The sequence below is a fragment of the Carassius carassius genome, chromosome 30 (assembly GCF_963082965.1).
Source record: "Carassius carassius chromosome 30, fCarCar2.1, whole genome shotgun sequence".
Classification (NCBI taxonomy): domain Eukaryota; kingdom Metazoa; phylum Chordata; class Actinopteri; order Cypriniformes; family Cyprinidae; genus Carassius; species Carassius carassius.
The window spans coordinates 5,041,516-5,113,604 of NC_081784.1; the positions used below are offsets into that span (position 1 = coordinate 5,041,516).

The 72,089-nt window shown below is 37.3% G+C and overlaps 2 protein-coding genes and 1 long non-coding RNA gene across 4 annotated transcripts; 2 read left to right on the forward strand and 1 right to left on the reverse strand.

The window, feature by feature from the left end:
* Positions 1-22,813: 22,813 nt before the first annotated feature.
* Positions 22,814-47,703, forward strand: LOC132110457 (regulator of microtubule dynamics protein 2-like). Of its 2 annotated transcripts, XM_059517080.1 has the most exons (11): positions 22,814-22,901; positions 23,922-24,337; positions 28,508-28,682; positions 28,839-28,941; positions 29,682-29,742; positions 38,225-38,300; positions 39,084-39,161; positions 42,197-42,295; positions 46,059-46,112; positions 46,832-46,912; positions 46,991-47,703. In XM_059517080.1, exons 1-11 carry the CDS (start codon positions 22,818-22,820, stop codon positions 47,036-47,038), a joined length of 1,275 nt encoding a protein of 424 aa, XP_059373063.1. In that variant the 5' UTR covers positions 22,814-22,817; the 3' UTR covers positions 47,039-47,703. The 2 variants fall into 2 exon arrangements, with proteins under 2 accessions (XP_059373063.1, XP_059373064.1); XM_059517081.1 differs by lacking the exon at positions 39,084-39,161.
* A 4,091-nt stretch (positions 47,704-51,794) lies between these two features.
* Positions 51,795-56,128, reverse strand: LOC132110462 (cytochrome P450 1B1-like). The gene is made up of 2 exons (XM_059517090.1): positions 54,981-56,128; positions 51,795-53,883 (listed from the first exon to the last, which is right to left on the reverse strand). Exons 1-2 carry the CDS (start codon positions 55,973-55,975, stop codon positions 53,286-53,288), a joined length of 1,593 nt encoding a protein of 530 aa, XP_059373073.1. The 5' UTR covers positions 55,976-56,128; the 3' UTR covers positions 51,795-53,285.
* A 2,476-nt stretch (positions 56,129-58,604) lies between these two features.
* Positions 58,605-63,505, forward strand: LOC132110464 (uncharacterized). The gene is made up of 3 exons (XR_009424653.1): positions 58,605-58,744; positions 62,195-62,259; positions 63,074-63,505. It is a non-coding gene; the product is annotated as an uncharacterized LOC132110464 (long non-coding RNA).
* The last annotated feature ends 8,584 nt before the right edge of the window (positions 63,506-72,089 follow it).

The window sequence follows — 72,089 nt, forward strand, 5'->3', positions numbered from 1 at the left end:
ATTAATCCCCTCTCAACGGATTACCTTCCTGGGAATAGAATTGGACTCTCGCGCGATGACAGCAAAGCTTTCTGTCCCGCGCGCTCAGTCGATTACGTCATACGTTCAGCACTTCAGGGCGGGTCACACAGTGACAGTGAGACTGTGCCTCAGACTACTAGGTCTAATGGCGGCGGCGCTTCCCGTGATTCATCTGGGTTTGCTTTACATGCGCCCGTTTCAGTGGTGGACGAAACGACAGAATATTTCACCCCGTTGTTCTCCGCATCGAACGATCTCGGTGACACAGAGGTGTGTGATGTCGTTAAAACAATGGACATCAGCCGAATTTCTCCTCACCGGGGTTCGGCTGGGAATTTGTGCTTCCCGAGAGACTGTCACGACAGATGCGTCTTTGACCGGGTGGGGAGCTGTTTGTCAGGGGCGCCCAGCCCACGGAGTGTGGACAGCGGCACAACGCAGCTGGCACATAAACAAATTGGAATTACTGGCGGTTTTTCTGGCTCTCCAGTATTTTTCGAGTCTACTGACCGGCCGTCATGTGCTTCTCAGAACGGACAACACTGCGGTCGTGGCTTATCTGAACCATCAGGGAGGATTACGTTCTCGCCCTCTGTGCAGACTGGCGAGGCGTATTCTTCTTTGGTCTCACGACAGATTTCTGTCGATCCGGGCTGTTCACATCCCCGGACGACTGAACTTCGGAGCGGATTTACTATCCAGGCAGGCTCTGGAACAAGGGGAATGGAGATTACACCCCCAAACGGTGAATCACCTATGGCATATTTTCGGGGAAGCGAAAGTGGATTTATTCGCGTCGAGCACGACTACGCATTGCCCGCTATGGTTCTCCCTATGCCCTCCATCACCCCTGGGTCTGGATGCGCTAGCTCACAGCTGGCCCAGGACAAGTTTGTATGCGTTTCCTCCGATTCGTCTGGTCCCAGCGGTATTATGCAGAATACGGCGGGACAGAGTGGGACAGCTGTTGCTGGTGGCTCCGCGATGGCACACACAGCCGTGGTTTGCGGATCTCATCAATCTGTTAGCGGGCTCTCCGGTGGAGATTGGACATAATATGGACATAAGAATAAGGGCCATGCAGTTACGAAACAGCGCATGTCCCATTGGCTGGTGGAGGCTATTTCCTTGGCCTATGAGGCGCGCGGGCTCGCTTCGCCCTTAGGAGTAAAAGGTCATTCCACAAGAGCAGTGGCTTCTTCTCAAGCCTTTCTCAGGGGATCTTCTTTGGATGATATCTGTGCTGCGGCAGGCTGGTCCTCACCGAGCACTTTTATCAGATCTTACAGTCTGGATGTGAGGATGGCTCCTGGCTCCCGGGTTCTCTCCGCTTGAGCAGATGCTTCCTTGGATCCAAGCTATCAGGTACGTCAGGCGTGATGGTATAGCGTTCCCATAAGTGGTGACGTCACCGCAGCATCGAAGTGACCTATGAAAGGGAACATCTCGGTTACGTATGTAACCTTGGTTCCCTGAATAGGGAACAAGATGCTGCGGTTCTGGCCGTGCCATACCTTGATAGCTTTCTTCTCTTCTTCGTCATGAAATCTGAGGTAAATGGCGCGCGGCACCAGGTATATATATGCCTACGCATGCTGGGCGGTGCCACGCGCTATTTGGCCAATAGGATTGGCGGGATGGTATAGGGCTTCAGACATTCGTCACACCGAAGGTGTTCCCATACGTGGTGACGTCACCGCAGTATCTCGTTCCCTATTCAGGGAACCAAGGTTACATACGTAACCGAGATGTTTTACGGGTCTTACGGGTTTGGAACGACATGAGGGTGAGTTATTAATGACATAATTTTCATTTTTGGGTGAACTAACTCTTTAAAGGTGCTGTATGTAAGTTTAGTTTTTTTACTCTACTAAAGCATAAAAATACCATAATATGTTTGCAGATATTTAAGAAACATGCTAAGTTAACATACTTGTTTATCTGAAAAACATTGCTACAGTAGGTTATTATCCCTTGCAAATGTTTTGGTTTTGTTTTGGTTTGTGAACCCGCCCACTGCCAGTTTACCCAATTCTATTTTGGCACCCTGGGTGCCAGTTGGGGAAAACACTGTGTATTTCATTTCATTTCATTCATCATCAAGCAATCTGCCTGCGTCGAGTCTGAGGAGGAGGGGTCGTGTAAAAAAAACCCTCTCCAATATTTTGAATTTGGACTGCAATACCCAGTTCAACCACTTGGTGTAAATCCTACATACATCACCGTTAACTTTGATATGATGAAGGTCCATCACAGTGAGATACAAAGTTAATTGGTACCTTAGCTTTCAGCCTCCATTCAATCAGAGACCATCAACACTTTCTGACAACAAACTGCATTAGACACCTGCTAATATGGATTTTTAAAAAATTAACTTCAAATTTAAATTAATTTAAATAAATATTGTGGTTCACAAACCAGGTTTAAAGTTATTATTCAACGTTCAAAAGTGATTAACGCCACTTAACCCAGGGTTTAAAGGGATATTTAAATGAAAATTCTCAAAAATGAAAATTCTGTCATTAATTACTCACCCTCATGTCGTTCCAAACCCGTAAGATCTTTGATCAACTTCGGAACACAAGTTAAGATATTTTTGATGAAATCCAAGAGCTTTCTGAACCTGCATAGACATCAATCCAACTTCCACTTTCAAGGTCTGGAAAGGCAGTAAGGACATCATTAAATTAGTCCATGTGACAGCAATGGTACAACCTTTATTTTATGAAGCTAAGAGAATACTTTTTGTGTGCAAAGAAAACAAAAAATACGACAATTTGACAATTTCTACTTTTCTGTGCCAGTCTTTGACACAGCAGCACCACATGCATGCACTGTGAACACACATCGACTGACATTGAAATTGTTGAATAAAGTTATTATTATTTTACAATGTCCTTACTACCTTTCTGGGTCTTAAACGTGGTAGTTATGTTCAGAAAGCAGGTTCAGAAAGCTCTTGCATTTCAGAAATATCTTAATTTGTGTTACAGAGATTATCAAAGGTCTTTCGGATTTGGAATTACTCATCCTCATGGACATTTTTTTGGGGGGGTGGGGGTGGGGGTAGGGGTGAATTATCCCTTTAAGTGGTTTCAACCTTTGATGCCTAACTTCATAAATTCAGCAGTTATTCTTGTTGGTGTCACAGTGTCTGGGTTGTGTTCCCTGGGTTTCCACTAGGTGTCCTCCTTTCTCACGGTGTCTGTCTCCTTATCACTTCCTGTTCCCTTATTTGGTCACCTTCCTCTTGTTGAGTAATTGATTGTTCCCCACCTGTCTCCTGTTCCCTCATTATCCTTCTGTGTATTTATACCCGGTCTGTCTGAGTCTGTGTTACGGAGTCCTTGTTTAATGTTTATAGTTATTCACGTCCGTCGCTTCTTGCCTTGCCTTGCCTTGCCTTACCTTGCCTTACCTTGTCTTCGTGTCTTGTTTATGTTCTGTTTGGATATTCTGGTTTTGACCCTGCCTGGACTGTTTATCCCTTTGGATTACCCCTTAAATAAAGGACTTACCTGCAATTGGTTCCCTCTCCTGTGTTTTCTGTAACACTGTACGTGACAGAAGGACTCCGTCACACAAGGAACCAGCGGTATGTCTTTTTCCCGCTCCCCAGCCAGGATGGCGGAGCGGAGGGCGAAGTATCTGAAGTTGATCGCCCTCCGCCAAGAGGGCAATGAGGTGGTTGCCCTGGCACAGGTGTTCTGGTCCCTGGCCGAGGGCATGGGATACAATGACGCAGCCCTTAAAGACTATTTTAATGGCGGGCTGGATGAACCAGTGTCTCAGGAGGAGATGGCGCAGTTAGAGACACTGGAATTCTGGGAATTCGTGTGCTACCTGCAGCATCGGCTTCGGTGGGATGCCCCAGCCACTTCTGTCTCTTCCGGCGGGGTGGTCGTCAGCCCAGCACCACTGCCCAGAATGGCAACCAGCCAAGCGCCACAACCCAAGATGGCCGCCAGTCCAGCACCACTGCCCAGGATGGCTACCAGCCAAGCGCCACAGCACAAGATGACCGCTAACCCAGCTCCAATGCCCAAATTGGCCACCGTTCCAGCGCCACAGCCCAAGATGGCCGCCAGCCCAGCCCCAATGCCCAGATTGGCCACCGGTTCAGCTCCACAGCCCAAGATGGCCGTCAGCCTAGCGCCACAGCACCAGATGGCCGTCAGTCCAGCGCCACAGCACAAGATGGCCGTCAGTCCAGCGCCACAGCACAAGATGGCCGCTAACCCAGCGCCAATGCCCAAATTGGCCACCGGTCCACCGCCACAGTACAAGATGGCCGCCAGTCCAGCGCCACAACCCCAGATGGCCGCCAGCCCAGCACCACAGTACAAGATGGCCGCCTGTCCAGAGTCATGGCCCAAGATGGCTGCTTGCCCAGTGCAGCTGCACAGGATGAGAGTCTCAGCTGACCCTCCAGAGTCGAGTCAGGTGCCAGTGAACTCTCCAGAGTCGAGTCAGGTGCCAGTGAACTCTCCAGAGTCGAGTCAGGTGCCAGTGAACTCTCCAGAGTCGAGTCAGGTGCCAGAGTCGAGTCAGGTGCCAGTGACCTCTCCAGAGTCGAGTCAGGTGCCAGTGACCTCTCCAGAGTCGAGTCAGGTGCCAGTGACCTCTCCAGAGTCGAGTCAGGTGCCAGTGAACTCTCCAGAGTCGAGTCAAGTCACCGCTGATCCTCCAGAGTCAGGGCTAGTCACCGCTGATCCTCCAGAGTCAGGGCTAGTCACCGCTGATCCTCCAGAGTCAGGGCTAGTCACCGCTGATCCTCCAGAGTCAGGCCTAGTCACCGCTGATCCTCCAGAGTCAGGGTTAGTCACCGCTGATCCTCCAGAGTCAGGGCTAGTCACCGGTGACCTTCAAGGACTGAGTCAAGTCACCGGTGACCTTCAAGGACTGAGTCAAGTCACCGGTGATCTTCAAGGACTGAGTCAAGTCACCGGTGATCTTCAAGGACTGATTCAAGTCACCGGTGATCTTCAAGGACTGAGTCAAATCACCGGTGATCTTCAAGGACTGAGTCAAGTCACCGGTGATCTTCAAGGACTGAGTCAAGTCACCTCTGATCTTCATGAACAAAGGCAAGTCACCATTGATCTTCATGAGCAAATACAAGTCACCAATGATCTTCATGAGCAGTGTCAGGCCAGCACCAATCTTCTGGAGTCCAGTAAGGACACCAGGGAATTACCAGAGTTTCGTCGTCCCGTTGGTCCAGCCGCACGGAGGTCTGCTCCGCCTTGGGGGGCTCTGGTCCTGACCACATGGCTGTGGTGGTCTTCTGCTCCGCCCTGGGGGCCTTCCGCCCTGACCACACGGCTGTGGGGGTCTTCCGCTCCGCCCTGGAGGACTCTGGCTCTGGGGGGCTTCCGTCCTGACCACATGGTTGTGGTGGTCTTCTGCTCCGCCCTGGGGGGCTTCCGCCTTGACCACATGGCTGTGGTGGTCTTCTGCTCCGCCCTGGGGGGCGCCACATGATGTCCTTCATGGATTTCTGTTTTGTGTTTCTTGGTTTCTGTTATGTTTCTGTCTGTTCCCCTCAGTGAGTCTGGCCCTCCGTCCCTCCCCCTGAGCCTCCACCTGTCCGCCTCCCTCCTGGTCTGTGTCGTGTCTTGTCGTGGAGCGTCTGGGAGCTGCTCCGTAGAGGGGGGGTCCTGTCACAGTGTCTGGGTTGTGTTCCCTGGGTTTCCACTAGGTGTCCTCCTTTCTCACGGTGTCTGTCTCCTTATCACTTCCTGTTCCCTTATTTGGTCACCTTCCTCTTGTTGAGTAATTGATTGTTCCCCACCTGTCTCCTGTTCCCTCATTATCCTTCTGTGTATTTATACCCGGTCTGTCTGAGTCTGTGTTACGGAGTCCTTGTTTAATGTTTATAGTTATTCACGTCCGTCTCTTCTTGCCTTGCCTTGCCTTGCCTTGCCTTACCTTGTCTTCGTGTCTTGTTTATGTTCTGTTTGGATATTCTGGTTTTGACCCTGCCTGGACTGTTTATCCCTTTGGATTACCCCTTAAATAAAGGACTTACCTGCAATTGGTTCCCTCTCCTGTGTTTCCTGTAACACTGTACGTGACAGTTGGAGACTGGAGAGTTGATGAATGTATAAATAAATATGTTAATTAATGTTGCTAAAGTAGCTAAACCTTTCAAATAAACAGTGTGGACATTGTCTTGTGATTTGATTAAGGTGGCTGTGGTTAATGCACTGGGCACTGTTCTCCCTCCTGCTTGTTCCTCTAACTTAGCAAAAGCAAATATTTACAAAACTTCCCATCTTATTTTCTTTTTATAAATTTTGAATTTCTGCATTTCCAAGCAGTTTCATCACACTTGCTCTATTAATTATAAACCAACTCAATGTTTGTAGTGTTTTAGTTCCAAATTTTATTCCAAACACAGTATAATAGTTTCCACCAAAAAAATGCTTTAACCAGTCAAAGAGTTTTTGGTTTTCAGTAGGTTTTCAGAGGGGTTTGGGAGCTTGTTTGCGGTTGACTCAGGAAGACCAGTTGTTTCTGTATTATTACTGTATGTGTAAAATGTACTAACAAATTCTGAGTGAAAATTGTTTCAGTGTTGGCACTCCCATTTCAAATAATGGAGGCTAATGAAGGGAGCCAGTTCTCTATTCCCCCAAAAATGGCAGTAGCTACTTCCTGAACATGTCGTCCTGTAATCAGAGTGTGGTATGGTGAAAAGAACTGGCCAGAAAGAACGCATCTATTTATTCCATGAGAATAGGTGGCACACACAGAGTTTATTACAGGGTGTGTGTGGTCACAGAGGGGGAGCCTGCTGATTAAAGGGTCTGAATGTTGTCAGTTCCCAGAATGCACTTCTGCAAGAGGAGGACACAACATTGTATTTTAGAATAAGGAGTTGGAATATATGTTAAACATAAATATACAGATGGGGAAAGTGTCTACATAGGTCACATTCTTGGCTAGATGAATAATAAATACAGTAGGCGTACTGTATAGTTGAGGTTAGGAGCATTTTTGTCTAAACCTTTATAGTGGCCAAACATGTCTTTCAGAGTGGATTTATATTTGCTCTGTATCTTTGTGTTCTGGGGTCATTCCTGAAATGCAGTGGCTTTTGAACTCTAACTTTTTTTTAAAAAAAAAGAAAGTTTTTGTTTATATAGAAGAATAAACCAGATTTTCAGAAATATGCTCTTTTAATTGTTCAGACATACAAACTTTATTAATTATAACTTGATTATTTACAAAATGGCTAAAAAAGATAAATAAATTGTAGAATTCATTTAACCCACTGTTAATATTTACTGATATTTGTTGTGTTGTTTTCCCTCTAAAATGATGTCACTTCCTGTAGGATGATGTCATTAAGGAGCTGTTTTAAAGGCATATTTAAAAAATGTCAAGAATTCAGACAGACAAAATGAAAGACAGACAAAAGTATTTTAAACAATATTCACAAGAATATGAAAACAATATAATGTAAAAAAAATTTATTAACAGTATAATTAAAATACTGTAAAAATACTTTTTTTTTTTTGGAAAAGATAATAGAAAAAAAAGGGAATTTTCTTTTAGATTTTAGAGGTTGTGATAAAAACCCAATATAAATGTATATCTTCTAAATTCTGAATCTAATATTTTATATTAAGACATATATGATGGGAACATGAAAATGTAAGGCACAGGAATGTCCCTGGTCCTGGAAGCAGTCTGGTTTTCATTAGATCAGGTCTGGGTTCAGGTTATGGTCAAAGGTCTTGGAATTGCAGCTATGTTTATACAAAATATTTCATAACTCATTCCTTTCACATACTATTTAATGTTTATTTTTAATTATTTCATGTAAATTTTTTACCTACATTCTACCCATGTGCTGATCCCTGAAATGAGGCCATATTTTTTGTCTTTGTATGACAAGAGGGATAATTAGTTTCCCATAATTATTTATCAGTCATTATCTGTAAATTCCAAATGTTTTCCCCCCTTAGTCCCATAGGGAAATAGTTTGTCACTCCCTTCAGAAAATTCGGAAAGTCACTCTTTATCAGTATAGTCAGTAAATAACATTCCAAGGAGGAGCAGATGGCCATCAGAAAACTCCCATCCCACTGGTTTCAAACAGTGAGCGTGATTTCACCAAGTACAACATGTTCCTGGATCAACATCCTTGTTGATCCTGGAACAACATTCCAATCAACCAATCAGAATACATAACTTTTCAGGAAATATCTGTTTTTGGCTTACAATCAGGGTTAGGTGCTTCTACACCCTTGTTGCTCAGCTATCATTTCCCACTAATTTTAGGAATAAATTATGGGTAAGGTTAGGTTAAGGGGCAGGGATGGGGTTCATTTTGGACAATAATGTTGATCCAGGATCATCAGAAGATGTTAATTTAGGAACACGACGTACTTGGCAAAATCACGGTGACTGTTTCAAACTTACATTAAAACTCATAGGATTTCCAGAGTGATTATGCAAATCCATGTCAGTACCCCTTAGAGCCAAACATGTTTCCCAGACCTAAAATAAAAGAAATCAAATGAAATAAAATATTAGATATGCAGTGAAGCAAAGACTAATATCGCTTCTACATGCCCTTCGAATAAAAAATTACAACCAAAAGCAGCACAATGTGGTATTTTATGAGTATTTTATTTTCCGAATTGTGCTGCGGTAAAAACAGTAACAGGTAGTGCCAGTAGATCACCTAGTGCAACCATTTGATGTCATTTAAATAATGCTGCCCCCATAGGCCAAAATATGTATAAAACGATGTGGATTTTTTTTTTTCATGGGTTTATTACTACATATTTCAGCCAGAGGACATCTTTTATGTTATACTTAGCCATACAAGTCTTAATACCTGGGGTTACCTTTAATACAAAATATTTGTTACAGTATTAATGCAACAACCAAAAATGAAAATCTGCTGAAAATTCACTCTCCCTTAGGCCCTTGATGGAGAAGTATGGATTATTTGTGGATTATTGTGATGTTTTTATCAGATGTTTGGACAATCATTCTGACGGCACCCATTCACTGCAGATGATCCATTGATGAACAAATAATGTAATGCTAAATTTCTCCAAATCTGTTATGATGAAGAAACAGACTCATTTACTGTACATCTTGGATGAGTAAATTTTCAATTTTGGGTGACATTTTCTTTTTTTTAATATTTTAATAATGCATTGGTAAATGTCGAATAGCTATACATTTTGTTTTTAATAGTTAACTAATGTAGTAAAATTAATGTCAACAAATGGAACCTTATTGTAAAGTGTTATTGAGATGCTTGCCTTTAAACAAGCAAGCACCAATAAAAAGGACATGTGTAATCTACAGCCTTATGATTTAAGTCCCTTCAGCTATGAATTCAGTGTGTCTGTGTCTGATCAAGACTCTTCATTTAACTTGTAAAATGTATATGTGCATGCATGAGGGGTTGAGGGCAGGCATGCCTCAGATACTTGAACATTCACTGTATCAACGGTCACTGAGTGTTTGTCAGGAGCACACGCATAGCCACAGAGCGCGTGCAAGACAGCTGCTCCAGAGCGTGTGCGGTTGAACTGAACATGTGACCGCACACAACCACTGGATAAGAACATCTTGTGCGTCAAAAGAATAGAAGAACATCTGATCATCTGTACAAAGAAGTCACATGGTCTGTGTCACAAAAATGCTTATTTGATCAGAAATTGTGTTTTAATTGTACTTCATAACATTTTTTTTTTTTTTTAATATTTAACTGAACTCTTTCATACAAGAGCAGAGAACATCCGATGGCGGAATTCTGTGGGAGTTTAAAGTACTTCCAGACTGATTTATGACCTTATTCTCTAAATGAAAAATTATGGGAGATTTGCTGACTGAAACAGCGCATAGTTTGGCATATTGCCTTAACATAGTGAGGAAAGTAAATAAATATGCCTGTCGAGCACATCGTTGACATTCCTTTAGTGTTTGTTAAAGTTATCATGTGTTTTAAGAGGGAGACATTAGATTATCATTGAGCCGTCACCCCACACATTAACCAATGGACTAGTCATAAATGGAGATTTGAGCTTTTCGTAATAAGAATCTCATCTTATTTGCCAGTAAAAAAATTTAAATATTCTTAAAATGAGGATTTTTTCAGAGAATGCATCTTGAATCATTGTTTATTTAATAATTGTTTATTTAATAATTAACATTTGTTTATTTTTCTCATTCCATCAGAATTTTTTTATATAGTTTTAAGTGCAAACCTTTCAAATTTTTGTTAGATATATGTAGATGTATATATATATATATAATTTTTTATTTTTTTGCAGTGAAGTTAAATAAACTGAATTCAATGACTGCTTAATTCATTTAATTACACAGCTGTTTTCTGTATTTACTAAGTTGCAGCTGATGGTTTGTTTTTCTAAGAAACTATGTTCGCATGGTAGAAACAAGTAGGTGTTTATTTGTTGGATGTTGTGAAATGAATCAAAACTGATCCAAAGGGGTCTAGATGTTTATGGTCTAGCCTGAATTGCATTCCTGTAATCTGACATATTGTTTATGTCTGTCCACAGCATGAGCAGATCACCTAGGCTTTTCATTTAATGATGAATTGTAAACAAAATCTTGAAATCATTACTCCATTCTCACACATCTGGCCACCACTTACATCCAAAAGTCATTGATTCAGTGTACGTACAAATAGGACAGAAATTCACATTTTAACATTATTTTTCTAAAAAAAAAAAAAAAAAAAACAAAAACAAAAAAAATATATATATATATATATATATATATATATATATATATTTATTTATATAATATATATACATCTTCAGTTACTCACTCTAATGTGATATTTTCATGCAGCTTTGTATAGAAGGCCCTGGCCCTTCGGTTGAGAACCACCAAACTAGAATAATGATTGTTTTTTCTGTTTAAGATTGGACAGGCAGATGCTTGTGAAATACAGACTGGTGATTTTTATTTTTTTATTTTTACATTTTTGCTTTGCTTTGCATCTGTTACATCATCAGGAAGCTGCATTCTGGATGGTGTCGGGTCTCGTCTGCAGCTGTTCAGTGTGTGTGAAGCACATTCCGACTGATCCGTCAGTCAGTGTTCATGTTAAAGAAAACAGATGCTTTACTATGTGTGAATCCATGCGGCTCTTTTTTAGAACAGGCCAACCGCATAAGAGAAAAATCCCTGTAGCATATTATATTTATCCACTGCAAAAGACAAGTCTGGTGAGAATTCCATCAAAGTCCTGGATATAATCATGTGATTATTATGTGAAAGCTGTAAAACATTGGAGTGGTTTTAAAAAATGTACACATACTCGTTTAATTACATTATATGAAATATAGTACCATTCAAAATGTTGGGGTCATTAAGATATATATACAGTATATATATGCTTTTATTCAGCAAAGGTGTATTAACTTTATCAAAAGTGACAGTAAATACATAATATTGCAAAAGATCTCTATTTGAAATGAATGCTGTTCTCTGAAATTATGTGTTTATCAAATAATCCTGAAATAAATCCACAAAAATATTAAGCAGCACAACTATTTTCAGCATTGATAATACTACGAAGAAATGTTTCTTGTGCAGCCAATCAACATATTAGAATATTTTCTCAAGAATCATGTGACACTGAAGACGGAGTCTGAAAATTCAGCTTTGGCATCACAGGAATGTATTTTTTATTTTTAAACTGTAATTTTGAAAAAATAAATTCAGTCTTGGTATATTTATATCCTGACATACTCTATTTGGTGTCCGCTTACATTGTATGGAAAAGAGCAGCTCAGATATACAAAAAAAACCTCTTTGTATTAAACAGTAGAAGATCATAAGGATTAGGGTGAGTTAATGACTTGTGTCTCACTGCTCTTGCCGTTACATCTCTCTGTGTTTTGTGTGTGAGGCTGGAGAGGAGCAGAGCGAGGGAGAGACAGAAATATCTGAGGGTGTATAGGCCAAGGTCTAACCACCGGCATGCAGCCGGAAACAGGCCTCTCTCTCTCCGGCAGGAGGATGTGTTAGCTTCTCTTTAAGACAGAGAAAGTCTTGTGATTGCTCAAATGATTTACAGATGACACTGTCATACATCTTTTCTGAAGTCAAATGATCCTTCAGAAATTATTGTAATATGCTGATGTTGTATTTTAATCAATATATATATATATCTGTCTATCTATCTATCTAGATATTCAAAATTCAAGATTTTATTTGTCACGTACAAGTTATGTAGATATGTAGATAAATGCACACACAGTGCACACACAGTGCACACACACACACACACACACACACACACACACACACACACACACACACACACACACACACATATATATATACCCTACATTTATACAATTAGTACAATTAGAGCAACGCGATATTGTAATGTATTACTTTTAAAAGTACTAAGTATTTTTTTCTGACACAAAAACAATATCTTGCTGCACTGTGTAACAACATTAAACAAATGCATTTATACAAAATAGAATTCACATTATTAGAAAAAAATAACACACAAAGATGAACCTCTTTATTTATAGTTTCTGTTCGAACAAACCAATTCTCTAAAATGAATCAGATTTTCCAACATAAATATAACAGCAAAAACAAAGAAAGGCAGGTTAGTGGAACACATTCGATTCAACAATATGACAAAATTTTGCATTTAGTCACACAAGTATTTGTTGGAAAAGGCAGCTTGAATTATTAATGGCACTGGGGAGTAAAATATATTAAATAAAAAATAAATGCTTAGAGTTGTTTAGTCTTTACTAAAACTTTGAAGTGCTTTTAAGTAAACATGATTTTATATTATTTAGGAGTCATTTTAGGTGAAAACACCACCAGTCCACTGACTGATCCACAAACGCTTGCCTCTTCTTGATAATATGAGAGTTGTTTGGACTTTCTAAATCCAAATGACCTTAAAACTAACACAGGGCTGGTCATAACAGCTCCATTAATAGAATCCATCCCTCCTACGACTGTAGACACATGTAAAAAAAATAATAAGAACAAGCATTCTTTTGCAAATGTCAGCATCTGTGTGCAACCATATTCCCGCCAAAATAAGTTATCATAGTCATTCACAAAAAAATGCACACTCATGCTGGGTGAATCTCTTTTTCGTTTTCTGGCAGATGAAGCATTTAATGCTAAACTGAGCTTACCACAGAAAGAAAAAATAAAGAAAGAAAAAAAAACACCACATAACACAGCAGCCTCTTGGCAACCTGTTTAGCAGAGATGAGTCAATGACAGTAATGTAAGCGCCCCCTGCTGGGATATGTCTGCATGTGCATAAATTTGATCAAAATGAAACAAAAATATCAGCCAGAAAAAGCACTATCATGCACTTAGAAAAAGCAACTGAATTTAAAGGGAAAACATTTTGACATATATTTGTTCTTTTTTCGGAAACATCTAAATTTTGTACCTTAAGAAAAAAAAAGTAAACCTTGATTTAGGGATGTTTAGATATTTGTATTGAAAAACAAGACAAAAATACTGCTGAAGATATAAATTTTTAGCAATGCATGCAGCATTTAATTCCATGACTTCATCAATTAAAGACTTTCATTTAAGGCCATAATATGTGGAATGGTGCATTTTTAAGACTTTATAAAGTCCTGCAGACTGAGAACTCCATTATGTTTCTTGACCAAAATGAAATCATTTGATCCTGTTTTGAACACATAGCTGTTTCACAGGCTTACGCAGCACTGATGGGTATCTTCTACTGCTGGTATGTGAGGCCACTGACATGTAGCACGTACAGTTTCCCGTCAGTTATCGCATGGAGAGGATAAAAGGAAGGCTCTCTTTATATATAGTGAGTTATGACATCATGGGGGCACTGTGTTACAGAACAAGGTCATGCAGAGGTCAATCAGTGGTGTATGAGAAACCCTATTTTGGGGGCCCTGTAGCAGGTGAATCTAAAAAAGCATTTCCAAATCTCACAGAATGTGTTTTTGCTTTGAAAAATGCAAGACATGATAGAGAGATCTTTTATTTTTAAACTTTTAAAGTTCTTTTGACTTCAGTGCCGTGTTTCTGGAATGCCGTGTATTGCTCTACAACTGTAAAAGACGTGAGCGCAAAGGTAGTCCAGTGGAGTGGAAAAGTGCATGAAATACCCAACAACAACCAGGAAAGATCAATGTTTTTCTCATATTTCACTTGTCATATACACTATACACCTATGACCACTGCACCGTAATTGAAGTGGATATTTTTATGCTTAAGTGAAGTGACATTCGGCCAAGTATGGTGACCCATACTCAGAATTTGTGCTCTGCATTTAACCCATCCGAAGTGCACACACACAGAGCAGTGAACACACACACACACTGTGAACACACACCCGGAGCAGTGGGCAGCCATTTTTTATGCTGCGGCGCCCGGGGAGCAGTTGGGGGTTCGGTGCCTTGCTCAAGGGCACCTCAGTCGCGGTATTGAGGGTGGTGAGTATTTAACGTTGGTATTTAACGCGGTATTTAACGTTGCCTACATACAGAGCCCCATGACATGCAGGAATAAATACATTTAAAAAATTTGGTAAAGCCTGCAGTGCACACAACGTAATTCTTTCCCTTGTTTTACTAAATAGTGCGCACAACTTACTAATTTGTTCCCTTGTTTTTAGTAAATTGTTCACAGTATATAACAAGTTAATTACTCTATTTTATTTTATTTAACACACGTTTTAGTAAAACCAGGGAATAAATTATTATATTGAAAAGCAAGCATTTATATAGGATTTAAATAGCAAGCATTTATCTCACACTATAAAAAACTAAAAGAAAAATGTAGAAAATTGCCTATGTTTGAGGGGTAACTCAACTTATTCTTACCATAGTAATAAAATAATTTTATATACAATTTAATAATATGAATATGATAGATTTAATATACAGAGAAATGGAGCTTTATCGTGAGAAATACCTCAAACACAGATGCTGAATATAGGCTAATTCTGTCATGTGACAGCTGTGTATAAATGCTGAATATGTTGCTGTTTCTCACATTTTTAAAATAATACAACTATTTTTAAGATGTGAGAAATTTTTTTTGATCAGTCTGTTTTCAGTTAGGGATGTTCGTATTAACTGGTTAACAGTTATTTCGAATTTTGACCAATTAATACAATCTGCTAAACTGCTAAAAAGTAATTTCAGTATTTTTAAAGTCATTTTTCTAAATATTTTACACGTTTGCATGTTTAAAAATGTTCTGAAGACATCAGGAATCTTTAATATCAGTGCATCAGTTTGTGCATGTATGTCTGGCAGTTATTTTATCTCAAAATGTGCAGCTTTGGAATGTGAAAAGTATTCCTGGACCTAATTTTTTGTTTGTTTGTTTTGTCTCAGAAAAATATCCTCAGGAATCTCAGTGTTGGTTTTGACTAGTGCTGAGATCAAGTAAAACCTGATGGTTCTGATTAACATTCGGACGCCCTTACAAGCATGAACAGACTATCAGATATATCAGATTATATGTACCTTTCAAAACCCATTACACAAACCGGAGGCCCTTGTGCTACTGTAAATGAGTTCACTCTACATGCAGATTGTGACAGGAGTTTAATAGCAACTGGGGGTAAATTGTGGCCTAATGGTTAGAGATTTGGACTCATAATCCAAAGGTTGTGAGTTTGAGTCTCGGGCCGGCAGGAATTGTAGGTGGGGGGAGTGAATGTATAATGCTTTCTCCACCTTCAATACCCAATTGAGGTGCCCTTGAGCAAGGTACTGAACCCCAAACTGTTCACCGGGTGCCGCTGCCCACTGCTCTCTGTGTATGTGTGTGTGTTCACTGCTCTGTGTGTGTGCACTTTGGATGGGTTAAATGCAGGGCATGAATTCTGAGTATGGGTCACTCACCATACTTGGCTGTATGTCATGCCACTTTCACTTTTTCACTTTAAACTAAATTAATAGTCCATTTACACACTATTGTAAAGTTTGGGGTCGGTGTGATTTTATAATGCTTTTGAAAGAAATCTCCTGACTCATCAAGGCTGCATTTATTTGACCAAAAATACAGTAATATCAGTAATACTGTGAAATGTTATTAAAATTTAAAAGAACTGCTTTGAATATATCTTAAAATGTAATGTGTTCCTGTGATTCAAAGCTACATTTTCAGCATCATTACTCGAGTCTTCAGAGTCACATGATCCTTCAGAGATCATTTTAATATGCAGATTTATTGCTCAAGAAAAATTTCATGTATTTCATAAATGGAAACATATATTTTGTCACTTTTTATCAGTTAAATGCTGAATAAAAGTATTTTAAATACCCTTGAACGGCAGTGTATGATCTGTTTTCTTTCTTGAGTTAAGAGAAATAATATGTTTCAAACTGTTGCTGTGGTTTAATTATCTGATATTTTTGTAAGCACTTAAATTTAACCAGACAAAAAAATTAGTCTTTTTTTTAAAGGGATAGTTCACCCCAAAATGAAAAATGCAGAATTTATTCACCCTCACATTCTTCCAAACATGACTTTCTTTCTTTCTTTCTTTCTTTCTTTCTTTCTTTCTTTCTTTCTTTCTTTCTTTCTTTCTTTCTTTCTTTTCTTGAATAGATAAAACATTGATTGAAATGTCATTTTTAGGTGAATTATCCCTTCAAATTTGTATCTTAAAATTTGAGTCATAACATGATTTTAATTGTTCAAAGTTCTGACATCTCTGAGATGATCAAATGCTAGACAACAAACCTGATCTCCTTGTTGAAAACGTAAAATTAGTAAACATGTTCACAATTTTTTGAAAAACTGTATTATTATGTAAATATGATGTAAAAATATCTAAGCAATAAAATTTGAAAGTGAACCTCAAAGCCAATATAGCGTTGTGTTCCATGACGATCTTTCAAGCATGCCTGCACCTGATTGAAATGTACAAATCCAGTGCAAATCTTTTGGCCATGCATAATAATTAGTTGATGAAGATTGATGGTTTAAAGCAAGGGTGCCAAAACTCGGACATGAACGGTAGGTGTCCTGCAGAGTTTAGCTCCAACCCTAATTAAACACACCTGAACCAGCTAATCAAGGTCTTTCTAGGCATACTAGAAACTTCCAGGCAGGTGTTTTGAGGCAAGTTGCAGCTAAACCTTGAAGGATAATAGCTCTCCAGGACCGATTTTGGACACCCCTGGTTTAAGGCGAGACACTGCAGGTGAATAGGGCAAAAAAAATAACTAATAGTTATCACCTTACTCACCCAGTTGATTGATTACATTGATTATTGCAAACATTTTTGTATTACAAGTTTTCAAAAATGTTATGTTTAAATATGCAAATGAGCCATTATTTAATGAAATATGTGCTAATTTGCATAAATGTCTAGTACAAAAATCTGAACACTAGATGAAGTCAGTTTCAAATTTTTTGTTTAATTTTTTTGACATATTAGAGTCAAATGTTTTTACAGAGGGAATTCTGGTTATCTTGTTTTGTCACTCCATAATTCAGAAAATACTTTGAACAGCCAGAAAACAATATATTTTCACAATTTTGGGGGGAATAAAATGTTGTATATAATCAAGGAAAATATATATGAACAAATCCCTCTGTAAAAACCTTCAGAATATAGACAGGAATAAAAATGTCAAGTTTGGTGTGTGTAAGTGCTACTGAAGTGGAGATTTATGGCTCAGTGTTGAAGAAAAAACTCATTTTGAGAAAACGGCCTTTAAAAATATGTATTGTAATTGAAATCTATTGACACAAACAGATAAAGTGCTATAAACGAAACACTTAACAGTGTCTTTTGGATGTTTTCCTTCCACTAGTTTGAAAAAGCACTTTATGAAAAACCAAAAAGCCCAAAATCTCAAAATTGACCAGTTCTTGAGAAAACAGTATTTTTGCCTGCAGTGTCTCACCTTAAAGGAATAGTTCACCCAAATTTTTAAATCCTGTCATCATTTACTAACCCTCAAGTTGTTCCAAACAGGTATGAATTTCTTTCATTTTTGGGTGAACCATCCCTATAGACCGAATTCCACATAACATAATATTTATGAGCAAAACTTGCACTGATGTCTATATGCAAACAATTGATCTCAATAAAATATTACAATGTAAGTCTTAATTGTGACAGAATCTATAAAAAGAGTTGCAGAAGGTGACCTTCATGCTGTGGTTGCATATCTATCATCTTTCAAAACCACCACGAGAGATTCTAGTTATAAAAAATATCCTGGATGGCTTTATGCAAGAGAGCCTTTATCTACAGTATCTATCAGCCTTCTATTCAAGCCACAGGCGTCTGATGCTCAGATAGCTGTTGATCTTTATATAGAACTTGAATACAGTCTCAGCATGTGTGTCTTTGAATAACATGCCGTGACATCGAAGATGGCGATTAATCTGGCAGTTTTGGTCTGATCAGAATGAGGTCTTGGTTGGATGACAACTATCATTCAATCTCATGTGAAGCAGTACTTTCCTTTGCTTTGGGTTGGTACGTGTGTTTATAGGCTGAGCGAATGCAGGTTAGTTTGGAACAATGCAGTGTTTTCATGAAAAGAAGCACGTCTGTGAAACTGCACGTAGCAATCGTAGCCATGCATGCAGGCTCCACCTCGCATGCCTTCATGTCACCATACTATGTTTAAATTTGGAGGTACAGGCAGGGCTCATAGGTGACTTTATGTTTTTCCACAAATAGCCCATGTTACATAAAGAAATAATATCTGAAATAGGACTGTGTTTGCATCCTAGATTGATTTCAGTTGGGAAACATGCATAAAAGATCACACAAAATGTAAAATTCTGTCATTATCCAGTCACTCTCATGTCATATTAAACCCATATGTTTTATATTTTAAGACACAAAAGGAGGAATTTTTATGCAGCTTTTCCAGTGTACAAAACTTCTTCACCTTACAAATGCTGCAAATCATATTTTGTGAGAAAATGTGACGTGCTAGAGCAAAACAATTTGAAACAATCATTGGATTTCAATCCACAAACATGACGCAGGTGGGTGTTATGAGTAAAGATTTATGGGTGAACCTTTGAACCTTGAACCTTGCTTGTCTACAAAAAAAATAAAATATATATATACTTTCTGAGAACTGGCTGATTAAAATCAATCACGTTTAGAAATGGATTTTAATCATGCTTTTAAAAATGCTGTTGTTGAAGGTGCTCTCTGATCATGAAGAATAGAGACAAGATTGTAGCAATGCTATTGAGCTACATCATAAATATAAGCAAAAGAAAAATAAATATAGCCTAAGTAAAATAAATGGTAAAAGTAAAATTGGCACTGGCAAAATCTCTAATTATCTTTGCATAAAAAAATAAATAAAATTGCATAACTGTTACTGTACATGGATCTTCTCACCTGAAGCAAGTCTGATCAAGCAGTACGGATCATGGAAAGATCCTTTACTGTACATAAAAGAGCTTTTATATGTGCAACGATTCGTTTCATATTCAACCAGTCTGGGAAGCCAGCTGTCATCAGGGAGAGGCGTTTTTCACTGCTAAGGGTTTGGTCATCAGGATTTCAGAGGTGCCACAAAAATAGTCCATATGAGACAAACAAGTACAATAAGTGCAAAGTTGATTCAGGTCCTTTAAAGGCAAAACTGCAAATCTCTAACTCTTGGCAATCCTGTTGTCATCCATGCTCCTAATATAAGACTGAGGGTGTGGGATGCACAGCAGTGTTGCTGTAGAGAACTTACCTGGTATCCATATTGCACTGAATGTCATCTAAGTTCCAAAAGGTGACCTTATCCCCAAAGTTTTCCTCGGCTTCAGCATCTGCTTAAAACATTATAAATGTTACAAGGTGACATTGTCTGTAGTTTCATTTTCACAAAGCCGAATAAGTTTTAGATCTGTTTCATTTCTCTGCATGCCATGATTTAATATGCAATTCTTCACTATTCACTATAAAAACACAGCATAGTTTCCAATATCTATTAGGATAAAGATAAGAATCAATATTTGATTGTTCAAAAGGCTATGATTAATCAGACAACCTATCTTTAGGGGAGACTGGGGGAATTTTTTTTTTTTTGCAGTTTTGTGGGCATGGAGGTCAGTGGAGAATGGCCAGCATCTCACAGCAGCTGAAAGTGCACAACATTACAGCAAAGCATAGATGGGAATGGATAGGCTACAGCAGCAAAGAACTAGGAGTCTATAGTGAAAATATGCATAAAAAACTAGAATATTCAAAATCGTGAAAATATTGCATGGTCTGACCAAGGGGTCAAAGTTTCAACAGTTAGCATTACCCTTGAGACGCCTGCTGGTAGATGCTGTTACTACAGTACACCATCTGGATGCAAAAGCATCTTAAGTACAGTCGTGGCCAAAAGTTTTGAGAATTTCATAAATATTAGTTTTCAAAAAGTTTGCTGCTAAACTGCTTTTAGATGTTTGTTTTTCAGTTGTTTCTGTGATGTACTGAAATATAATTACAAGCATTTCATACATTTCAAAGGCTTTTATCGACAATTACATGACATTTATGCAAAGAGTCCGTATTTGCAGTGTTGGCCCTTCTTTTTCAGGACCTCTGCAATTCGACTGGGCATGCTCTCAATCAACTTCTGGGCCAAATCCTGACTGATAGCAACCCATTCTTTCATAATCACTTCTTGGAGTTTGTCATAATTAGTGGGTTTTTGTTTGTCCACCCGCCTCTTGAGGATTGACCACAAGTTCTCAATGGGATTAAGATCTGGGGAGTTTCCAGGCCATGGACCCAAAATTTCAACATTCTGGTCCCCAAGCCACTTAGTTATCACTTTTGCCTTATGGCACGGTGCTCCATCGTGCTGGAAAATGCATTGTTCTTCACCAAACTGTTGTTGGATTGTTGGTAGAAGTTGCTGTTGGAGGGTGTTTTGGTACCATTCTTTATTCATGGCTGTGTTTTTGGGCAGAATTGTGAGTGAGCCCACTCCCTTGGATGAGAAGCAACCCCACACATGAATGGTGTCAGGATGCTTTACTGTTGGCATGAAACAGGACTGATGGTAGCGCTCACCTTTTCTTCTCCGGACAAGCCTTTTTCCAGATGCCCCAAACAATCGGAAAGGGGCTTCATCTGAGAATATGACTTTGCTCCAGTCCTCAGCAGTCCATTCACTATACTTTCTGCAGAAGATCAATCTGTCCCTGATGTTTTTTTTTGGAGAGAAGTGGCTTCTTTGCTGCCCTTCTTGACACCAGGCCATCTTCCAAAAGTCTTGGCCTCACTGTGCGTGCAGATGCGCTCACACCTGCCTGCTGCCATTCCTGAGCAAGCTCTGCACTGGTGGCACTCCGATCCCGCAGCTGAATCCTCTTTAGGAGACGATCCTGGCGCTTGCTGGACTTTCTTGGACGCCCTGAAGCCTTCTTTACAAGAATTGAACCTCTTTCCTTGAAGTTCTTGATGATAAATTGTTGATTTAGGTGCATTCTTAGTAGCCACAATATCCTTGCCTGTGAAGCCATTTTTATGCAACGCAATGATGGCTGCACGCGTTTCTTTGCAGGTCACCATGGTTAACAATGGAAGAACAATGATTTCAAGCATCACCCTCCTTTTAACATGTCAAGTCTGCCATTCTAACCCAATCAGCCTGACATAATGATCTCCAGCCTTGTGCTCGTCAACATTCTCTCCTGAGTTAATAAGATGATTACTGAAATGATCTCAGCAGGTCCTTTAATGACAGCTATGAAATGCAGTGGAAAGGTTTTTTTGGGATTAAGTTATTTCCTAAAATTATTTTCATTGCAAAGAAGGACTATGCAATTCATCTGATCACTCTTCATAACATTCTGGAGTATATGCAAATTGCTATTATAAAAACTTAAGCAGCAACTTTTCCAATTTCCAATATTTACGTAATTCTCAAAACTTTTGGCCACGACTGTATATCAGTAAACCTTGTTTATATAGAAACATTTTTCAAAACTCATGATTTCTTTAGAACAAGGATGCCCTTTCATGCATGGTGTCCATTACAGTGGACAGATATGTGGAAGTCATTTTACATTTACATTATATGAAAAAAAAAGAAAATATTAATTGTGTGCAAGATGGAATGACGTAAGGGTGAGTAAAGTTGCAATTGTGGCCTAATGGTTAGAGAGTTAGTCTAGTAACCCAAAGGTCAGTGGGTTCCAGTCTCAGTACTGATAGTAATGTAGGTGGGAGCAGTGAATGTAGTGTTTTCTTCTGTCCTCAATAGTGAGCCTGATTTCTCCAAGTTCCTGGTGAACATGTTCCTGGATCAATATCCTTGTTGATCCTGGAACAACATTCCAATCAACCACACAGGAGTGATTTTAATGAACTTTGAATCTTTGCCTAAGTTTTTCTTAGGTCATTTTCATTGAGCAGCTTTAATCTGCAATTTTACATATGCATCACGATAAAGTGTGTTTCTTATTGGCGGTGCCTCTTTATAGAGTCAATATTCAAAGTACAAAGTATACAGTAGATGCTATCTAAAGAACATGGTAATATGTTTAGAATTGTTACAATTGAATATTGCATAAAAAATGCTATTTGAAAATGCTATTTGAGAGTGTAATGTTCAATTATTTATATATATATATATATATATGACAGACAGACAGATAGATAGATAGATAGATAGATAGATAGATAGATAGATAGATAGATAGATAGATAGATAGATACTCATCAGTAGACTAGTTCATTCATCCACCACATTTTACTAAATAGTAATGTCTAACTTCTACTCAGTATTAAACATAATTCTTGTTTTTGGGTTATCATGGCGGAACCTTCAGTATCAAGCACTGGAGCGATGCGGACTGTTTTTGCAGACGCACCGCTGCGCTCAGGAGAGTTTGAACAGGTAAAAGCTGCTATTTTTTAAGAATGTCACTGATTTATGAGTTTGTTTTATGTTTTTTTTACTGACGGGGCCTGCTCTGATGCTGTTTGAAGTACTATTTTATTCCCCGCTACATGTGCGTATATAGGCATATAGCATAATTCTGTAAAGCCCTTGACAGTTGATTGATATCTGCTGCGGTTTGAAATGTTTTCTGAACTCTTGACGCTTTTCTTTAAGGTGAACTGAGAGCTTGTAACATAATATTTATATACGTTTATTATTATTGCTGGTTTTCTTGCTGATCTTGTGACAAAAAAGTGCCAATTGTATTAATGTATTTTGTAATTAATATTCATTTTCATTCATATTCCAAAATATGGGTACGTTATATTTTTGCTATGCAATACCTTGCAAACCTCATGGCTGTGTTGTAATCTACGATCTTATTATATCGTATTATTATTATTATTTTTTGCATATCAAACAGGACGGAATGTTTAAGATTTAAATATATACCACAGAATCCATCCACACTGATGTTTATGCTGTTATTTTCCCTCCAGAATGATGTAACTTCCTGTAGGATGATGAACACTTGGATTAAAAAAAAAAAAAAAAAAAAAATATATATATATATATATATATATATATATATATATTATGGTATTATTATGGTATTATTATTATCATTATTATCTTATTAATAGTTTTGATTTACTATATAGATTCTTGATGTGGTGGTGTTAGCGCAGTGGATAAGACACATGCCTTTGGTGTGAGAGACCCAGGTTCGAATCCACTGTGAGGCACCAATGTGTCCCTGAGCAAGACACTTAACCCCTAGTTGTTCCAGAGGCGTGCGACCTCTGACATATATAGCAATTGTAAGTCGCTTTGGATAAAAGCGTCAGCTAAATGAATAAATGTAAATGATGTGGAGTGTTACTTTCTTGATGTGGCATTAAAATTAGCATAACAATTATGTGCGTTACCTGTGAAGTGTTTAATCAGAGTATTCTTTCGCTCTTGTCTCTGCAGTTTAGGATGGCTCAAGCAGACAGCAGGGCTCTGGCTTTGGGAGTTCTGGCAGGGGCTGCTGGGATCAGCTTGGTGATTGTCTTCTTCCGCAAAATAGGAGCAGGCAGTGGCAGAGTCCTTCACCTGAGCAGAAGCGCAGGCAGTCTGGGTCTGCAGACGAGCCAGGCGGAGGTGCTGGATCAGCTGGGTGCTCTGATCCACTGTGTGTCTGAGCTCAGAGAGGAGGTAAAAGCCTTGAAGGATGCACTTCCACAGCTGCAGGACAATGTCAGAGATCAACTGAGGGGCCGGAGGGGGGACGATATCAGTGCTCACAAAGCAAGTCCCCTTCATCGAACTCCCAGTAGCAGAAAAAGAGCAGGAGTCTCAGGTAGAAGTGAAAGACAAAGCTCAGGAGAAGCAGAGAGTGAAGGAGGGTGAGTTCACTGAGATGCCAATTTGGCAGGTGTTTCTATTTTAATTTATAGAAGGCAGAAAATGCTTCTTCCTGACAGATATTGATTAATTATACGTCACAAAATATCACATTTGTTTCTGTGACAGCCTTAGTCAGCTAGCTAGATTCTTTGTTTAGCTAATACACCTTCTGCCTGTCAATCATTTTGAACATCCATTATTTGGAAGCAGAATGAAGTGGAGAGAGTTTGGAAACCAGTTTTAAATCCACTTTCTGGATTTTTTTTTATTTATAAGCATAAGTCTCTTATGCTCACCAAGGCAGTATTTACTTGATCGAAAATGAAGTAAAAACAGTAATACTTTGAAATATTAGAGTTTATTCTAGTTCAGCAGCCATTCCTGCAGTCTTTAGTGTCGCATCCTTCAGAAGGCATCGGTTAAATCCAGTTAAAGCATGTATATGATTCAAATAATAAGATTATGAATAAAGTAATTGAAAATGATCCTAAACATAACCAGAACTGTTGGTTTTCTTTACCTTCAATATGTAAGTATTAGAAATCAAATAATGATTTTTATTTTGATGCTTTTATTTATTTATTTTTTACCGATAGCTAATCGGCATGTTTAAAACTAAAAACTAATGATGGTTATTGCTATAAAATAACAAAAATCAAGGTTTCAAACTGTCCCCTTAACTAATGTTATAGAAACAAAATTTTTATTTATTTAGTTTTTGACGTTTCCTACTCTGGGCAAATGTAACATAATTGAGTGTTTTAGAAGGATTAGAATAGTGTGCATAGCTGAGGAGTGATTCAGTGAGAGAGCCGAGAGCGTTCCAAATCATGTGTCGTCTGAACTCTACTGCCTCCAGTCATTCATTTGAACAACTGCTCACTAAATTCAGCACTAAGCACTTTACAAGTCCGTTCCAGTCTCACTAAATTCTCCTTCCAAAACCGTTCAGAAATAATCTGCTTTGTTTTCCATAGCATTAAACTTTAGTTCTTGTTATGTTTGAGACATTATGTTCTTCAGCACCTTAAAGGTCCAAAATGATTTGTTATCTTAAGCCACTTGGTTTGTGCATCTTCGCCTCCTAATATTCCAAGTGTAAAAATAAAGGAAACACTCAAGGCGTTCAAGTTTTCATAAGTTGTTTTTATATGTCTCTTTGGAGCGTTTCTAGACCATGACTGGCTTTTGTGTTGCTTGGTTTTTATGGTTTTACTTTGAGCAGGCAGGATGTGTTTTAACACAATATTCTAGCAAAGGACGTTGATTCAAGAGAGTGTGTGTAGTTTGATCCTGGAGCCTCTTGGGTTTCAAAGGACTGTTCATCTGTCAAAAACCATTTCCTCCTTTCTGTCTCTCTTTAAAGCACCGGCTGATCAATCTGAATGAGTGACTGCTACGTTATCACAGCCTAATATTTACTTTCTCATGTAGGCACTTGTAATTTCTGTCACCGTTCCTACATTGCTTGAGTACAGTCACGTCACAGCTTGCCTTAGTTGCTAAAGAATGTAAATACATGAACATTTATAATGATATCATTTATTATGTTTGATTGCTGTAGATTTAGAAAAAAAGTTGTTGTTTACATAGAAGCAGACAGGTCAGATCACAGATGCGTAAGGACGGAATGAGTCTATAAAGGATGCATTTCTTTAATCAAAATAATACAGTAAAAACAGCAATACTGTGCTTTTTTATTATTATATACATTTTTACAATATAAAATAGTTTTACATTGTAAAATATTCAAAAATGTTATTTATTCCTGTGATGCAAAGCTGAATTTTCTGCATCATTACTCCAGTCTTCATAACTCATTCCAATATGATTTGCTGCTCAAGAAACATTTCTTATTATTGGCAATGTTGAAAACATTTGTATTGCTTAATACTTTTGTGGAATCTATGATACATTTTTTATTCAAGATTGTTTGATGATTAGAAAGTTGTCTTGTCACTTTTGATTAATTTAATGTATCCTTGCCGAATAAAAGTATTAATTTCTTTCAAAATAAAATCTGTCTGACCCCCAACTTGTAGCTTTTGGGGTTAGTACCATTCCAGAGGAATAACAAAGGTCTTTGTGTCCAAACTCAAGGGGCTACGTCTCAATGTGTGCAAAGCTATTTACTGTTGGGAAGGTAACCTTGTTCCCCTGAACAGCTCTCCTTTACAAAGTGTTTGTGCTTTGTTTTGCATATTATAGGCTTGAAACATGAGAGTTTTATTCAGTTCTATTTGGACATTTAAAGTGTATTAACCATAACAAGAACTCAAACCTTCACTCTTTCACTGTAGGGTCTATAAAAACCATTTTTAAAGGCCTAGTGCAATTTTGTGCACACTAACACACTTAGTGTCAGATTTATTTATTTATCTTTTTAAGGGGTGATATGAGTCCCTGGAGAATTTGTGGAACATTTGTTACCTTTTATAATAGATTTTTTTAACTGTAAATATTGTGTGTCATCCAAAACTACTACTGCTACTATTAATATCGTGTAACTATAACTACTACAAAACTATTGTGAAAAATGATTATAATTTACAAGAACTGTTTTCCATTTCAAAATTTGAATTAAATGTAAACAATCAAAAACACACAGGCAGAGTACTGAATAAAGATTAGAACGAAGCTCAATCCCTGGCATTTCTATCACCAAGCGTTTCTTTGATTCCTGGGCTGTGGGTTATTTCCTTTGACTGTCATGAGCGGCCGTCTTGTATGTAACTTTGAAGTGCCCTGAGAGGTTCCAGCTCCAGCACATCCCTGCAGAACTATCGCTCGAAGTCTCAAATGTTCTCATGAACCGCGAATGACGCAAATGCTTTAGGTGCCAGCTCTTAATGGAAGCCTTTTATGTTTTCACTTTTTCTCAGGTCTTTCATTTGTCCCTGAACCTGTAATTAATGTTTTTACACTCATCTCGGCTGCTGAGAGTGTAAGTGAACGCCTACAGTCATTGAAAAGGGACGTTTTTCTAAGGCTGTAAAACTTAGGCAGGTATTGCGTGCCTCATAAGGAAAGTAAACAACCCTCACAGTGTTTTTACATGAAAGCCTTCAGGTGTCAGTCTGAAACAGGCAATCCCAGTAAACAATTAATTCGCTTGCTACACATGCGCACAGATTCTGTGGATATTTTGCCTGTAAGCACTTTATAAATGCATATCCATTACTGACTGCACAAGTGACAATTTTTGAAAACACCCATAGGTTTGTACATTCATTACCAAATTTGTGCTCGGCCTCCAAAGGGAATTCCTTCACCTTCTGTCTCTTGTTTGGGGAAAAAAAAGCACACATTTTATGCAGGTTATTTTTGCCTGAGCTTCCAGATAGGTATCCTTTAGGTAGAATATAACGTAAAGCATTATAAAATCCACTTTGCCTCTGTAATGTGCATGTATTTGAGTCCATTTTTATGTTTTAAATTGAAAGGAGTAGTTCAGCCAAAAATTAAATTTACTGAAAATTATTCACTCTCAGGCAATCGAAGATGCAGATGAGTTTGTTTCTTAATGGGAACACATTTGGAGAATTTCAGCATTCCATCACTTGCTCACCATAATGGATCCTCTGCAGTGAATGGGTGCCATCGGAATGAGGGTCCAAACAGCTGATAAAAACATCACACTAACCCACACGACTATAGTCCATAAAATACGAGTCCATAATAACACTTCCATCAACAAGTCCATCCTCTGTTGTCCTCTCCCATCAAAACCAAAAACAATTTTTTTTTTTTTTTATTGTTTTGGACTGGTTTTGCTTTAAGCAATACTTAATCTGTGCATATTTCTCTCCTGATTCAGACAAGACAAAAAATATGATGGGTTTTTTTCTTACAAACACCACTTTTTGCTTCACAAGATGTTAATTTATGGACTATGTGATGGAGGCTCTCATTCTGATGGCACCCATTCACTGAGGATCTATTGATGAGCGATAAAATGTTAAATTTCTTTAAATCTGTTCTGATGAAGAAACAAACTCATCTACATCTTGGATAGCCTTATTTCTAGGCTAATTATTCCTTTAAAGAGTCACTTAATTTTTCCAAAATACATTTAATTCAAAAAAACTTTTAAATTGCATCCTTGTTGTCAGGAATTGATATTCCAACAGCAGATACTTGCTCAATGTCTTCTCTACTGTGTGCTACAGGTATATAACCGCACTGACAGATTCCGAGGAAGATGAAAGTGAAGATGACCAAAAACCACTGCAGGAACCAGTGGATGAACTCACAGCTCTGCTGCGGAAAGCAGACCGACTGCACACCAGTAACGGGGCAGAGAAAGCACAAGGCCTGAATGCTCTGCTGGAGAGGAAAGCAGAGGTATGTAAATTACTGCTCAAAAGCTTGGGGTCAGTATGATTTTCTTAATGTTTTTGAAAGAAAATAATACTTTTGTTCAACAAGGATGAATTAAATTTAAAGTGACATTTATAATTTTACATGTTATAATAACACGCGTCATTTATGTGCTTACAGTTTGATCAGAAGTGCCAGTACCTTTGGCGGTTGTCCAGAGCCTATGCAGATGCACATGATTTTGCTCTAGACCTTGCAGAGAAGAAGAGCTGTGCTGAGAATGGTAATCACAGCTTTTCTTATTACAGGTGGACAGGTATTTGTACATTGCAGACATTTGTGTCAGAATTGAATAATTTGACATAATGGTTCAAATGTAATACTTGCTATCGATTTAATTTATCATTTAATTATCAGCATTTGGTTGCTTTTCTCTGCAAATAATTCGGTCATAAAATTAAGTGTGATTTATTAAATTAATTAATTGCCATTTAATTTGATTTAGACAAAAAAATGATTGACAAGCCTAATGAATTTTATAACCTATCTTGACTTATTCATGAAAACACAACTACCTCTAATCGTTAAGTGTATGCTGTCTTTAGGTTGTGTCCTGTATTTTGCTCTTAATCTGTTTGCACTCTATTCTCATTCTGTTCTTTTTTTTTCTCTCACTGCCAATTAAATTTAACACAATAGCCACTCAGTCCTTGAGTACATTGGGGGGGGGGGGGGTCAACTAGTTTGGTTTCCGAACTTTCTTTACTATTATGTCTTTAATAGCTTATCTACAGTCACTTCTTTGTATGAAGGCTTTAGTGTCAAAGACTTCGGAAGCAGACCAACTATCACTTCTGTCAAAATCTTTAGAGGAAGTATGTTTTATTAGTCCAGTGATGAACAGGTGTGTGATCATCTGCTGAGAAAAAAAATGTTTTAAATTTCATTTTATTTAGGTGTGACAGATTGGATGCTACTGGTCTGTCATATCTTGTTTAGTTTGTTTGCGTTTTTTCGTTTTAGGAAAAACAGTTGGTGAAAAGGTGATTTCCATCAATCCACTGTGTGCTGAAGGTCATCAGTGGTGAGTTAGTTCATATTTAAAAATCCATTTAATATTTTTTAATTCATATTAATATTTTATTTTGTCAGCTTTATTTCAATTAACAAAAAATAGTTTAAGTAGTTTTGATTTTAGTTTTAGTTAGCAATAACCATTGACTACTAGGGTCCAGATTTACTAAACAAGGCAAATAAGAGTTGGACTGCAGACCCATGAAATTGCAGATGAGAGTGGAAAGTTCTGTTGTTAATCTCAATGCACAAATTAAAAAACACTGACACATCTATAATGTTGGACAATTTGACTGAGAAACTTTAAACTTATTTACAATATAATCTAATTCCCAGCCTTTCACGTACCTCTTACTGAAAACTTTTTATCATAGCTTATACTTTACTGTGATATTGTGGGGCCTAGGGCTGGGACAACACGTCGAGGTCATCGATGACGTCGACGCAAAATATGCGCATCGATTCGTCGACTTGTTTTTATTTCTCTAAAAAACGTTTGCAAAACGTATACCTTATGTGCGCTGAATATACGCGATGGCCGGATCAACATTCTGTCCAACGTTATATAACCAATCCAGGGGTTTTTCTGCATTGATCTTTTTTTTTGGCGGCTTTCAAAGCCTTATTTGATCGGTGAGTGATGTAGAATAGAATGACTGCTGCGCCTGACAGGGCGCGTACGAGAGAGAGCCCCGGCTGTGTGCGCGCACTCAGAGTCTTCAAACAACACGAGCGCTTCTTGCTCTCTCTCTCCCTCGTGCATATTAATCAAAATCATTAAACACGATAGAAAAAAGGCGAAACACCCAAGTTTCACGCTCGCTCGCGCACTCACAGTCTTCAAACTACACGAGCGCTGTCTTGCTCTCTCTCTCTCTCTCTCTCTCTCTCTCTCTCCCTCCCTCCCTCGTGCATATTAACCAAAATCATTAGACACGATAGAAAAAGGGCGGAACGCCAAAGTTTCACGTGGACCATTCGGAGATTTTTTTGTTCTCCATGACAGGCTGCTGGCTCCCACTGTTAATTTTTATTTTTTATTTTTTGGAAAAGCACTCTCTGTATTAGCTTAAAGCTCTAAAGTTTACATTGGTTACTTTATTCTTTCAATTGCTCTAAACAAGTATTTTGGGTGAACTTTTTTATTGAATGCTAGACATCAAGTTGTTGTTATTTTCATCTGAAAGAAGAACATTTTTTTTCAGTAAGCTAGTTTCAGTAAGCTATGTGTTTTCAAGGCTTCAAGGTTTTATTGAATGCTATCTCTATACAAGTGCAAAGTAATGCATTCTTAGTCAGTCTTTTATTTTGTAATTTTAAGAGCAATAAACATATATTGCAATGTTAAGGAATTCATGTTTTTTTCATTCAGATATGTTAATCAACATGTATAAATTGTTAGTAGTCAATTAATGGGGAGATAATTGAAATCGAATCGGTCTGGAAAAATTAATCGTTAGATTAATCGATGCATCGAAAAAATAATCGCTAGATTAATGGTTTAAAAAATAATCGTTTATCCCAGCCCTAGTTTATTCAACAAATCCAATGTGCTCAATTTAGTTTCAAGAGTTTTTGCATTATTCAAGATCATTTTGAGAAATCTGGCCTTCATATGTAGAGAAACACATTTGCATACTTGTTTGTAGCACCTGGGCTCCTGTGTGTTTCTGTGGATGTCTGAATGTATATGTGGGTGTGCGTGTATGTGGGTGTCCTGCACCGGAGGTGTTTTAAAGGCTTGCAAGTTCACTCATCTTGCAAAACCCTCTTGATAGCATCACGACACCCTAGGAATGTAAACATATGCAAAGACAGCCCCAAGCTAACATATAAATATGCACACACACACACACACACACACACCTACTTAATTGCTTGAAATTTCTATGTTTGCTATGTTGCAGTATTAGTGTATATACACTCCCGTTCAAAGTTTGGGGTCACAAAGTTCTTTTTGAAATGAATGAATATAATATTTACCAGCATTAAATTGATCAAAAGCGGTAGTAATGACATTTACATTGTTTCAAAATATAGTTCTAAATTAGAAATAAATAAATATTAAGCAACATAACTAATATCAACATTGATCATAATTATTTATAATAATAATAATAATAATAATATAGATTTACATTAGAATGAAGGATCATATGTCACTGGAGACTGGAGTATTGGCGGCTGAAAAATTCAGATTTGCATCACAGTAATACATTTTAAAACACTTAAAAATATATACTATATTTAATATTATAATATTAAATGGTACAAATAAATATTTTTAGTGTTTTCATCAATTTATTCATAATCTATTAATTAATTCATCATGCTTATCAACCGTGAGCATATAAGAGGCTTCTAATGGTAGAGGCTTATTTTGGCACATGGCATAATTTAGATGACTGACTAAATATGTGGATGCTTTTGTGCTTGTCCATCTGATATTGTTTATATAGTTTTGAAATGCGAGAAACCGACATTCCCTTAAATTGAAAGACACATGATAACACGTGCTTCATAGCTTCATGTATTGCATAATGATAATTATCACTCAACACTTTTTAGGTTTAAGTTTATATCATATCATCCTGCCTAATCCAAGAGCAGGGCAAGCTGCCTGTTTAGTTTGAATGATTTGATGGCAGTCGATCAATAAAATATTAGCAACTGCATAGCAATGGCTTTATAACCACACAACATTTTAGTGTGATTGTTTTCTGTAAATGCAGTTTTGTAAGTTTTGCAGTTTCTTTTCTGAATAAACTTGTATTAGAAAGTCCTGATACAATGCCCATTTTCAGCTCTTCTTTTGGCATGTACTTTGTTCAGTTGTTGGGGTTTGACGTTTATTTTGTCAGATTCCCTGAGCTGAAGGTTTTTGTCATTGTCTCATGGTTAATTCTGGTCATTTATTCTTCTGTTTTGCATCATAACTGGTTTTGCTTGCAAACAGAGAGTCAGTCTGACCTTCAATGGCATCTCTTTTCATTGAGACTTTATTGAATACTCACCCCAAGGTGATGAGAGAGAACTTTCTGTTCTGAGCCGAGAGGTGAAATGAATCTGTTCTTTCTGTCGATCAGTTTGACTCTTAGACCTCTTTGTTTGTGGCCAGTTGCTCAGGGGTTTTCTCTGCCCATGAGGAAATAACTGATTGAAATCCTCTGGCAGCCACAAATCTTAGTGTTCAGTGGATTTTTTTTTTTTTCATTTGTTTCTGTGTGGTTTGTGTTTGTGTATGAGTCTATATAATATTTCAACTCACCAAAAGGTCTCTAAGCACCTGCCAGAAACAACCCTTGGCCAAACCACACTATTGCTTGTACAGTCCCTTCTCTCCCTCTTCTGGTGTCATTTTCATTCTGTACTTGCTCTCTGTTTCTCTTTCTCCCCCACACACACATTTCAAGATCGAATAAACTTTACAGAAGTTTCACTCCAGAACACTGGAAACTGCCTGAAGCTCACAAAACCTCTCCGACCTGTTCTGAGCATGAAGAATTACACTAATAGAGTAACAAACATCTGCTTGTTTTCTTTAACACTCTTGGATTTCATGGCCACTGAACTTGACATCCTTTGCTTCAATTCATCTTTTTAATTATAAATCTAAATTTGCATTTCCCACAGAAAAATATCAGTGCATGCAGGGCAGCAAATGACTAAATTTGTAGGTAAAACTAGGATTTAGACTTTTTTTCTGAATAAATAATATGCTGCATCAGTCACCTTATTTAGACATGGTTGAAGTCATTGTATAAATTGAGCATGCAATGTATTTTTTGTCAGTTGTCCTCAAAAGTCAACACATTGACATCTTTGAAGTGTAAAGGAGGTTACTGATGGTTAAATAGATGCATGAAAGACTAGTCACAAGTTAATATTCAAATAAGGCTAAAAATAATATGTTTGAAAATGCACTACGTTTTGCACACTTTGCACTTTTTTGCAGTTTTGCACTTTATTTGTGGCCTCTGGATAATAAATTAGTATGAGCTTTGTTGGCCTATTTCTTGTGTGATGCAATTTGATCTAAAACAGTAAAATTCAACTTTACCATCACAGAAATATTATTACAATTTAAATGAACTGTTTTCTATTAGAATATTTTTTTAAAAGTCCTGTGATGGTAAAGTTTAATTTTGGGCATCAAGTCAAGTCAAGCCACCTTTATTTATTTAATGCTTTATACAATTTTACAGTGTTAAACATGAAAAACGTATGCTGATAATGCAAAAGGACAACAGAAAACAGTCATTTTATTCAGTTAAATTCGGTTCATTGTTGACTTAGTGATGTCACCATCCAGGTCAGCTCAGTTCTCATCAAACAATCTCCGCTGACATTCAGGGCTGTAAAGGTCGTCTTTAGGTGCTGATCCACCTTCTATAATTCAATAAGAGCACACTTAAGTACTGAGGAGCTAAACCATTCAGGGCTTAATGAGTATTAGCAAGATTTTAAAATGTATACAATGTTTAATAGGGAGCCGGCAAATATCGTCATACTTCCTGGTTCTAGTAAGATCTCTAGCTGCTGCATTTTAGAACCAGCTTAAGTTTGTTTAGCGAGCAGAGCAGCCACCCAGTAAAGCATTACAATAATCTAACCTTGAGGTCATGGATGCATGAAATAATGTTTCTGCATTTGATGTTGAGAACATAGGTCATAATTTAGATATATTTTTAAGATGGAAGAATGCGGTTTTATAAACACTAGGAGTATGGTTTTCAAAGGAAAGATTGCTATCAAATAGCACAGCTAGGCTCCTAAATTATGGCAAAGAATTGACAGCACAGCCATCAAGTGTTAGAAAGTGTTCTAGATTATTATATGCAGAGGTTTTTGGTCCAATAATTAACACCTCAGTTTTTTTTTATAATTTAGCAGTAGGAAATTACTAGTCATCCAGTTTTTTATATCAACTATGAATTCCATTTGTTTTGTGAATTGGTATGTTTCTCCAAGCTGCAAAGAAATATAGAACTGAGTGTCATCAGCATAACAGTGAAAGCTAACACAATGTTTCCTGATGATATCTTCCAAGGGTAACATGTAACGCATGAAAAGCAATGGTCCTACAGTAGAACTGAGCCTTGTGGCACTCCATACTGCACTTTTGAACTATATGATACATCTTCATTCACTGCTACAAATTGATAATGGTCAGATATGTATGATTTGAACCACTTCAATGCAAGTTCACTAATGCCAACATAATTTTCTAGTCTATTCAAAAGTATGTTGTGGTAAATAGTGTCAAGTGGAGCGCTAAGATCAAGTGACCCTAATAGAGAGATACAACCACAGTCAGATGATAAGAGCAGGTCATTTGTAACTCTGATTAGAGCAGTCTCAGTGCTATGATAAGTCTAAAAATTACAAATAAAATTTAGATTTTTTGGATTTGTGGCAGGTCATTCTGGTGAAGAATAAATTTATCAAATGAATTTCAATATTTTCAATCTGTTGCTTGTGTATTTCCAACGGTATTGCTTTGAAACAGTATTTCCACATTCTTGTTCACAAAGTATCCACACGTGGTAAACCGTTTTTATTATTGGGGATGTTTACCCATGATGCCCCTGTGGAGGGAAACCCCAGATTTCTAGAATGAGGAGATGTTTTCAGGTGTGTGACGTGCTCATTCAGCCAGCAGAACTTCTGCCACTGGCTTCCATCACTTTGCTGTGGTTTAATGTTCAGGCCTCCAGGCATTGCCAGAACATGACAGCAATGAATAAAAATGCTTCACAAACCAATCTGTGAAAGGAGGGGGGAAGGAATTATCCCCTGGAACATTGAGCAACATTCTCCCCACCTGCACTGTCTCTGCCAGCAGTTGTTATTAGTAATCACTTCTGGTATGTATTCATGTTGCTTCAGTTCAAATCTATTTGCAGGTCATCAAGGTTTAGACACACTACAAGCTAATTTTTCTGTTTTGACTTTGTTAGCTCTGTTCAAAAACCAGTGTGTATTGTCTACATAGGCAGCATGACTGAAATGGACCCTTATAAGTGACTGATTTGGAACGCTATGCACAGGCAGCAAAAATTGCAATCAAATAGTTTCAGACTATGCAGACAGCACACTTAGTTTTGGAACAGAGCTGTTGATTTTAAGGCATCCGTCATCTTTGCCCCTCAGAGATCTCATCTCAAACTTTGTGATCTTCTGTTTTGGTTGGTCATCCTATTTTTGGTGTAGAGTGTTCAATGTAATTGTCCTTCTCTGCACCATTTTGTCACAGTAGCCAGACAGAGAAATTGTCAAAACTTGCCCAAGTGTTTGTTTGCTTTAGGAGAAAGTAGGGGAAATATGTTTCTACACTGTCTGTCCTGAATGCCAAGCTTAGAGAGCCAGCTCCTCAACATAGTGACATAATGTTCATTCTCAATTATTCTCTATGAAAAACTAAAACTGCTGTTATTCAGTTCAAAGTCAGACTTCTGACAAACAGCATAAAGTCCACATTTCAGCTTTTTCTGTTCACCTTGACAGGAACAGACTGTTTGAGCAACACATAAATATAATGTCTATGGTTCTTATTTGGATGACATAATTTTCATTCACACAGACAACTTAGAAAAAAAGCAGAGTATGCTGTTCAATTTGTGCAAATATAGTTTAATTGTGAAAAAAAAAAAGATTTTTCCATTGGCTTTTGTATTACTGCAGAAATTAAGCAACCATAAGAAGTTTATGATTCTTATACATTTTCTTCATTATGATACTGTTCACAAATGAACATGGATTTGGCCTAAATACAATTGCTGGAAGTAAAAAGCTAAAGGCAGTCTATGAACAAACTACGCAGGGTCACATGACTCCAACGCCACCACCACAAAACATGCAACAAGTCTTTTGGTCTTTTATTTAAAATGTTTTTTTTTTTTTTGGGAAGTTTGAGTTGGGATAGTTTGCAAGAGCATGATTAGGGACAGAATTAAGCTGTGAAAATGATGAGTTGACCGTTTTGCTTTGATGCAATAAATGTCCATTGTAGTCCTTTTAAACAGCTGAAGTAAAGGCTTTAAAAATGTTACAAGTGGATATTACTGACAGGTGTCTTATATTTTGATCTTGTGTTAACCACAAACCTTTCAGACATTTAATAAAAAAAAAAAAAACATTGCCTTGGATGATGGAACTGGAAATGCTAAATGCAACTCTTTTCTGGGTTCAGCTTACAAAGATATGTAATCCCTGCAGTACTATTTATTTAGCCTTGTAAATGCAGTTTGGTTTCCAAATTTCTTAAAACTCTGTCCTTACTCTCCAAGGTTGCACAAACTCAGCCAATCAGATTAGATCTTGCTAGATTGATAAGTTCAGCTGGTCAGTGAACAGACTGTGGGTGGTCCATGGACGTGCATCTTTTTGTTACTTGAATCTCTTTCCTGCATGCATTTAATTTTCCTAGCCAGTAAAAAAGCTTCATTCCCACAGCACAACTACCCCCCCACCCCCTACCCCCCACACACAAACACAACACACACCAGGGTGACTGAGTACAGTAAGTCTATCCATCAAGGTACGTCTGTGCTAGTTTTGTGTTTTTCCTCTGGTGAACTCAGTCTTTTTGCTACACAGTCTGTCACCCAATCAGACTCAGACAAATGGAGCCCCTCTCACCTCCTGTGACAGTCATTTGACCTCCTCACCCCTTGATTGTACACATAAAAGGTGTTTATGCCCGGCTCCATTGTTTGACTGTGAGTACCAGCAAGATTTACATCTCTATGGTGGAACAGCTTTGATCACCTCTCAGCTGGCGCCTCAAAACACCATAAACACACAACACATACACACGCACATCAGTCCTACACCTAAAATCACTGCGCAGCCTCAAGTAGCAACATGATAAAAGACATCAATCTTTATTAAATAGCCTAGTTAAATGTGTAAATATTAATAATCAAAATAATTCTTCCACAGTTTAGTTCATTAGATTAAAGGTTGGCAGTTCAACTTGGCACATGTGTGCATTAATTAGCAATTTATAGCGGCTTTGAAGGTGGTTAATTCAGTTAGTAATTCGAGTCAGATTTTGTAATAAGAAATTACTTGTAGCTTTTTATTAGATAAAATGTTTATGGTTTGAAGAGCTGATGTTAATTTTGTCCAATGGTGCTTAGATCATAGCATGAAAATATTGGAAACAAGTCGACAAAAATGTTTAAATATTTCTTAAGTTTGTTAATACTTTTATTAATTAGAAGTATACTTCTATACAGATTCCAACCTTCTTAGAATTGACTCATAAACTTTTGGATAGTCTCCAGTGACCAGTTACTCTCCACAGCTATCCATAGTAGTTTGATAATATACAAGTCAGGTCATTTGTCTGGCAAGGGGCAGAGGTTAAAGTTCATTTTGATGCTCCAACTGTAAACCCCTAATTAATGGAATTTAGCATAGCATCAGTTCATTTATTACTATTACTGTTTAATTTTCTCTCTCTGTTTTTGTTTATCTTTGCACAGGTATGCTATACATTGTGGGCTCCTGTCAGAGTATGAGTCTATTCAGAATAAAATAAAAAATGCTTATCTTTTTAAGGTGAGTGTGCATATTTGTTCTTTTGGATGGCAAATGTGTAGACAAATATCTTAATTGCTCCATTGTAGAACATGCCACTTAAATATAATAAAATAAAATATATATCTCAAATACGTTTTTTTTCCTGTTTATATTAAATCCAATCTGTCTTAAGCTTAAATGCAGACAGCAGAATATTGGAACAGTTCAGATGTACTGTTTACAGCTGAGCTCATGTTAACAGGAAGTAGTTACTTCCAGTTACTTCCTCTTTTAATTACTTCCAGATGCTCCCAGTTACAAATCTGACCTTAATTATTTTCACATTTATTGCTGCCCTGTGCTTTATGTAGAGAATAGTTTAAGGGCAGTAAATGATACGGTGATCTCAGCATAAGGTCGTTTCAGTTGATTTCACTGGTTGGATGTGTTGATGGGAGCATAGCATCAGCTTCTGTGAGAGTTAGTGTTCATAATCTTATCTGAGACGAGAGGAAATGGAATGAGGGTACCACACGCAAACACGTATTTCATAAGAGCAGATCAGTCTCTGATACACGTAGCATTTTATCTTAGCTGTCAGCTAGATTTCCAAACACCACACACCTGCAGAGCCCTGGCAGGTGAGCTAGCAGAGAGAGAGAGGAGCTGAATGACAGATGCGTGTGGTGGGTTTTTCTATGTTCGTGCGAGACAGTTCAGCAAAAATATTTGCGGTATCTCAGCTGTAGAGATCAGACAAGTCTTGCCACATAGAAAGAAACCTCTCACTCTCTTCCTCTCTCTCTTTCTCTCTGTCTCAAGGATCATCTGGATAAGGCAATAGAGTTGAATCCTGAAGATCCTCTGTCGTATTACTTGCTGGGCCGCTGGTGTTATGCTGTGAGTGACAGAGCATTTGGTATTAGTGTGTTTGGGGAAATTCATGACATTGTGTTAGTTAAAGCCTGAATCAGGGTTCCCACGCTCAAAAAAAGCCTGGCGAAATCAGGGAAATGTATTTATTTTTTCTCTTTTTCAAAACGTACACACACACACACACAAAATAACATTTTAATTAATGGAACTGGATATAGTGAATATACTACCCTTCAAAAGTTTAGTTTTGAAAAGAAATCTCTTATGAAAATCTCTTATGATCAGCAAGGCTGCAATTATTTGATCAAAAGTACAGTAAAAAACGAATTATTGTGAAATGTTATTACAATTCAATTACGATTTCGTCTCTGCTCTTTGCGGATGATGTTGTCGTGTTGGCCTCATCAGGCCAGGACCTTCAGCATGCACTGGGACGGTTTGCAGCCGAGTGTGAAGCGGCTGGGATGAGAATCAGCACCTCCAAATCCGAGGCCATGGTCCTCAGTCGGAAAAGGGTGGCTTGCCCACTTCAGGTTGGTGGAGAGTTCCTGCCTCAAGTGGAGGAGTTTAAGTATCTTGGGGTCTTGTTCACGAGTGAGGGAAGGATGGAACGGGAGATTGACAAATGGATCGGTGCAGCTTCTGCAGTAATGCGGTCGATGTACCGGTCTGTCGTGGTGAAGAAAGAGCTGAGCCGCAAGGCGAAGCTCTCGATTTACCGGTCAATCTACGTTCCTACTCTCACCTATGGTCATGAGCTTTGGGTCATGACCGAAAGGACAAGATCCCGGATACAGGCGGCCGAAATGTGCTTTCTCCGCAGGGTGGCTGGGCGATCCCTTAGAGATAGGGTGAGAAGCTCAGTCCCCCGGGAGGAGCTCAGAGTAGAGCCGCTGCTCCTCCACATTGAGAGGGGTCAGCTGAGGTGGCTCGGGCATCTGTTCCGGATGCCTCCTGGACGCCTTCCCGGGAAGGTGTTCCGGGCACATCCCACTGGGAGGAGACCCCGGGGGAGACCTAGGACACGCTGGAGAGACTATGTCTCCCGGCTGGCCTGGGAACGCCTCGGTGTCCCCCCAGAAGAGCTGGAGGAAGTGTCTAGGGAGAGGGAAGTCTGGGGTTCTCTGCTTAGACTGCTGCCCCCGCGACCCGGCCCCGGATAAGCGGTAGAAGATGGATGGATGGATGGATGTTATTACAATTTAAAATAACTGTTTTCTATTTCAATATATTTTAAAATGTAATTAATTTGGAAAAAAGAAACTTTACTCCAGTCTTCAGTGTCACATGATCCTTTAGAAAACATTCTTCTAATATGCTGAATTGCTGCTCACTGAACATCCTCAATGTTGAAAATAGTTAAACTTCTTATTAGTGTTCTTTGGTGAAAAGAAAGCTCAAAAGAATGGCATTATTTAAAATATTTTGTAACATTATAAATGTCTTTACTGACAGTAATTTAATTTATATTTGCTAAATAAAAGTACAGATAGCTTTAAAACAACTTTTGAACAATAGCATGCATATAATTATTACGAGTGCAGTCTGCTTAAATAAATAAAATACAATTAAAGTCTTGGGAATTCATTGATCAGAAATGAATATACCCTGACTAAATGAGTGTTGCAATTTTCTTTTATTTATATATATATATAGTACAGACCAAAAGTTTGGAAACATTACTGTTTTTGAAAGAAGTTTCTTCTGCTCATCAAGCCTGCATTTATTTGATCAAAAATACAGAAAAAAATGTAATATTGTGAAATATTATTACAATTTAAAATAATTGTTTTTAAATTTATTATACTTTAAATTATCATTTATTTCTGTGATGCAAAGCTGAATTTTTAGGATCATTATCACATGATCCTTTAGAAATCATTCTAATATGATGATTCATTATCAAAGTTGGAAACAGTTCTGCTGCTTAATATTTTTTCAGAACATGTGATACTTTTTAGGATACTTTGATGAATAATAAAAAAAAAAGAAGCTATGTTTTTAAAATATAAATATTTTGTAATAACAATATACACTACTGGTCAGTAATTTTTTTTTTTCTTTTTTTAAAATAAAATCAATACTTTTATTCAGCAAGGATGTGTTAAATTGATAAAAAGTGATAGTAAAGAAAATATAATATTAGAATATATATTATTAGAATTTTTTTTTATTTTGAATAAATGCAGTTCTTTTTAACCTTTTATTCATCAAATGTATTAGACAGCAGAACTGTTTCCAACACTCATAATAAATCAGAATATTAGATTGATTTCTAAATGATCATGTGATAGACTGGATGTTACATGTGACACTGAAGGCTGGAGTAATGATGCTGAAAATTCAGCTTTGCATCACAGGAACAAATTATTTTTAAAAAGTATATTCAAATAGAAAACTATTATTTTAAGTTGTAATAATATTTCACAATATTACAGTTTTTTCTGTATTTTTTATCAAATAAATGCAGGCTTGATGAGCAGAAGAAACATATTCTAGGTTCTTCAAAGTAGCCACCTTTTGCTTTGATTACTGCTTTGCACACTCTTGGCATTCTCTTGATGAGCTTCAAGAGGTAGTCACCTGAAATGGTCTTCCAACAGTCTTGAAGGAGTTCCCCGAGAGATGCTTAGCACTTGTTGGCCCTTTTGCCTTCTGTCTGCGGTCCAGCTCACCCCTAAACCATCTCGATTGGGTTCAGGTCCGGTGACTGTGGAGGCCAGGTCATCTGGCGCAGCACCCCATCACTCTCCTTCTTGGTCAAATAGCCCTTGATGCCTTCAGTGTGAATCTACAATTTTCATAGTCATGAAAATAAAGAAAACTTTTTGAATGAGAAGGTGTGTCCAAACTTTTGGTCTGTACTGTGTATATATATATATATATATATATATATATATATATATATATATATATATATATATATATATATATATATATACACATTTCTATTTATTTATTTATTGTGGTCACTTATTATGTGGTCACTTGTTGCCTATCTGCACATTGATAAAGGACGTTCTTAGTCATGATTCTTTATAAACCTATTGTATGTGCAGGTGTCACAATGTACCTGGATTGAGAGGAAAATTGCTTCTACTCTGTTTGGAGAGCCACCCAGTGCCACGATCCAGGACGCCCTGCACAACTTCCTCAAGGTGGGGATCTGATCACTCGGACGCACTGGTGATTGATTGTGTAAAGAGCCTCTTTATTTAGTGTTAGTATTAAGTGTATGTTATGGATATTTGGGAGGCTGACATGATAGTTAACTTATTTTACTGTGCTGAGAAAAAGAGAGAGATTTGTCTTAGAGGTCCCAGTTTAAATAACAAACCCTGTTCATTTATGACCTGTGTTCCTACATTCAGTGTTTTACATAAGGTGCTCTCTCCTCTGATGTTCTCCTGTCCTTTGTATCTCACCCATCACTACTTATTTAAAGGGTCTGTGTTTAGACTTGTTGCACCCTGCCAAGACAACACAGCATTCTGTAGAGTTATACAACACAATGTCTGATTAAAGGAGAGAAATAGGCAATCGTTGTTCATCGTAAATCATTAATAGTCTAATTTTGGGTAAAAAATGGACACCAAGCAACTATGCCAACAGCTTATGACCAAATAACATGATGTCTCTTCATCTACACACCTTCATATAGAATCCAGCTTTATTAGCTACATAACCAAAAGTATGCGGAAACCCCCTTCAATGTAATGGGTTTCAGCTACGCCTGTTACTAGTAAAGTAGGTGCTTAAAATCAAGCATCAATACAGCCATGCATCTCTTTGGACAAACATTTTTAGTTGAATGTAACATACATGGTACTGCATGATAATTTACAAAAAAGGCTTCATAGAAGAGCAGAAGCTGGAAATGCATTTAGTTTTAAATTGAGATGTTCAGGATGCACACTTCTGTTCAAATGTTTGGAGTCAGTAAGATTGATTGATTTAAATTAATGCTTTTATTCAGCAAGGATGAATTAAATCGGTCAGATATGACAGCAAACAAAAATAGCATTGTTACAAAAAAAGTCAAATAAATCAATTAAAAAAAATGCAAAAAATATATATATATTTATTTTTTTCTTTTACTTTATATTCATCAAAAATACTTGATAAAAAATCATTTAAAAAATATTTTTATGTAGAAAGTGGTTAATTTAAATGTTATACAATTTAAAACAAAAATCTGTTTTTAATGTGTTTTAAGCCAATACATTCAGCTTTGGTGAGCATAAGAGTCTTCTTTAAAAAAAAAAAAAGTAAATCTTTAAATCGGTAAGTACATCTTACCGATCCCAAACTTCTGAACGGTAGTATATGAGTAGGATTTTAGGCTGGCAGACATTTGGCAACATAGTTCATTTCAAATTATCTCACCACTAAATGTGCTTTCATGAATAATAGATTTCTTCCAAATGTTTATCTGTTGGTTTTTGTTTGGAAAATCAGGATTTGAGATTATGAGAAAATGTGTTTTTAATATTTTTCCTTTCACCCTAGAAGATCAAATATTATTGTACATGTATTAATGTAAAGATCATTCAAACTCAATTTATCAAAAGGAGGAGAAAAGCTATATTTTTTTCTTTGTTGAAAACATAAGCTCAAATATATGTGGCTACTGCAGCGTTTATATTTTGTGTGATTGTGTAAGTCTCATAAATGTTGACAGTGTTATTTATTGCTCTGATTATAGAGTGGAGGTGTACAGCCTGCAATGGTAATTGTTTAATATCTAATTTAACACGTTGGAGAATGTACCCTAGACATTTGCCTGCCAGCAGTTCAGTCATTTGTTCAAGAGAGAGCTGTTTTTCATGATCTCATTTAATTAACTACACATGCAATGCGAAAAATATGTTACATAAACAGTCTGTTTCTATATCAATAGTAGTGCTGTCAAATGATTAATCACATCCAAAATAGGATTGTTTACATAATGTGTGTATATTTATTTATTATATATAAATACAAACGCATGCATAGATTTAAGAAAAATATTTTATATTTATGAATTATATTTATATATAATATAAAATATAAGAATATAATTATATTAATACATAAATTCAGGGCTCCAAACAAAAAGATCGAGTAAAGAGCCATTTGCTCATGTAAAAAAAAAAATGTAGGCACTATATAATTTTTTTAGGTGCCACAGAATAAATGTGTTTTATTTATTTTATTAGTTTATTATTTATATGCATTTTATTTTTACATTTTAACACTTCAATCATAGTGTTATGTGTTTATGTCTCATCTTTTCTTGACTTTATCAGCACTTTAATCCATCTTGTCTAAATGTCTTTTTCAACTTGAAATATGCAGTCATAAAGAAATGTTCATTATCTGTACCAGTATCATGGACCATAAGCATCACGAGTCATCGTGAATCATCATGAGTGTAGTTTGGGCTCCACCTCAACACATCCTGTAAATGTTGTCATACACTCTTAAAAATAAAGGTGCTTTACAATGCCATAGAAGGACCTTTTTTGTCTAAATGGTTTCACAAAGAACCTTTAACATCTGAAGAACCATTAAGTTTCACAAATGGTTCTTCAGATTATAAAAAGGTCAGAAAGAGATGGTTCTTTAAAGAACCTTCTTTGTGGAACTAAAAATGGTTCTGTGAAAAACCTTTATTTTTAAGAGTGTGTCCTGTCTTTCACACTTTCAGTCTGTTTTTCTTAATTAGTAAAATGCAATTTTATAGGAGTTTAATCATAGACAAAAAGTTAAGTAAAAATATTAAAATGGAATAGCGCATGAATATAGCAAAATGCACCTCTTTATGGTTATTTTTCTAGCTGACTGATGAGCTTATAGACACCAAAATGGTAATTCAGAGGTAAATGTTTATTACTTTGCAATGTTTACAAGCTTTACATGTTTTCCGCAGTTTGCAACTGTTGTACTGTAGGCTCTCTTATATAATAGCATACCTTTTGATGTTAATTCATGTTCATTATGTACTATAGTCAGTAGCGAGCCGTGGGGTTTCAGTCAGGGCCTTCAGTAAGCAACTGTAAACTACATAGACTTACACATCTCTGTAACAGCTTACGCAGCCATATGCATATAATTCACACATTATGCCACACACAGGCTCTTAACGACAATTACAGCTGATCAACAACTCAACAGTAGGCTATATCCAAAAGTAAAAGTAATCCACCAATACACGATTAATTTCTAACACTCTAAAATGATGACACGCCCACAGCAGCAGAAATGTACAAATGCTGGACATCCATCACAGTATTTTCAGACAACACGTACACCTCCATAACAATGTGCATGAATTAATACTCGTCAAATAATAAAGCACTCCATGTGTCTGTCATTCCATGTCTCTTTACTCGTATAAAAAAAAAATAAACATGGTCAAATAACTTGTTGTCCTCAGTGCTAGCTGTTAGCCACTTATAGATGCAGTCTTTGAAATGGCGCACAAAACCGTTGTTAACAAATTCAGTTTAAGTAGTTTATCCTTCAGTTATTCCTCTTATGTCTGCAAAAGAGTGCCTTGAAAAAGGCAGATCGGCAACAAGGTCTGGTGTAGAGGCGCCGGCGACAGCGGCTTGGAAATTCCCAACTAAACGATGGACGCAGTGTTGCCAAATTGGGCTACTTTAACAATGTTGTCGTGGGTTGTTTTTCATGTCTGCTGGTTGAAGCGACCTCAGTGACGTGATACTTAGCCCCTCGAATGTGAATTCTACCAGGAGAACCCCACCAAAAACGTGTATTTAACTCCTGAAATGCGATTTTTAACAGGGGACACCTTGAAACGCGACTGGGTGGGTTTTGTCGAGAAAACCTGGCAACCCTGGCTGGGGTTCATAATTTCAGTCTGACTGTGGATAACAGATTGCATTTGCTAACTTTGTCTTTTGCTTAATTCTACAGGCAGAAGAGATCAGTCCCCAGTATTCAAAATTCAACTATGTGTTTTTAGCCAAGGTAAAGACTCTTTTGCTTGGCTATTTTATAAAGGAACTTAATATTGATAATAATAAAAAAATAATAATATTGACTGGGTATTTTGCTGGCTTTGTTCCAAACCAAGTGAGCTGCCTTGCTGACTACCACCTACATAGCTACCTTCCAAAGCAGCATATATTAAGTATTAACATAACTAATATGGAATGTTCTTCTATATGCTCTTGCAAACTATTCTAACTCAAACTTCCAGGGAAATTTTTTTTTTTTTAAATAAAGACTGAAAGACTTGTTGCAGGTTTTGTGGTGGTGGCGTTGGAGTGACCCTGCGTAATTTATTTATAAACTGCCTTTAGCTTTTTACTTAGCAATTGTATTTAGGCCAAATCCATGTTTATTTGTGCACAGTATCATAATGAAGGAAAAGTATAAGAATCATAAACTTTTTTTTTTTTTGACAATTAAACTGCATTCTTCGCTTTGTTTTCTAAGTTGTCTGTGTGAATGAAAATGATGTCATCCAAATAAGAACCATAGACTATTATAGAAATTCTGCACAGTTTCTGCTAAATGGCATGTAAAATGTAATAAATGCACTTTGTGTTGCTCAAATAGTCTGTTCCTGTCAAGGTGAACAGAAAAAGCAGCTCATGAGATGTTGAAAATGAGCCAGTAAAGGAACATTGAGAACATTGTAAGGGTTTACTGTAACTGCACCTATATCATGTTTCTCTTGTCAGTGTTACAAAGACTTGGGTCAGAGGAGTCAAGCCCAACAGATGTGTGACGCGGCCTCTGCAATGAGCATTGAGACTAATGAGGTGTTTTTCTTTTGTTTTGAATCTGATTTATTGTAATTTCAGTCTCATGTCAATGTAATTCTTTTTTTTTTTTTGAAGGATGAGGAAGCACAGAAGGAATTGGAGGCCCTTGTCGCATCACTTTAAATCTCCAACAAAAGGCAACAAAAGCTGTCTGTCTTTGTGTTCCGTCTCTTTGAACTGGACTGTAGCTGTTTTCCCTCAAACCAACACATGAACTAGTAATGTTGGCCTGGATTTACTGCGCCTCTATTAAAGGGGAGCCCAGCAGCAATGTTTTGTTTACTCAAATTTTATGGACAAAATATTGTATATGTTTTTCAGGACAATTTCTTTTAATTCTTTTTGACTGTTTGTCCCCCAGAACATTTTAGACATTAACAATAACAGTTTCAATGCACATTGTGGCCCCATGACCATCAGTGGCAGCTGTTAGATTGAATTTAGAATGAATTTAAGTTTCGTTAAGGAATAGTTTGTCCAAAAATGAAACTTTGCTGAAAATGTACTCACCCTCAGGCCATCCAAGATGTAGATAAGTTTTCATCAGAACAGATTTATAGAAATGGAGCATTACATCACTTGCTCATCAATGGATCCTCTGTAGTGAATGGGTGCCGTCAGAATGAGAGTTTTTCACCGGTTTTCACTTCACAAGATGTAACCGTAAGTGATGGATTGGAGTTGTGTGGATTATTGTGATGTTTTTAAATCAGCTGCTTGGACTCTCATTCTGACGGCACCCATTCATTGCAGAGGATCCATTGGTGAGCAAGTGATTTAATGCTACATTTCTCCAAATCCGATAAAAAAAAAAATCATTAATCATAAATCTGGGATGGCCTGAAGGTGATGCAATTTTCAGCACATTTTAATTTTTCAAACAGCTTGACTATGAAGTTCTCTTTTGGATATATAGTTTGATAAATGTCTGAAGCAAAGCTTTGAAGAACTTTGGCACATTTGATGAGTTCTTTAAAAAAAAAAAAAAAAAGAAGAGCTGCTGATATGAAACGGTGTCAAAAGTTGTAATTCTGTCAAATATTTTAAACTTTTCATAGCATGATGCTCCCCCTAGAAATGCAGTCTTTTGCAGGTTTTAGTGACACCCAAAGAACTCCCATCTGGATTGAATCTTGTTAATCACATTCTATTTGTTGAATCTGTTTTGTTGTATTTCAGTTTAATATAGTGAGCAGACAACTTGAATGACTTTAGATGTAGATTTTAATCCAATATGCATTATTTTTTGACCAGAGATGAATGGTAAATCCCTGACCAGCGCAACATCAGAGAAATTATGGGGATCAAGTGGACCTCATGTTATTAATAATATTGTTTTAATATAATTTGTTGGTGTTTAGCATTATGAATGTAAGCATTTTTTATGTTTAAATGATGGCAGTTGTATAGTACATTTATTTATTGGTGATCACTGAGATTAGGTGATTGTATTTGGTGCATATGACGATTATCACTTCACCTCTGCTGCTCCGTGCAATACACAATAAGGTGAATTCAGTCTGTATTGTATGTTGATCATAGTTTGTTTCTTATGCCATTGGTGTGGCATAATTGATTACTGTTATATATATTGTCTTTTTCACGTTTCTTTCTTTCAGTGTTAAAGGTGAAGTGCTCATTTCCGCAGCATTAGTGGCAGTGAACAGAACTGCAGTCTGCTCCAAAACCTCTGAATGGCAACTCTTATAATTGTCATTATTTTTAATTGTGCAATTCTGTTTAGTGGCACAGACATTATACAATTCACTTTTAACTTCATAAATGTAGGTCAGATTTTCAGTCAGTATTATGCCTGTACACTCTTGTCCAGATAGAATTCAACCATAGGGAATGCCAGGAAGACATGGAAGAAAAAGGGCTGATTTTCAGGTGTCAGGCAATGATATTACAGGGCACTCATACTGACTCAACACTCATCAGTTGTAAACAGAAATAACCTTTTCATGTCTGGACGTCTATCTTTCCTTACATCAGAACCACAGCATGTCTTCAGGAGCAAATACCTTCTGATCAGAGACTCCTCTGTACTGACATGTTTTATGTGGACTGACATCATGTTACCAAAGGTACCTGAGGTGGTCATAATGTCTTTGGTTATTAGCCATTTTATTGTTTCTTACATTTTGCAATTACAGTACATTTAGTAACACAACCATTCAAAAGTTTGGAGTCAGATTTGTAAATGTTTTTGAAAGAAGTCTGCATTTATTTATTTATAAAGCTGCATTTCTTTGATCAAAAATGCAGTCATATTGTGAAAATATTCTTGCAAGTTGAAATAACTAATGTCTATTTTAATATACTTTAAAATGTAATTTATTCCTCTGATATTAAAGCTGAATTTCCAGCATCATTTCTCTAGTGTCACATGATCCTTCAAAAATAATTCTAATATGCTGATTTGATGCTCAAGAAACATTTATTATTATTATCAATGTTGAAAACAGTTGTGTAAACATTTTTCAGCATTATTTGATGAATAGGAAGTTAAGAAAAACAGCATTTGTTTGAAATATTATTTATATATTATTATATAAATATTAAATATATTGTTATTATATATTATTTTTGTAACATTGTCTTTACTGTCAATTTAATTGCTAAATTTAATTAATCTTTGCTGAATAAAAGTATACATTAAAAAAGTCCCAAACTTTTGAAAGGTGGAAAGGCAACCAAGAATGCAGATAAAGAGGGTGAAGACTAAAGATGGTATTCTTTCTTTCATAAACGAGGTAATGGGAGACTATAAGATGTTTTTCAGTTCTTGAGGATGAATGGTTGTCCTGTTATAAGATACTTCTATACACAGGGGTGTAAAATGTACAGCGAAATTACAACGTGTGTTCTCTCACATACAGCACAGAAATAATGCCTGCAGGAGTGATCTGGATTCCTGGAGGTCTCTTAGATCTGATGTTAATAAATACTTATACAACTGAGAGCAGAGCAAGCAATGAGACTGTTAGAAACTTGGTAAATGCTGAGCTCTATGTAAATTGGAGGCCAGAAGTCATCCAAACCATGTGAGGTGAAGGAGATCTGATGTACCATGAGTGTTTCGAAATCCAGTTGCAGATGCAGCGGTTTTTAGGATTAAGTGCTTAAATGACACTACTAATTATAATTCAAATGCAATTTGGATGCTTACATTGTATTTTGATTGTGTTTGGGTTATCAGAATGCAATTGCTGCTATTTTTTTAAACGAAGGCATTTTGAAAATGGCCATTTAGAATTCAAGGAAGCGTTAAAGGATTAGTTCACCCGAGAATGAAAATTCGTCCATCTTCTACTCACCCTTGAAGCATCCTGTATGTGACTTTCTTCTTTCAGAATAATCAAATCGGAGTTATATTAAAGATTGCCCGTGCTCTTCCAAGTCTGTCAGTGGGGGTAAGCGGGTGTTTGTTGTCAACAGTTCAGAAGATGTGAAATAAAGTGCGCGCATCTGTAATAAGACTTCCCTCACACGACTCCGGGGGGGTGAATAAAGGCCCCCTGTAGCGAATCCATGCGTTTTTGTATAATAAAAATCCAGATTTCAAACATAATAAACCCTTTTTCCTCACTTCTGCTGACTGTAGGATGCGGAAAATGGAAGATGTATGTATCCCGCTCGCCTCTGGGAAATGTAGGAGCAAAGGAAACCAAGTTTCCTCTTGGCTTATTTTGAAATCCTCTGATGTTTTTCTTTACAAATCCTCATTTTGTGCTTCTAATTCGTGACCAGCGTTTTATTTTGTTTTCTCTCCACTTGTCACTAACCACGCAGCGCTAAACTAACTATGAAAAAAAGTGTTTATTATGTTTGAAATCTGGATACTTATCTTCCAAAAACGCATGAAATCGCTACAGGGGACCTTTATTCATCCCCCAGAGCTGTGTAAGGGATGTTTTTTACAGATACTCGCACTTTATTTCACATCTTCTGGACTGTTGACAACAGACAAGCATTTCATATCTTAGATTTTAGTTATTTTACTTTATTTTATTACTGATTATTTTGTCCTCTGACTTTTTTAAGTATGCACTGACTCCCGCGTCTCCTTGGTGAAAATGCTTCTTGCCACAATTCTACAGTTTTAGGGAAAAAAAGTAATTTAAAAAAGTATACAAAACTGTAGACTACCCTTTCAAAAGGTACTTGTATATTCCATTTAGGGCTAAATAAGGTGCAAACATGTACCTTTTAACTTCTGTACCTGAGGGTACCATCCCAGTGTCAGCACTGTAGCTTTTTCCAAAGAGTGTACTGTTAATCCAGCAACGGTGAAGCGTGTTTTCTTTTCTTCAGCAGGGCCTGGAAGGGGAGCAGGCAGCTGCTGGTGTATCACTAATCAGTTGGCTTTATCTAGACTTGTCACGCAATCAAAGCTGGGCTGGCTACAAACCTCAGACTTGATCAGAACAGGATGTGCTGGGTAAGCAAGATAAAGCACTTCACAGGGACGAGTGTGTCCTGCATATTTTCCTTCTATTTTAAATGCCCAATTTAGGGGCTGAATGCAGAAATTATGTGTGTAATAAAGTTAGAATGTTATTTTTACTTGCCACTATTTTAAGGACATCTTATTTGAATACAACTTTAAATTAAATTTTTTCTGTTACAGACTCACATTGTATAGGTGTTGCTAGAGCGGTGAATTCACTGCCAAAACTAATTTGATTACAGATGACTGCTATAATATTGTACTGCATATATTATCATAAAAGCTTTAATAATTAGATTAGAATTTTATTGACTTATACATTAATTGAGTGTTTTATATATATATATATATATATATATATATGTATGTATATTATAAACCACTACAATTAATCACAAACAATGTGAACTGAATACAGTTTAGAATTTACAGAGCAGCCAAACGTCAGAGCTTATATGAAGTAAGAAAATATATTATATGTTGGTATCACACAACAGGAATACATATCAAGCTTACATATCAATATTTTACATATTAAATATAGTAAATCTAATACAGATCAGCAGTATGTTAACAAGTGCATTTTACAGCAGATCAAACATTGTTATTACAGTACACAAATATATTGCATAAAGAAACGAGCAAACATTTGTAGTCATAACATCTATTATACATGTTAGTTAACAAACCCTGAATTTCCCCTTCGGGATTTCCCTAACTAAGGGACCTGAGGGGGGCACAAAATGTATTTCCTTTCGCCTACACAACATCACGTGCCAGATATGAAATATCATATTCAACTTATAATAGATATAGATGTCCAGAATAGTTTTACTGGAGACTTCCTGTGACCCACTGTGAGGATCTCCAGACAATATTTGATTGGGAAGGATGTTGCTGGAACACAATGGAAGTGAACTTCTTTCAACCCGTCTATGTTTATTTTAATTATAGATTAATGCTAAGAAGTCTATATTAATAAGGCACAGACTTCGACAATGCTGTAGTGGGAATCAGGAAATATTATCAAGAAGGACAATAAAGTGCTGTAAGATTATACTGTACAAGTTTCTCATTTTATGAGCTTTATATAGAGAGGTTAACAATGCAGCATAGGCTAGTTTGAGCTAAAGTAGCCTAAGAAACAACTAAACAAAAAACAAACAAACAAACAACAACAACAAAAAGTGTAAGCTCAATGCAGTCATTTAAAATAAGAACAACATATATTGAAGTCAACATGAAAATCAATCCTGTCTTTTTTTGAATGCATGATTTAGTGTTGCATATTAGTCCAGCTTAATAATTTTTGCCTGTGATCTTTCATCAAAATATAATGACTTTTCATGATTCAGGCAATTTCAAATAGATGAGAAAAGCAACTGCACCACATTTTTTTTCTCATCAAATATCTTGTTTCATTCAGAAATGCTTCATGGAAGTAAAATGGGTTGCAAACAGCTTTTCACCTTGGCACTTAATAAAACACTTGATAAAAATGTTGGCATTAAAGACCGAAGTATGATGAGAGCAAATCTTCTATAACTAAGACTAAATGTATATCTTTTATAGAAGAACTAGAATTAATAAAAAAAAACTTCTTGACTGAGTAATGATATTCATGTAAATGTCTCAGTACTCTTAGAAACCAGCTTATATTTCTCTGAATAGACCATGCAATGTCTTTTTTGTTTAGCTTCTGGTTTGCTACTCTTGCATAATATACCATAAATCAGTGCATCTTTTTTATTTATTCCTGTAGCTCCTTCTGAGCCCAAAAAAGAAAGATTTTTTTTTTGCCTGAGTATGATGTCTATAAATATATTGATATAATGCATAAATGAAAGATTCTTCAGTGTTTGTTTTCTTGCCGCCTTCATTTGGCAAAGTATTTAAGTTGCATGCTTTGATTCCACTTCAAACTTGAGGTCTCTGTCTCTTCTCTGTAGGAGTTTGAGATGTTCCTACCAAGCTCTCCAGCAGTTCTTTGCTGTCACGGGGTGTGACAGACACTTTAAAAGATTTGGGTTTAAGCGTGAGCCCATACTGAAAGTCCATGCTGGGAGTCCTTTCTGCTTTAAAACTACACTGATGGACCAGCAAGGAGGTGAAGAGGAAAAGCTGTATCTTGGACAGGTCTTCTCCGATGCATCTACGCTTCCCCATGGAGAAGACCACCACGTTGCTGGTTAAGTCTTTGTTGAGAGCTCCATCCTCATCCAGGAAGCGCTGTGGGTTAAATTCCTCTGGTTGGTCCCATTTGGTCGGGTCATGGTTCAAAGACCACTGGTTGACGAAGATGATGGTATCTTTAGGGATGGGATAACCATTGATGGACGTGTCTGTGGTTGTGCTGTGAGGAATCGTTACAGGGATGAGCGAGGTGAATCGCATGACTTCGTAGATGAAAGCCATGACATATGGAAGATGAGGCTGGTCTGCAATGGTTGGAAGGCGACTGCGATCCACTACTTTGTCAACATCCTCCTGAAGACGTTTCTGGACTTCTGGATACCTGCAATGTAAGTGAAGACCAACACTTTCAACTTCACCCTATCACCAAGGATTGAATTGAATATGGATATTGAAAATACTTCTGTTGCAAAATACATTTGGTTGGTGATTTACATAACATATTTCTTCTACATCCCTTCTATTTAAAAATAAAACAGGCCTATCATCTCATCTGTACTAGTTTCCTGCATGAAGCAGTCATTGTGTTTGAGTGGCCTACATGTTAAAAAGTGTTAGTGGGTCAGATTTCATTTTGTGTTGCTGTAACCTGCGCTCATTATTTGCTTCCAATACCTGCACGAAAGAGTTACGTAACAAATGAGAGCTGTTTGTTGTTATTGAAATCTTTTTGTCTCTTGAACAATCTGTGAGTTGTTGAAGTGCAAAAAAATTACAATGCTGTCATCATTTGCTAATTTTCATGTCATTCCAAACCCTTACATGAAATACGTATTGCAGCCGCTGTTTATTTATGGTGTCAAAAAAGCAAAACTCTTCAGTTACACTGTAAATTTGATAGGCTTAAATCTGCTAAAGGTTACTTTTGTTTACTTTTAGGAGTACACTAGATATAGATGACCTCAAAGTCAACAGACTTGAGATAAATGTGACAAAAATCCCATTATGATTTCCTAAGCAGCTTTAACATCCTGCAGTAATTCCTCTTTGTTTGTTTTTTAAAATAAAAATGTGTGGCAGCCCGATTTAATTTCTGTTCATTGCCAGTTCATTCAATAAAGACAGTTAACAATCTAGCTTATAGCTGGGTCCGTTAATTTGTTTGCAGTGGGCCACGCAAACATATGTGTTTGGTTGTGTGGGCCGCGAGTTGAAAAAGGTTGGGCTATATACCGTGTGTGTGTGTATGTGTGTGTGTGTTTGTTTTGTTATATATTATTTAAAGTGTATTTTTATATATTTTTTTTTTATATTAATTTTGACTTAATTTTATAATTTTAGATATTAGAAATCAATTCATATATACAAATAAGACGTGTGTGTGTGATCGAAAATCACGCTAAAAATTATTAGCTATTCGAACGTCCTTGAAGATGAGTTAATGTCGTCTTTACGCATTTGTGGTATACAATACATTACCTGACTAGTAGCAGAATGATCCACTGTAGAGCCGTAGATAGGGTGTCTTGACTGGCCCCAAAAATATCTGTGATGGTCGATGGCACGTACTCTTTATCCAGAAAGACCCCCGGCCCCCCTGAGATCCCCTTATCCAGAGCAACGATGAACGCATCAGTCAAGTCTCGGACGAGGCTCAGTGAAATAGTCTTGCGGTGCTCCACTACTTTGGACAGAATGAACTCGTTAAACTCCTTGTTGAGTTCTTTAAATTGGTCATAGAGAGTTTTGATTGGGTTTGGGAAGTGCTGCAGCCAGGGCATCACGTCCACCATGCTTCCAGCTCCCACTGTCTCAGTGAATCGATCATTTCTGCCCACCACCTGCAGGAACTCCTCATCATCAAACTCGTATCGGCTCCCGAAACACACGGCGCTCATGGTGTTCGCCACCGACACCACCAAATACCGGTGAGGCTCGAAGTACTGCTGCTCGCGGGTTATATTCAGAAACAAACGGATGAGCACTCCGATCTCGCTGACGATGTGCTTCTCAAACGTCTGCTTGGTGTGGATGTTGGCTGTGAAGAAAGTTCTCACGGTGCGGTGTGCGATCTTCCGATGCAGTTTCCACCACTGGCTGTAGTCACCGAACGCCAGGCTTTTCCCATGGGACACGAACCGGAAAGAAGCGAAATCGGGTCTTCCTGCGAAATCGACACCCTTTTTTATGAGCGCCTCTTTAATTGCGTCTCCGTTGAGAACCACTACGTCTCGACTGCCTAGTTTGATCTGAAACACGTCGCCGTACTTTTGAGCCATCCGACTGAAGTAAAAGTGAGGTGAGGTACCGAGCTGAGCTGCGTTACCGATGACCGGCCACGGGAACGGACCCGGTAACCGCCGTGACCCGGATCGAGGCCAGAACATGAGCATTAAACACACCAGCAACGATAGTAAAACACTCCGCGCTGACAGTTGAATCAAGTCACCCAGAACCGCCTGGAAATCCATCATCGATGTATTTGCAAGGCTCTAAATCAGTGCAGATTCACTCCGAAATGATCAAACACCCGTTGAGTATCAGATCAGTGTTGAAGTTTCCAGCGCTCGCGGCGTGTTTGAGTGACTCGTGTGAAATCAGAGAGTATATTTTGATGCTTGGTCTAAGGTCAAATGAGTTTATTCAAGAATTTATCCACAATTAAATAGCATCACTGAAAGTCTCCTCCTTTACACACCCCTCTCTCTCTCTCTCTCTCTCTCTCTCTCTCTCTCTCTCACACACACACACACACACGCTCTCTCTGTCTCTCTCTCTCTCACGCACACACACGCTCTCTCTCTCTCTCTCTCTCTCTCTCTCTCTCTCTCTCACACACACACGCTCTCTCTCTCTCTCTCACACGCTCTCCCTCTCTCTCTGCGTGACTGAATGTTTTTTAAAACTTCAGAAATGTGCGTGAGAACAGATCATGTGGAGAACGATGCTGTGTGCTGAGAAAATAGATCAAACCTTACCTTTTATAAGGAACTAATGTTTGACAGGACAATGGTATAATAGTCTATAGGTCCTTTATGCTTCATCACTGTGGAAAATAAAATAGATAAGCTAACGTGATGGGAAATTATGCAATGATGGAGATTTTTTTGATAGTATTTTCCTCTTTCTCTGTTTCCACCTGTTGCCGCTAGGAGGACCACATTCTCAATTATTTAACACTCAAATTAAATATGAAAAGGAAAATAAAGACCTACATGTATTCGTTTGTTATTCTATGTATTTGGTTTTACGTATTTTGTTATTGCAGTCATACTTGGGATACTGGAATATTACACAGCGTTTGATATGAAAACGTACCATGATGGTCACTATCCACTGATTTCACAAAGAAGATTCGCAATTTCAAATTGTGGTTAAACGGGCAAACGACACCGAGTGAACCATCTTTAGAATTCGCTTCATAATTGATATATTTTTCAAAGCTTAGTTTAAATTACAAGCAGACTATTTGGATGTAAAAAAAAAAAAAACTAAACAAACATATTTTAAAAGAAATATCAAATATCAATATAGTTAATGTAACTAGCAAATGTAAAAAAAAAATATAATAAAAAAACAATAAATGAATAAAATCAATACACAAAAATATATTAATAAAAACGAAAAAGTAGGTCTTAGTATGCCGAATGAGAGCAGAGTCATCTCGTGTGTTCAGTACCACGGACAGCGCGCGAGCGCTTCTGCGAGGATTTCGTCACGTCAAATCACTTACCAGGCGTTGATCCCCAGAGAAATACTTTTACAGCCACCAAGACTTCAAAACTATAGTTAAAATTAGCTAATATATAGATAAAAAAACAATAAGCTATTAATAAGACACTGTGCATCAACAGTTAGATTTAGCGTTTAGACGTACTGATTTATATATATATATATATATATATATATATATATATATATATATATATATATATATATATATATATATATATATATATTATTGCCCACACTCTAAAATATTAGTACAGTCATCTAATAATGAGTTCACATACATGACATCTGTTAGCTCCTTATAATTCGCTATACGGCCAAATATAGCCTATATAAATTCATACATATGCAATTTTTAAATATTGTAGTTTTATAATGTTGACTTATTAATATTATTTGTATTATTAAAATATTGTGTATATGATGCTCTGTCTATTTTTGTTTGAAATTTCTGCTAATAGACAAAAACAGGACCTGTTAACTCATATCAATAAATAGAATAATTCGGCCAAGTTGTGGGACACACACCTCCCTCTAGGTGCCAAAACAAGCTCCAACAATAATTTTTCTGGGGGAATTTAAATTGATTAATTTAGTTAATATTTATATATATTTATACCCTTATCAATGTTCCCTCTATTTTTTTTTCTTGATGAGCAAAACTTTTCTCTATTGTGCGGATATGTCTGCCACCTGAGCAAAAACATTCTCTGTACCAGACCTGTACAGCACACACACACACAAGTGTGTAACTTTTCAATTATATTTGATTTGATCCTTGATGTAATTAAATGATGCACATTTTAGATTACCTGGGAACATTTTTATTTTATTTATTTAATATATATATATATATGTGTGTGTGTGTGTGTGTATATATATATATATATATATATATATATGTATGTGTGTGTGTATGTGTGTGTGTATGTGTGTATATACATATGTGTGTGTGTATATATATATAGTTTTTTTTTACAGTGCTTACCAAGAAATTCTATTAAAATAATTGTAAAAAATCTCATGCAGAACAGTTCAATTCTTTATATATATATATATAGCCTAGTCCTTAAAACCAGACCTTATATAATAAATATAAATAGACATTAAAATAGACCAATACATAGACCTTATATAACTTTCTAAACTGTTTTATGAAGCTACCCAGACTTCTATTAAAAAAACCTGGGTAATTAGTGATTTTTTTGCTTAATGTGATTAAAATCTATGAATACGTATTTATTTGTTCTTAATTTGTTTCTATCTTCTCTGCTCACTCATGTTTGGAACAACATAATTCCATGTATAGATGGATTTATTTGATACTTGATGCTTCTGTTTTTATTTTATTTATTTATTTTTTTAGGAAAACTGGAAAGTGTGGACTTGTGGGCTCCCTATGAACAGACTCCCGACCCCCAGGCATCCTTGTTACATCAAAGAGCCAGACCATGCTGAGACAGGCCCTGACACACACACACAACACTTTGCTGTGGTCCAGGTGTTTCCAGGTAATTGTAAAGCGGTGTGTTGTTATTTTTTATGTGTTTGATATAAAGCTAGTGCCGGTTTGACAGACTCCATTCTGTGAAACTCTGTGCACATCACATAGATCCTACGGTGGAAGATATAAATGACATTATTAAAAGCAAACAAATTTTTTTTTTTAAAATGAAAATGATTCAAAACATGCGATTAAAGCATACATTCATATCTAATAAATATTTTTGTTTTAGCATGTTTTATTTTGTTTTTTTTGCTGTGAAATGAAAAAAAAACAATATAAGGAAATTTGATTAAAATTACTAAAAAAAATACACTTGTTTTTGTTTATATTTTTAGTTTAATATTAATATAGTAAGATATAATGCAGCATAATCAAGTTAGATTTTTTTGATCTTCATATTTAAATGTATTGGCTCTGAAGATGCTTAGACATTTGATTTGACGGCGATGATATAACAAGACAGTGTCATGCAAAATGCCTTAAAAGTAAGTCACATCTAGGACTTTAACTATATATATATATATATATATATATATATATATATATATATATATATATAGTTAAAGTCCTAGATGTGACTTACCTTTAAGGCATTTTGCATGACACTGTCTTGTTATTGTAGTCATTTTGATTGGTTCCACGTGTTTGAGTTTTTGAGTGTAGTAATGATGACTTAATCCTCTAACCAGTAGAAACAGGAAAAACCTGACATCCTGCACATCTGATTGAACAAAAATAGTAAAGTGTATATATATATATATAAATCTATAGTGACAACTCTCTTGTAGCACAACTAGGGCAGACCATTGACTTTCCATTGACTGACTCTCTCTCTCTCTCTCTCTCTCTCTCTCTCTCTCTATATATATATATATATCCATGAAGAAACAGCTCAGGAAAATGTGCAATACTTCATTGAGTAATTGCACTGACTGCAGTAGTTTGTCACAGCTGTGTGTACACTGGAAAAAAAGGTGTGTGCTTGAGACTGGCTTATCTTCTGCTCTCAGTCAGAGCAGTCAACTTCTGGAGGAAACAGACTACAGGAGAAATGGCCATGGGGCGTTGAGTTGAGTGCTGCAGTCACGCACAGGCACTTTATCACAAGAGGTGACATTAGACACTACTTGAGCTGCCTGCTTAAAGCTTTGCCTTTTTCCATTGTTGCTGCTTGCCTGATTAAGATTTTACAGACAAGATTACCTTTATTACTTTCAAGGTAAATAAACAGGAAGAGTCTAAGAATGCTAAAATTTCAAATATTCAAGTTCCATATAAAAAAACTAAGAGAAAAGTCTTCCATTTTGTGCACTTCAGTTTAATGCACATTTGAAGACTTTAAATGCAAAACCCTTTTAAGACCTCTTGGATTTTTCTTTCAAATTATCATTTTAATCGGGCTTCTTTATTCTGCACTATACAGAAGTCAACATTTGAAGTGGACTAGAAAAGGTAATCAAAGTTGTCCTAAGACAAGAATACATTTTAGTTTTAGGACAACTTTGATGAAAGGTTTTAATCCACTTCAAATGTTGAATAGTTTACTATGGAACTCAATAGCTACCAGCAGATGTTGTGTTGCTTGCATTCTTCAAGATATTTTATTTAACATTAAGCAGTAAAATTAAATGAATACAGATTTGGAACAATTTGAGGGTGAGTAAATGATGACAGAACTACAATTTTTGGTTGCACTATTGGTTTAAGGGAAAAGTTGCATATTAATTTCAAATGTTTTTCTTAAATCACTTTACAGTGTTAATATAAATTGTGAACAGCAATAAAGCAAAATAGTAAAGCTAACAGTAATCATTAAAAACAAAATAAATTTCAGCTGCAAGTGAAAAGGTTTTTCCCTGTCGCCATCTGTGTAACTTTAAACACAGTTGTGAAATGTGATATTGTAGTTGTGTTGTTGAATAGTAGGTCACAGAAGTTCACAGAAGAAATACTGTGCTTCCTCCCCCATGTTAACAGTACTTTATGTTGATTTGCACCAGGAGAAAATTACAATTGGGGATCTCTTTAGAACACTCAGAAAAATGCAAAATAGATATCTATTCTATTCTATTCTATTATATTCTATTCTATTCTATTCTATTCTATTCTGTGTCCCAAACCTTTGACTTTCTTATCAGGGAACACAAGAGATGTTCGCAGAATTAATGCATCTATTCTATTCTATTCTATTCTATTCTATTCTATTCTATTCTATTCTATTCTATTCTATCATGTGTCCCAAACCTATGACTTTCTTTCCAGGGAATACAAGTGATGTTTGCAGAATGTTGCATAATTAATTAATCTATTGAAGATTCTATTCTATTCTATTCTGTTTTATTCTATCCTGTGTCCCAAACCTATGACTTTGTTTCCAGGGAATACAAGATATGTTTGTAGAATGTTGCAGAATTAATTTATTTAAAACTTGAAGGATTTTTATTTTGTTTTGTTCAGTGTCTCAGTGTTTTTTATTTCACGGAACAAAAGAGATGTTTGCAAAATGTTGCAGAATTAATGAATTTATTTGAGATTCTATTCTATTCTATTCTATCTTGTCTTCCAAACCTATGACTTTCTTTCCAGGGAACACAAGAGATGTTTATAGAATGTTGCAGAATTTGTTTATTTATTTATTTATTTAAGACTTTAAGGATTTTTATTTAGTTTTGTTCATGGTCAGTGTTTTTTATTCCATGGAACACAAGAGATGTTTGCAGAATGTTGTTAGTTAGTTAGTTAGTTAGTTAGTTACTTTCTTACCATGTCAAATATTCATGCTGAAATGGAAGGAAAATGTTCAGATCTTCAGATCTACACATGAGCTCCACCATGTGTGACTGTTAACTTTTTATAGTAATATTTGCTGAATTTACCCAGTCTGCATAATTTGATACCATTCTGCAGTCAGACTATCTGATTTCCCTTCTTTGTTTGTCATTGTTACACTCACACTTCTACAGACATATCTGCAAACGCATGCGAGCAGGATATTTATATTTATCCCAGGCAGCGTCACTTGGTGTCGGATGATGTAGATGGTGTCAGTTTAATCCAGAACATCACCCTGCCAGTGTGTACGACCCGGTTTCCCTCATTACAACACAATAACCATCATGACGCCACACTCTCCTCAACTTTTAGTTTCCCAGAAAAATGATAAAACCCCTCACCCAACAGCTCAAAAACATACTAAAACAATTGAAAAGACAAACAATGCTAATGAGTCTTTCAAAGTATCCTAATGACCCTGCAAATTAACAACCAATTGAGGTGCAGCCTCCATCAGGGTATGCAGCTTTTATAGCCAACCGTTGCGGAGGCCCTTGCCAAAGCGTAGTCACAAGTCCACAAAGGCGTCTCCTCTTCCTGACACTAAAAGGACATTTTCAAAGGGCATGTCAGATTTACATTCTTTTTGTTTCTTTTCTCTCCTTTTCTCTTTTTGTGGCAGGACTGTTTGCGGCCAACGTGTAAGATTGAGCTTTTTGGGGAAAATATGCAGGAAGCCACATGGTGGTACGTGATCAACCGCATGACTGTGCTTTAATTTCAGCCCACAATGGATTTTTTCTCCACGGTGTGATTGCCTAACACTGTTTTTAAAGGAGAACTTGAGAACACTTATACAGTAGGCAGTGTCAAAAATCATTAAGTTACAGTAAATGAGTGTAAATGCCAAGCTAGCTGTGTGTACTTTATTGCTACTAAATATGTAATTGTCTGGTTTTTAAAAAACATTGTTAAGAGTATTGCACAGCCAGTATCATGTATGCTAAACAGGGATTTAGTGGGTCTGATATACAAAAAAAAATATAATTATCATGTAAATCTGGTTGTGATGTTGAGATTGTTTTAATTTTCTGTGTTTTGATGTTTCAAAGGTCCCAGGGCTGTAAACCCCATATGCCTGTAGTATTTAGACTGGTTGACCTTTACAGGGTTTTCAATTGATTGATTAATTTGATTTGATGTTACAAACCTATGAATTTCTTACCATGGAACACAAAAGATGTTTCCAGAATGTTGCAGAGACTGACACCCTTAGTCACATGCAATGGAAATTGCGACTCATTTCGTGTTCAGTAGAAGTAAGAAAGTCAAGGCAGCTTTGGAATATGTGGGAGTGAGTAAATAATGACAAGATTTTAATGTTTGAGCAAAATATCCCTTTAATGATGTTGTCCAACATACAGTTTCTTGCAACTGTTTTGCCATCCATATCAAGCTGTGTTGAGTTGCTAAATGCTTATCCAACTGAGATCCGGCATGAACAAACCAAGATTTTACGTGTCAGTGGACTTACTCTTTTCTACTTCCTTTATTTATCCAGCCTCCTTGGAAGAGGTCAGAGGTCAGCCAGTCCTCAAAGAGAAGTTCTGTTCCCCCACCATGAGACATGACGGCAGTGTTTTCATTAGCAGTTAATGATGACAGATGGTCATGCATGAGAGATACCAGCCTGCAGAGTCACGCAAGGCTTCTGATTTGGAGGAAACATCATGAACGTTTTTATTTTTATTTTTGGCACGAAGAGCACAGACCTTCTGAAAACATAATTCTAGGAAATCAAGTCACCATGATATAGGGGAAGCAACCAACTGTATCCTCCACATATTCTTGGCATAGAAGTTTATTTCTGGCTACTTTTTTTAAAACTAATATTTGTAATATTTGTTTTTAGAATTAATTGGCAAATTACAGATCAGACAGCCCACTGCAATTTTGTTCCCAGTATGCTCTGTGAAATTAATTACATTTTTAATTATTGAATTTTAATTATTATTTTCCAGTTTATTTTTCTGTTCTTGCTCTTTATTTTATTTTATTAATATGAACATTTAAAATACTAATGGGTGTGTGTTATTAATATGTAGCATTTAGAGGTAAATAATATTATAATAATATTATATTTTATTATATTTATATGTTATTATATTCATATTATATTTAATAATATTGTTGTTAATTTAAATTAAAGCCATAAAAAATCTACTTGAAATAAAGTAAATGTTAAATGAAATAAAATAAACAAAAAAACATTTCAGCTAGTTCCCAATCAACATTTATCTTTTTAGTTTAGTTCAAATTGAAGAAATAAAATAACAATTACACTTAATTTTTAATGATGATAATAATAATAATAATAATAACAACAATGTAGACATTAAAAAATACTAAGTTACAAAAAAGTAAAACTTTAACTAAAATTAAAGTGAAAATAGAAAATGTAGCATTTTGCACATAATATTCATAAGAAGTATAACATGCACAAATACACAAACTGTTCTTTGGAAAATAATTCAACAGATCTTATGAAGGATCTGCATAATAATCTCAAGCATCAGATTTATGTCCGTCGCGTGCAGAGAGGGCAGAGATATGACTTATCAACATAGTAATTATTTCTGCACTGGCATGAATTCTGTTTTTCTTGCGTTTCTTCTCTCGTTATTTCTGTCTAGCTTTTGTTTAAAGGAACTTGCGTGACATTGAGCAGAAAGAGGAGGAGGAGGAAGAAAAATCCCCTTTTGGCAAGATGCAGCTACATGCTGAATTTTCCCTGCTGCTAGTAATATCTGAAGTTCTGCCTGCCCTCATAGTATTGTTTCAGGGAGGAATTTGTATCATTTCCTCTGGACTTTTGGTTGTCATCATTAATATATCATTCTTTTATGATGGTACGTTTTAGAAGATTCATCACTTTTTTATGCATACTAAGAACACTGACCTTTGTGTGTAACACAGTTCCTAACATTGCTGTTGTTGCTGATCCTGTTGTGTTTGTATGTCCAGGTTAATGGTACTGTCATGTGCTGGGATTATGAGTGTGGTACCACACCAACAGCCTGTATGAACAATGCTAGGTGAGTGCTGATATTGCACGTACACATGCACGCTATAACCAGTTGGCACGAGTCCACTCCATCCCAAACGTCCAGAGTTCCCAGTGAAAACAAGCCACTTCCTCTCCACCCATACCCCCCCTTCACCGGAATGATAAATTCAGACTCTTGCAGCAATGGGAAATCTGGCTTCAAGATAAAGATTGTAGGTTTTATGGGAGGACCGGGTCATTGATATCAGAAAAGACAAAAGCATACACAGGTACTGTACCAACAAACTGCAAGGCTATTTCCAGATTCTGTCCAGTTTAAGATTAGATGATGCTGCTGGTGACAGATTTCGCCAAATGCCTCCCAAATCAAAACTCAGTTCCAGCTGAAATGTTTTTGAGGGTCATTAAAAGAAAAAAGAAAAAAATAGAAAGAAGAAGAAGTGGATTAAACTACATGGTAAAATACTTGATTTCTGTGCATTTTATTACAGTTTTCTTATTTTAAACTAAAATTAATGTTAAATTAAAATAAAAAGTTTTAAAAAATGTGTTTCATGTAGTTGTCAAGTAAAATTTGTGTTTGTTTTATTTAAATTGAAGTACTAAAATATAGAAAAACTTTGTAGACATATTTAAAATAATAATAAAATAATGCAAATAACAAAAAAAAAATTGAGTTGAAGTCCTAAAATAACAAAAAATAAATAATAAAAATGACAAAATTGCACAACAAAAACTAAACTACATTTAAAATAAAGTACTAAAGTAACCAAAACTGAAACATTAATAAAAACTATGTAGACATATTAAACAAAAAAGCAGAAACATTTTTTAATGACAAAACGCACAACAAAAACCTACACTAAACTAACCCTCACCCAACAACTAAAAATGAATGTAAAATAACATTAAATATATATATATATTTTAAATAAAAACAAAAACTAAAAGTATATAACTAAAATAACACTGATCACGACAGCAGGCATTGCATGGCATCTACACTCACAGAATTCTAAACTGAAAATTGGAACTTCTGTCATTTATGAAATTCTGTAGATGACGTGCCGTGTGTTCAATTATTAAATATTCTAGCTATTAAGATTATATTTTGGCTGCTCAAATTGTAGTCTGCTTAGCTCCATTTAAAAACATGATGAAACTGAAGTAACGACAGATCTTTTCTTCTGTATTGTGACATACAGTTGAGTGAAATGGATCAAGTTGAAGACTTTGTACTATCCGTCAGTTGTTGATTGGACAGAGGCGGATCTGAATGCCAGCTTGCCGTTTGCAAACTAAATGATGGGAGAAGTCCAGTATATTACCCGAAAGAAGCCTGTTATTTAATCGAAAAATGTTATTATATTTTTAAATAAGAATTATGAGGTTTTTTTATGAAATATGCACAGATTAATTTATAAAATAGAAGCCAAATTTTACACATTTGGCTGCCATTTAAATCTATTCTGCAAGTTTCCCTTCAAAATCACATGAAAAATGTGAAGAAAGTGCAGTGATGTGTCTGAGTTCTGTATTTGTGAATGTGAGATTGACACACAGGCACTAATGAGCATTCGGCTTCACTGGCTTTAAAATCTTACTTATGTCCCACTGAGCTGTTAAGGAAACATGAATCTCCTCTAACAGCAGGAGCCAGACTTCTCAAGCAAGACCATCTCACACTGTTGCCATAACACAGTAGGAATGTCACCAGACACGAGCACTTAGACTGGAATCGGTGAATATGAACATTACAGTAGATATCAAAGTTGATTCACAGAAATGACCTTCATCTAACCCGCTGAAAATGTTCTGCAGGATTTGCAAGAGTGATGAAATCACTTTCAGGGATTTAGGTAAGACACTGATGATTTGTGTTTATTTTGTACTCAGTGGTCCATTTTTGTGTTGAGTTTGATGATCATTTGTATCATTGTCCTGATGGAAGATACAAGCAAGGCCCAATATAAGATTTCTAGCAGTCAGTCAAGTTTAGATTTTTTATCTGTTGAATATGATGTCATCTATCTGAACAAGATGTCCTGGACATTCAGCAGAAATGTAGGCCAACAACTTAAAGACACAGCAGTATATTTCATTGTTCACATTGAGTACTTTTTATTTTATGTATTTATTTATTTTGACTTTTTTAGGTTCATCTGACTATAGAACCCAGTCCTGTTTGAAGTTCCAGTAGTGTGTGGCAACTGAGTAACTGAATTGTTACAAACATGCCAGGTTCCACCTCCACGCAATCACTACGTACGCCCTCACCGGAATACTAAGGACATCCACCTGATCCTCATCACCACCCAATTACCTCAGCACAATAAAAATAACACACACACTCAATCGATGTCCGGTCTCGTTCGCGACAAGGTCTTACCTGTATGCTAACTCTAAGGACTAACTCTTCTTCTACTTACCTCTCTCCAGCGATTCTCCGAAGATCCAGATCCCCAGTGTGCATGTGTGTGGTTCACCTTCCTCCTCTGACATCTTCACCCAGCCTGCACGGATCCATCCCTCACTCCACCCTACACTACCTGCTCCTCTGCTTGTGTCTGTTCAATAAACCATTCTGTCTGTTACTCCTCAGCCTCCCGAGTGATACGTAACAGAAGACCGGACCAACACCGCCAGGCACAAGCATGAGCCTCACGGACCCCTTTCAAGATCTGGTTAATACACTCCGAAGGACACTCACGGCTACAACTGCATCCCCAACACCAGCGAGCACTTCCGTCAATGATGCCAGCACTTCCTCACCTTCCGTTCACGCCAGTCCCATGGCCCGGGCAGCGCCCTACTCTGGTGCGGCGGAGGAATGCAGCGGTTTCCTCCTATAATGCTCGCTGGTCCTGGAGATGCAACCGCACTTGTACCCCACTGAGAGATCTAAGGTAGCCTTTGTAATTTCTCAACTGCAAGGTAAAGCACTACTGTGGGCAGATTCAATATGGACTCAAAATAACCCAGTTATCCAGTCTTATTCCAGCTTCATCTACCATTTCCGTGAAGTTTTTGGCTGACCAGCTTGGGACTCTTCCATTGGTGAGAAGCTGTATAATCTCAAACAGGGGAAAATGTCTGTCAATGAATATGCCCTTCAGTTTAGGACTCTAGCGGCCTCCAGTGGATGGAACGAACAGGCTTTACTGACTACCTACCGTCAGGGATTGGAACCTCGAGTGCGGTTGCATCTCGCTGCATACGAGGACACCATAGGGCTAGAACGATTCATCCAGCTGTCCATCCGCTTCGCCACTCGTATGCTTACTGCCGCTGACATATCTCTTCCAGTTTCGGCTCCCTCGATTCTGGGTCAGCCGGCAACTTCATCTCCGGCGCCCTCTGCCGTCAGCTCAAGCTCGCTGCCACGGCAACGCCGTCAGCCTACCAAGTCCACTCCATCACCGGCAAGCCGTTAAGCAGGAGATGCGTGCGTCATTGTGTGGGTCCCATATCCCTCCAAACCGGACTACTCCATCACGAGGAAATCCATCTGCTGGTTCTGAAGGAATCCACCGCTGACGTGATTCTAGGGCGCCCGTGGTTAGAGCAGCACAACCCCTTAATCTCCTGGAAGACGGGCAAAGTCCTGAAGTTGGGCAACGCCTGTTTCAAGAGCTGCATCTCAGGTTGTCCAGTTCCAGCCACACCTTCCCCTGAACCTCTTCCAGTCTGTTCCACATCAATAGAGAGCCCAGTGGAAAACCAATCCATCGCCATCCCTCACTGCTACGCCCCCCTTCAGTGACGTCTTCTGCCCCAAACGGGCCTTCAAGCTGCCTCCACACTGGCCGTGGGACTGTGCAATCGATCTGCTGCCGGGTGAACCAGTGCCTAAAGGAAGGATACACCCCGTATCCATTCCTGAGGAGAAGGCCATGGAGGAGTAAATCAAGGAGGCGGACATCATGGACTTGTTAACGCCCCCTCCGTATTCCAGGACTTCATCCACGAGGTGCTCCGGGAGTTCCTCCACAAGTTTGTCCTAGTCTACATTGATGATATCCTCATCTACTCCCGGAGCCTGGCAGAACATCAACGCCACGTTGCGGAGGTCCTGCATCTCAAGGCCGAAAAGTGCTCTTTCCATCAGCCCTCAGTGCACTTCCTTGGATACAACATCAGCAGCAATGGCATCGGGGAAGGTAAACGCCGTCAGAGATTGGCCCATTCCAACCACCATCAAGGAGCTACACCGGAGTGGGAGCGGTCCTTTCTCAGCAGCAGGGGAATCCCAGTCGCCTCCACCCATGCGCCTTCTTCTCCCGGAAACTCAACCCGGCGGAGGTCAACTATGATATCGGCAACCGGGAACTGTTGGCAATCAAACTGGCCTTGGAAGAATGGAGGCATTGGTTGGAGGGAGCCAAACACCCCTTTCTGGTCCTAACAGATCATAAGAACTTAAGAGTATCTTTGAGTGGCCAAAAGATTAAATCCGAGACAAGCCCACTGGGCGTTATTCTTCACCCGCTTCCATTTCACCATATCATACCGCCCAGGGGTGAAAAATGTGAAGGCTGACGCCCTCTCCAGGTGTTATGCCCCCGAAGAGAATCCCGAAACTCCGGAAACCATTCTTCCAGAAAGAGTCATCGTCTCACCTATTACCTGGTCCGCTGATACCCTTCCTCCTACTGAGCCTACCATGATCCGTAACAAATATGCTGTCCCACTTTTAATTTCTAAATTCATAAAATAAAAATAGCATAGCAAAAAAAAAATTTCTTCAATAGGTAAACATTTTTCTGTTAACATTTCATTTAGTTTTGTATACAACAACACTTTTCTGAACATACAAATCAATCCTGTTCAAATGTATTAAAATGTTCGGTTAAAATTAGAATGTATAAAAAGCAAATTAAATTATTTAAAAACAGCAGGATTTCAAACAGTAGAATTTGGTCCCTGAATGTTGTTTTTCTCCCAGAACTGTATTTTTCTTCAGAAACGGGCCTGAATTAGTCAATTTCCTGGGCTGGAGTCTTCTACCCTGCAGTGGAAGAAATTAATTAATGGAAAGGTTTATAAGCAAGACAGATGGGTTGATGACAATATATAAAAGTTTGATTGGATCATTTGATTTAGCCAATCAACGTGTAATACAACATGTAATACAATGTCCACTTCTCTATAAACCAAAACTCTTACTTAAAACACACATATTAGGGCCTGGAGAGAAAAATCGATTCATCTAGCTATTGCATAGATTCTAAAATCGTTTTTTTTTTATTTTGTTATTACAGAATCTAAAATCTATGTCCTTGCTTGTAGATGAGGTTGACAGAAGTTAGCCACTTTCGTTCCAAGAGAGGATGAAATGTGTCGTTATCTATGAGTATTAAAGTGTCGTAACATCCAGAGTGGACATGTAGAAGAGACATGAGACTGAACCATAGACTATATAAAAACATGGATGAAGTGTCCGTGACGTCACCCGTAGACTCCTGAAGTGTGTTTTTGAAGCCTAAAGTGTGTAGAGTGGGCCGTCGCCATCTTGGCAGTGCGTCACCGCGCGACTCTCCCAGACAATCAAAAATGGGCAAAAAGGCGGGAGCTAGTTGCTGAAGCAACACCCACCTAGCACGACGCCAGTGTCAGCAGTGGCAATCCACCTGTCACTCAAGTGGCTACGCCCTTAATTATGCAGAACTTTAAGTCTTAATATAATTTAAATGGATGAGTTATAAAAAAATTCACCCCCCTCACAGTTGTCATGAAGGGCAAAATTAGCTATTTAGACCAAAATCATTTTTTGCACCAGGCTGTAAACGTTTTTTCCTGCTGTAAAGTTGGGAATTTTAACATGGGGAGTCTATGGGACTGACTCCCTTTTGCAGCCAGCCTCAAGCGGCCAGTTGATGAATTGCAGTTTTAGTCACTTCCTTATTGGCCTCACGAGAGAGAGCGGGAGGTTGCCACTCGGACTGAACACACTGAAAAGCCTTTGCCCTGCCTAGATGCTGAGAGAGAGATTATACAATAGAGCTGCACAATTAATCTTCAAAGACTGTGATCTCGTTCATCGCTACCTTTTAATTTGTCTGTCTATTAAACTTTGACAAAATCATATAGCAACATTCATAGACGTTAGCCATGAAACAGCTTCACAAATGGTCTTTTAAACAAATATTTTAAGTTTTGATATTTTATATGCTCATTACAGTGAGCACAATAATGGAAGTGTGAAGAGTAGAGATGGGAATTTTGAGTAATTTAGAAGTCAAGTACTCTAAAAACCAAGTACAACCCGAATTCCGGAAAAGTTGGGACGTTTTTTAAATTTGAATAAAATGAAAACAAAGACTTTCAAATCACATGAGCCAATATTTTATTCACAATAGAACATAGATAACATAGCAAATGTTTAAACTGAGAAAGTTTACAATTTTATGCACAAAATGAGCACATTTCAATTTTGATTTCTGCTACAGGTCTCAAAATAGTTGGGACGGGGCATGTTTACCATGGTGTAGCATCTCCTTTTCTTTTCAAAACAGTTTGAAGACGTCTGGGCGTTGAGGCTATGAGTTGCTGGAGTTTTGCTGTTGGAATTTGGTCCCATTCTTGCCTTATATAGATTTCCAGCTGCTGAAGAGTTCGTGGTCGTCTTTGACGTATTTTTCGTTTAATGATGCGCCAAATGTTCTCTATAGGTGAAAGATCTGGACTGCAGGCAGGCCAGGTTAGCACCCAGACTCTTCTACGACGAAGCCATGCTGTTGTTATAGCTGCAGTATGTGGTTTTGCATTGTCCTGCTGAAATAAACAAGGCCTTCCCTGAAATAGACGTTGTTTGGAGGGAAGCATATGTTGCTCTAAAACCTTTATATACCTTTCAGCATTCACAGAGCCTTCCGAAACATGCAAGCTGCCCATACCGTATGCACTTATGCACCCCCATACCATCAGAGATGCTGGCTTTTGAACTGAACGCTGATAACATGCTGGAAGGTCTCCCTCCTCTTTAGCCCGGAGGACACGGCGTCCGTGATTTCCAACAAGAATGTCAAATTTGGACTCGTCTGACCATAAAACACTATTCCACTTTGAAATAGTCCATTTTAAATGAGCCTTGGCCCACAGGACACGACGGCGCTTCTGGACCATGTTCACATATGGCTTCCTTTTTGCATGATAGAGCTTTAGTTGGCATCTGCTGATGGCACGGCGGATTGTGTTTACTGACAGTGGTTTCTGAAAGTATTCCTGGGCCCATTTAGTAATGTCATTGACACAATCATGCCGATGAGTGATGCAGAGTCGTCTGAGAGCCCGAAGACCACGGGCATCCAATAAAGGTCTCCGGCCTTGTCCCTTACGCACAGAGATTTCTCCAGTTTCTCTGAATCTTTTGATGATGTTATGCACTGTAGATGATGAGATTTGCAAAGCCTTTGCAATTTGACGTTAAGGAACATTGTTTTTAAAGTTTTCCACAATTTTTTTACGCAGTCTTTCACAGATTGGAGAGCCTCTGCCCATCTTTACTTCT

Bases quoted from the DNA above. Each gene is read 5' to 3' on its own strand.
- LOC132110457 (XM_059517080.1), top strand. From the start codon at position 22,818: ATGGCGGAACCTTCAGTATCAAGCACTGGAGCGATGCGGACTGTTTTT. The intron at 28,683-28,838 runs GTATGTAAATTA...ATGTGCTTACAG, and splicing joins TGCTGGAGAGGAAAGCAGAG to TTTGATCAGAAGTGCCAGTA. The intron at 46,913-46,990 runs GTGTTTTTCTTT...TTTTTTTTGAAG, and splicing joins TGAGCATTGAGACTAATGAG to GATGAGGAAGCACAGAAGGA.
- LOC132110462 (XM_059517090.1), bottom strand. From the start codon at position 55,975: ATGATGGATTTCCAGGCGGTTCTGGGTGACTTGATTCAACTGTCAGCG. The intron at 53,884-54,980 runs GTAATGTATTGT...CTTACATTGCAG, and splicing joins ATCATTCTGCTACTAGTCAG to GTATCCAGAAGTCCAGAAAC.